Here is a 72,089-nt window from a genome sequence, read left to right on the forward strand (position 1 = left end):
GATAGGTGTGTGCAAGCCTACAATGAGGCTGAGAAGCGCAAGGCCCTTGGGCATCCTGGTATTGACCCCAGGATGGCTGCAAAGTAGAAGAAGAAGAAGAAGAAGAAGAAGAAGAAGAAGAAGAAGAAGAAGAAGCCCGCTATGGCCGAACCCAACGCACCAAGGCAGGAAGCACATCTCATTGTCTTCCCAACCAGCATGACTGGCTCGAAGCCAAAAGCCAGGTCTACCGCTTCAGAAATGAAGAAGACGAGGACTGCTGAGGCTGAAGCCAGAAAGAGGAAACATCCTGAAGCCTCTGCTGCTGCTCCCTCCAAGAAGAAGCGGAAGACCAAGAAGGAACGGGCTGCTCCCACAGAGCCCTTAATTGTTGAACCTATCTCCATGGTTCGCCCTGCCACTGAGCATCAAGAGCGCCAACTGACTGTCCATGAGCCTGCTTTCATAGAGGCTCATGAAGCTGAAGACATACCAGCGGCTGATCCCACCGCTACTGAAGACATTGGTCACCATGACCATGTTGAAGATGGTGTAGTTCTTCCTCAGATCGAGCACCAATAGGTATCATCGCCTGTGCTTACGCACAACGAACTCATCAGCATTGGTCATCCTCTGACGCCAATTGCTCAGGATGCATCATGGGCTGATCACCCACAACAACAAGTCACACCACCCCGGCAAGAAGAAGATGACTTTGAGGCCCAGCCAACTCCATCTCCAAAGGCGTCGCCTGCGTTACGCAGGCTTCGCAAAGGACCAAGGTCTCAAGTCTCTGGGTCTGAAGCTAAAACTGCTGAAGACATTCCGGCTGCATCAGCCGATGACACTCAAGAAGAAGAACGTGTCCCTACTCCCCCAACTACTGAAGAAGCTGTTCTCGAGGAGAACGTGTCTGTGCCCGACCCTCCAGCTCATCAAGTGGAGGTAGAAAATCTTGAGGCTACCACCACCAACACCAATGAAGCCACTGACGTTGTCATGGCTGAAGCAAATGTGGAGCCTACACCAACCCAAGAACCAGAAGTCAGCGAAGCCAATGATGCTACTGCTTCTGTTCCTGCGCCTGCTGCTGGTCCTCAGTTTGACTATCATATTGAGCATAGGCCTCAGGTACAGAAGCCCATGCCAAGGTTGCCCAGGTTTCCAGGTCCTGCATCAGCACCTGGATCCTTCAATGTAAACGGCTTCAAAGCAGACAACACCTTCTTCAATAGCTCCAAGAACCCCTACTCAAGGGAACGAATATCTTCTGATCGATTCTGGAGCTATCCACGGCGAAGCTATTACTCATGCATTCTGTACAATCAAGGTCGCATCTTCCCACATATGCGTCTTGACACCTAAGCAATAGCTGGTCTGCCCTGTTTGGAAGAAGCTCTGGATTGCTTCAAAGAGGTTGGATTGCTGCCCTTCATCACCGACCAAGAGCACTGGAACGAAGAGTTGCTGCTCCAATTTTATGCCACACTTCACATACGTGGTTACAACAGAGATCTGAAGACTTGGGTCCTTGAGTGGATGACAGGAAATGTTCATCACGAAGCCAAAGCCTTTGATATCATTGAGCTCACTGGTCTGCCCACTCCTAGAGATCTCTATGAACCTGGCTGTCAGCTTCACAGTGAAGCTATGGAGAGCATCTTTCACAAGCCTGAACCGAACATGAGTCAGATGCTCAGTATGATGAAGCCTTTGCCACAAGATGCTGCATATCCTAAGGAGTTCTTTGTTGAAGACCTGGAGTATCTGCCAAGGACTATCTATCACATTCTACGGTGAACTCTCTGGCCCATCAAAGGACATTCTCCACATGCAAAACTGGAAGGTGCAATGAAGACTTTGGTCTTCTATATTCTCCATGGCAAATTCTTCAATGCACAAGACTTCTTCATTCGCCAACTTGCTGCATCAGGATCTGATCTTTTTGGCTTGAAGTTCTACGCTCCATGGATAATGCGGCTGATTAAACTCCACTCAGCTATCTCATATCAGCCATCTGCTCGCAATCATCGGATCTTTCTGCCTGATGTGGATATGTCCGTTGAAGCCATTTATCCAGAGCCTGCCAAGGAACCTCTTAGTCTTCAGAATGCGGAGCACCAAACTTTCACTCAGAACATTGAAGGAGTTGAAGCAGTCACTCATGTTTATCCTCTGGCTGGTACTACACATGCACCTCATCTTGCTCTTACTGAAGCCACTGAAAGCACTATTGCCCAACGACCCAAGAAGCGATCTCGTGTTCTCAATGACCGAGAGCTTCTGGTTGCTCTTCATCAGAAACAGGATAGGCGTCATGACTGGCTGAAGAGCCAAATGCAAAGCCTCTTGGTGGATGTCAACCGCATTCGCAATCTTGCCACCAAGAATGCCTTTGTTGCCCATGAAACTTGTCGGCGTACATGGAAAGGGCTAACGCTTATGTGCTCTGAGGATGATCTTCAAGAGGATGGCTTCTCTGAACGTTTCAAGTTTGACTCCACACCTTCCCGAAGGGCTGTGCTGCGACGAACTCCATCTCTTGAAGACTCTGAGTTTTCTTCCTCCGCGGCAACTGTGAATGCCAGAGTGATCGAGGACGAAGATGATGCCACTTCACCGCCCCCTACTTCTGCACGCCTCGACACTGCCCCAACATCTTCTGCACCGCCGAACACCACCGACGACCCTGCTGCTTCACCTACTCTTTGTGGGAATGAGTAGATGCTCTATGTCTTCAAACCTTTTTGGTCCTCACTGACAAAAGGGGGAGAAGCTTATGAATTTGATAGTCTTCAAGAGGGTCCATATGGGCGGTTACTTATGTTTTTCCTAGTGTCTACAACTCTCGTTTTGATACATTTGGTTCTTTGAGTTGTAACACTTGAACTCGATGGTCGTCTGCTACTTATTTGCTATTTTGTGATGCGATGATAAATTCCTCATGTGCGACGGTAAATTCTGCACTTAGATCATTTTGCAAACGTCCATTTGTCATTATGCATGTCATTATCTTCACATACCTTTAATGCATGATGAATTGTCATCATAAGTTGAAGAGGATCTCCACAAGTACAACCTGCCATGTGCATTTGCATTCCAAAAGCAAATTACTTATATGCACATCTTCAAGGGGAGCCCTTGCAACTTATGAAGACAATTCCTTATCCTTTACAATTTCACATATTATATTCCCTGTTGAAAACTTCAACTAGTTTGTCATCAATCACCAAAAAGGGGGAGATTGTAAGTGCATCTAGTGCCACCCCTAGTTGGTTTTGGAGTATTGACGACAAACCTAGTTGAGGGACTAATGTGTTTGTGAGAATTGCAGGATAACACAGGTAGAAGTCCCTCATTGATTCGGTTTTCCTACCAGAGATGACCCCTAAAAATGTATGAAGAGATTGAAGTCAAAGGTGATAAGAGAAGACAGTCACCTTGAAGACTATGACAAGAGAATACATCGCATGAAGACTATGGAGCGTGAAGACTTAGATCTTTCGTAGTTCTTTTTCTTCTTTGTTGAGTCATAGGAACCACCGTACTGTTAAGTGGGGTCCAAGAAAACCAGTCAGAATGACTGAAGTGATGCTTAACCAAAATCCTATGTCTTCGAGTGAAGACAATGAGAGTGAATCTTGTTCAGAGTTAGACAAGTCAGCTTTGCTTGTAGCCCAAGTAAAGTTGTCGTGTGTGTTTGAATTCTGACCGTTGGAACACGTGTCAGTTCCTTAGTGGCCCAGGGTCATTTCGGACAAATCAGGTCGGGTTGCCTAGTGGCTATAAATAGCCCACCCCCTACAACCATAAACGGTTGGCTGCTCAGAGTTAAAGTACGCCTTTTGTCGTTTAAGAGCAATCCACCTCGAAGCCTTTGAGAGAGAATTCCTTGAGAGGATAAATCCCTAACCACCCAGAGCCAAAGAATGTTAGGCATCACTTAAGTCTTCTTGTCTGTGTGATCTGAAGACTTATTACACTTGAGGACTGTGAATCCTCCAGCCGGTTAGGCGTCGCGTTCTGAGCATCCAAGAGTCATTGTGGACCGCCAGTGAACGAAGTCTGTGAAGGTTTGGAAGTTTACCTTGAAGACTTACCAGAGTGATTGGGCAAGGTCTGTGTGACCTTAGCTCAAGGGGAATACAGAGAGGACTAAGTGTTCTGAGCTGTGTGCTCAGGACTAAGTGTCCGGGACTGAGTGTCCTCAGGTTTAAATACATATCCGCCCTAACCAGACGTACAACTGTCACAGCAGTTGGAACTGGTCTACCAAACCTTTGTCTTTGTCACGCACACTGGTTCTATCCTTCTCATCTCTTTATTTACGGTTGTCTCTTGTAAAGTCAGTGCCTATTTGCTTTATCTATTTGTCTTCACTGTGTACATGATCCTTACTGCCTAGCTACTATTAGTCAGTGTGGTTTCACTTCATTGAATGCTTGACTATTGTCTGTCTAGTGTAGTCTATCTTCCGCTGCATGGAAATAGGTTCAATTCTATCATTTGTCTTCGAAACTTCCATGTTTTGAAGACTTTCATAAAAATCGCCTATTCACCCCCCCCCTCTAGTCGATATAACACACTTTCAGTACCCCCATTAGGGCATCCCCAGGTGCTTCTCCGGCCCATTGGGTGTCTTCTGATCCATAAAAAGTCCACAAAATTTTCTCTATGCTTGGACTCCATTTGGTATTGATTTCATGTGATGTAAAAAACAAGCAAAAAACAGTAACTGACACTTGTCACTATGTCAATAGGTTAGTACCAAAAAATGATATAAAATGATTATAAAACATCCAAGAACGATAATATAACAACATGGAAAAATCAAAAATTATAGATACGTTGGAGACGTATCACTCTTCCATGTCACATACATCTTGGTGGAGCACTCAAAATGATTGGATATAGATAACATGCACTCATCACCAAGGCAAACATGATTGATCATACACAAGGATTAAGATAGCATCATTCAAGCACACATTAAAGCATAGTATGATCAAACACATGATCATAAGAGTATTTCACACACAAGCACAAATATTGTAGCAACCAAACGAACAAAAGCAAGTAGCAAGAGAGGCAAACAAAAGCAAAACACACACTCTCTCTCGAAGCCTATGATCTATACACTTTCTCCCCCTTTGGCAACAAGTTACCAAAAAGCTTGAAAATGCATAGTGCTATGCGGAAATCTAAGCACGATCTCTGGGAGCTCCGATGTGCGAAGATGGCGTGGAGAGGACAACATCTGCAAAAGCTTCCGATGACGTCTAAGGAGCTGGAGGAGTTTCCACTGGAGGAATGACTAGGGCAGTTGTAGCAGGTGCTAAGTGGTAGCCCTTGTATCACTGACAGCTGGCACAGTTGCAGACCTTTGTGACCTTGGCACACGCTAGAAAGTGTTGGTTGTTGGCCCGTCACTCCTGTCCTCAAGATCTTCCTGTATCTTCTCAACTGAATTCTGAATCTCGGTGACCTTGACATCTAGGCCATGCAGCTTTGTCTCAAAGATCCTAAAAGTGCTAGTTATCGACTAGAGGGCGGTGAATAGGCAATTTAGTCTTCAAAACACGAGGGCTTTGAAGACAAACAGTAGAAATGAACCTATTGATATGCAGCGGAACATAGACTACACTAGACAAGCCATAGTCAAGTAAGCGATGTAGTGAAAGCACGAAGACTATCAACAACAAGGTAGTATGGATCAGGATGGAAGACAGTGTGAAGCCAAATAGTAAATAGTCTTCACTCAGTGAAGTCAAACAGATCAGACAAGCAAGCAATGAATTCACAAAGACAAACTATAAAGTAAAGGGAAGTGGAGGATAGAACCAGTTGCTTGGTGAAGACAAGGATTTGGTAGACCAGTTCCTTTTGTTGTGACAATTGTACGTCTGGTTAGGGAGGCTAAGATTCAACTCAGAAGACCGTGTCTTCACCTTATTCCCCTTGAGCTAAGGACACCCAGTCCTCTCCCAATCACTCTGGTAAGTCTTCAACGTAGACTTCCAAACTTTCACAGACTTCGTTCACCGGCGATCCACAATGACTCTTGGATGCTCAGAATGCGATGCCTAACCGGATGGAGGATTCACAGTCCTCAAGTGTAGCAAGTCTTTAGGTCACGCAGAAAGACTTTAGTGATTCCTAACACTCTTTGGCTCTGGGTGTTTTGGGCTTTGTCCTCGCAAGGATCTCTCTCTCTCAAATGCTTCAGAGGTGGGTTGCTCTCAAACGACAAAAGCCGTGCACTAACTCTGATCAGCCACCAATTTATGGTGTAGGGGGTGGGCTATTTGTAGCCAGGAGGCAACCTGACTTGATTTGTCTGAAATGACCCTGGGTCACTAAGGAACCGGCACGTGCCCAACGGTCGGATTTCAAACACATGCGGCAGCTTGACTTGGGCTACAAGCAAAGCTGACTCATCCAGCTCTCGATAAGATTTGCTCTCATTGTCTTCACCCAAAGGCATAGGATTTTGGTTGAGCATCACATCAGTCACTCTGACTTTGTTCACTTGGACCCCACTTAACAGTATGGTGGTTCCTATGACTCAATAAAGAAGAAAAAGAAACTACAAAACAACTACATCTTCGTACTCCATAGTCTTCAAGTGAATGTCTTCACATGTCATAATCTTCATCGTGAATGTCTTCACGAACCACCATTGTCTTCAATGTCTTCACACATTTAGGGTCATCTCTGGTAGGTAAACCGAATTAATAAGGGACTACTACCTGTGTTATCCTGCAATTCTCACAAACACATTAGTCCCTCAACCAAGTTTGTCGTCAATTCTCCCAAACCAACTAGGGTGGCACTAGATGCACTTACAATCTCCCCCTTTTTGGTGATTGATGACAAACTGGTTGAAGTATTCAACGGGGATAAAAGTATGTGAAAGTTAAGGATTAAGGCACTGACTTCGTATGTTGCAAAAGGCTCCCCCTGAAGATGTGCATGTAAGTAGTTTGCCTTTGAATGCAAATGCACATGGCAGGTTTTAGTTTGTGGAGATCCTCTTCAATGTATGAAGACAATTCATCATGCATATATAAGAATAACAAAGATAATGACATGCATAATGAGAAATGGACGTCTGCAGAATGACTTCATGCAGAATTTATCATCGCATCACAAAGTAGCAGCAAAAAGTAGCAGACGACCATTAAGTTTAAGTGTTACAACTCAAAAGCCAAATAGTTTCAAAACGTGAGTTGTAAGAACTTAGCAAAAAATAATGCAACCACCCATATGGACCCGCTTGAAGACTATCAACCTCATATGCTTCTCCCCTTTTGTCAGTAATGACCAAAAAGGTTTGAAGACATAGAACATCTACTTGTTCCCAGTTGGAGTAGAAGAAGGAGCAGGGTCGGCGTTGGAGTTTGGTGGTCCAGACGGGCCTGGCGCAGAATCATGATGTAGCGCAGCCAAAATTGGTGAAGTGGCGTCATCCTCTTCATCGATGACTCTCGCAACGACAGATGCAGCCGAAGATGAATGTTCATAATCTTCAATAGATGGAGTGCAATGCCAGCTTGCATTTGGTGGAGGCCTGGAGTCAAACTCGAAGCTCTCTGTGAAGCCATCTGCGTGAATATCATCTTCAGAGCCGAGCATTGTGTGGCTTTTCCAGGACCACCGACGGGCTTCATGAGCAACAAATGAGTTCTTGGTGGCCAAGTTACGAACACGATTGACATCCACCAAGAGACTCTGCATATGATGCTTCAGCCAGTTATGATTCCTATCCTACTTTTGATGTAAAGCCACCAAAAGCTCACGATCGTTGAGGACACGAGGACGCTTCTGAGGCCTTTGAGCTACGATGCTGGCAGTGGCTTCAGAGTTAGCGTGGTGCGGCACACGCAAGTTGCCAGCCAGAGGATAAGTAGGGGTTGCGGCATTTGGCACATGAATCCCTTCAATAGGCTGCGTGAAGCTTTGGAATTCTGTATTCTGAAGGTGGAGTGGCTTCTTTGCTGGCTCGGGGTAGATGGCTTCAATAGACATATCAACATCAGGCAAAAAGACAACGTGGTTGCACGCTGACGGTTGATAGTCAATGGTTGAATGAAGCTTGATCAAGCACATCACCCATGGAGCATAGAATTTCAGGCCGAGAAGATCAATCCCAGAAGCAACAACTATCGGATGAAGAAATTCTGAGTGTTGAATCTGATACCATTGACAATATAGAAAACCAATGTCTTCATGACGCCTTCAAGTTTAGCTTTAGAAGAATTTCCATTGATAGGCCAGAGAGTACGCCTCGGAATATGATAGACTGTACGTGGCAAGTACTCAAGGTCCTGAACAAAGAATTCCTTGGGGTATTCGGCGTCATGGGGCAATGGCTTCATCATGCTCAGCATTTGGCTCATGTTGGGCTCTGGCTTCTGAAAAATTCTCTGCAACTCATTCTGATGAAGCTGACAACCAGGTTCATACAAGTCACCTGGAGTGGGAAGGGAAGTAAGCTCGATGATATCCTAAGCTTTGGCTTCATGATGAAGATCACCTGTCATCCACTCAAGGATCCAAGTCTTCGGATCCCTGTTGTAGCCACAAATGTGTAGTGTAGCATAGAACTGCAGCAGAAGCTCTTCATTCCAGTGCTCTTTGTCAGTCACAAAAGACAGAAGTCCAACATCCCAAAAGCAATCAAGGGCCTCCTCAAGACATGGCAGTCCAGCAATAGTTTCACAATCCAGATGCTTATCTAGAAAAATCCGGTCCTGGTTGTATAGAATGCATGAGTAATAGCTACGCTACTGATGACTCCAAAACCTATCAGAGGAGATCTTGGGATTCTTGTAGGGGTTCTTGGCGCTATCGAAGAAAGTGGTGTGCACCCTGAAGCTGAGCACACTGAACGATCCATGTGTTGTGGCTGCACTTGGAAGCCTTGACAATCTGGGCTTTGGCTTCTGAACTTGAGGCCTTTGCTCCATGTGACAATCATATTGTGGCCCAAGAGCAGTGGGTGGAACCATGATGGGCCATCTGACAATCACCAACTCACCATGATTGAACGCACGTTCCATGGTATGAGGCCTTGGAGGAGGAATGGCATCATCAGAAATGATTGGCTGCAGAATGGTGTCAGTGGTCACATTGGCTTCGGGCTCCACATTATCTTCAGCCATGATAGTGTCATTGGCTTCAGTGGCATTGTTGGTGGCAGCCTCATTGTTTTCAACCTCCATCTGTTCGACAACTGGAGGGTCGGGCATGATCACATTCTCTTGAACTGGATCACTGGCAAGGGGTGTGGCTTCTCTTTCATCTCTTTTTTCTTCTTCTTTTTCTTCTTCGGCTGATGCAGCCGGAATGTCTTTAGCAGCTTTGGCTTCAGACTCAGAGGCAAACGCGGAAGGGGTGGCTTTAGGAAACACTTGACGTGCTATTGAGCTAGTGTGTTGCACTTCCTCTTCTGAAATGCTTGACATGGAGACCTGTGGCCTGAGGCCTTTCCGAAGCCTGTGAAATGCTAGCGATGCCTTTGGACAGGGAGTGGTCTGCTCCATGTAGTTGTCATCATCAAGAACCGAAGAGGTGACTTGAGCAGGTGGAGTGCGTGGTGTCTCATCTTGCAGAGCGGTGTCTTGTTGTTGTCGCTCAGCCCATGAGTCATCTTGAGCAATTGGCGTCCAATAAGTTCACTGCTCATGGGAGCAGGCGATGATACTGACTAGGACTTGAGCTGAGGAAGGAATTCATCATCATGTACATTGTCTTCATGACCAATGTCTTCAGCTGCGTTGGGGTCTCTGTGGTCAACAGCTAGAACTTCTTCACTTTCTGGAGTCTCTGTGGAAGCAGGCTCATAAATCACTAGGCGGCATTCTTGGTTGGTCAAGGTTGGGTAAGCAACAGAGATGGGTTCAACATTGAGGGGCTCTAGGGAAAAATCACACTCTTGCTTTGAAGACTTTGAAGCCTTCGTCTTCAATTTCTTCTTGGAGGGATCACCATCAGAGGTGTCTTTGAGCTTCCTCTTCCTGGCTTCGGCTTGCCTAGTTTTCTTCTGCTCAGAAGCTGCTGAGGGGACCTTTGGCTTGGAGCCAGTCATGCTGGCAGGGAAGATTATGCTTGGTCGTTCCTGCCGTTGAGCTTCGGGTATGGCATTAGCAGACTTCTTCTTTTGCTTGGCAGCCATCCTGGGGTCGATGCCAGGACGCCCAAGAGCCTTTCTCTTTTCAGCTTCATTGTGTGCTTGCACACATTTCTACGCATAGTACTTCATGCGCTCGCGACAGCCTTTGGCTTCTTCATGCTTCTTGTTGAATTCTGCCTTGAGATCTTGCATCATATTCTTGAAGATTTGCACATCATACACACTAAGCTTGGCCACGTGCTTCTTGAAGTGTGCCTTCTCATAATCAATCTTGTTCTTGAGCTTGATGATTTTCTGAGCCTAGGCCAGTTCATTGGCAATGGCTCCATGAAACATGACGCTGATGTCCACTTGCAGCTACAGATCATCAATGTTGATGCTTTGGTCCTCAAACCATTCATCAATGAAGTTGTTCGAAATATCAACATCAAAGAGAGGTAGATCTTGAAAGATCTCTGCCTCTTGCTTGCTCTTGATCAGCATCTCTAGAGCTTCATCACCAAGATCTTCATCACTGGACAGATCAATGGTGTTCTCCTCATTGCGCAGAACGGCGGCGGGAGTCAGGTCATGCCTAGAAATCTTCTTGGGCTTCTTGGTCTTCTTAGTCTTCTTGGAGATGCGAGACAAGTCTTCAGACTGCACACTGGGTTCAGGAGGTGCAGCCTTCAACGGCTTCATAGTCCAAGCAGTTGGTGCAGTAGAGGGCTTTGAAGCTTTCGACTTCTTCTTCTTCTTCTTCTTCTTCTTCTGCTGCTGCTGCTTTGGTGGTGCAGGAGCATCTTCAGAGTCTGCATCATCAGCAAATTGCTCCACGGTGGCCCTCTAAGAAGCAATGTGTGAGAGGAGCCCATCGAAGCTATTGAAGGGGCTAATGACATTTGGATTGGCGTCATGTGTGCCATCCTGTCTTGGAGCAGACGGACTAGGGTTGAAGTAGAGTCCTAGCTCCTTCCTGTTCTTGGCAGCAGACTCCTTTGTGAACTGGAAGTTGCGCTTGAAGAAATGATCGTCGCGACACCATAGAAGAGATGATGGGTCGGTATTCTCTGGCCGAGGTCCTCAGACCATGCAAGGATAGAAGCCATGGGAAATAGCTTCAGGCTTCGACTTGGGTTATAGATTCTTGTAAAGAACATTGCCCCATGGGTGCTTGATGGCATTCTTCTCAGCATATTCAGCAGCGACGAAGTTGTACTTGAACCACTGTTCAGCCCAATATCTTCGGATCCATTGGATCCTAGTCTTGCGTTGATTATAGCTCTCCTCAAGATTGGACTTGTAAAGTTCATAGAGATCTGGAGACAGATCTAGAGCAGTATTTCCACAGCGCTGCTTGCCTCCCTTCCTTGCAGATTTCTTAGAAGCCATTATATCCAAACAGATAGGCTTCAAGACAGTGAAAGGCTTCCGTCTACTTGTCAAGCAGGAGTTGGCTTCAGGAGAGTCAATATGATGCTGTAAGAATTCTGCAAATGAATGCAAACTATGAGAACCAAGGGATTCTCCCACGGACATGTACCTATGACAGCATTAGAGATGCGAGGGAAGGGGAAGAGGTCATATGCATTCTTAGAAGATTTTGAAGATAAATTAGTTTGAAGACATTGACCCCATAGTGCGAAGACATTCACTTATTTGAAGTGAGTTGGTTCCAAATTTGTACGAATCCATGAATAAGTACAAGTGAGGAATCTAACTAGTTATGAAGCATAAGTGAACATACTTTGCAAGATATGAGATTCATAAAGAGATAGATCCAGATTTGGAAGTGTAGGAACCACTTTTGGTTGAAGTGGACGGATTTGACAGATCAAAAAGGCTACAAAAAGTGAGATTTATTTACCACAGACGAACTGCTAGACGAGGCAGAAGGGAGGCCGAGCAGTCCAATCTCCTGCACCCTAACTTGGCGGCGGAAGACACCTACGACGGCGGAGGAGAAGACGAGGTCCGCGGCCGACGTGAGGACGGTGTCGAAGAGGTCGTGGCAGCTAACCGCTTCGTCTCCGGCGTCGACGTGAGCTAGCGGTGGCGCTAGGGTTTGTGCGAGTTCACGAGGTGGAAGAGGAGATAATGACCGCGCGTGGGTGTGTATTTATAAGGTAAAGGGCTGCGCAGCATAATTACGCAGGTGCCCCTGGCAGTTCACATCTGATGGACATGCGGCATGCATGCAACTCATTGGGAGTTGTTCCATTTTCCCACGCACACCTGGTTTGTCGGGTGGTCGTTCCGACTTCTCTGGTATTCAAGCAAAAGAGATATATCATTAAAAGCATATTTAAATGTGTGTCTCTGTATCTTCAGCTGACAAGGATGCAATAAAGACATTTGACACGTTTCAATAGAATGCATATTACTAGATAGGCAGAATTTGAGGAAGAAGCACAGAAGGGGTTAGGGTCCGATCACATTCACTTAGTTCAGAAAATGGCAAGTTTGAAGACATAGCTATTAAGTGAATGTTGTAGAGGACAGAACACACACACACACTGATACGTCTCCAACGTATCTATAATTTTTGATTGCTCCATGCTATGTTATCTACTGTTTTGGGCAATATTGGGCTTTATTATCCACTTTTATATTATTTTTGGGACTAACCTATTAACCGGAGGCCCAGCCCAGAATTGTTGTTTTTTGCCTATTTCAGTGTTTCGAAGAAAAGGAATATCAAACAGAGTCGAAACGAAATCAACTGGAGAAGTTAATTTTGGAAGGAAAGCTACCGGATGGACTTGGACCCCACGTCAGGAGCCAAGGGAGGTGCTCACGAGGGTGGGGGCGCCCCCCCCTAGGGCGCGCCCCCCTGCCTCGTGGGGCCCCCGAAGCTCCACCGACGTACTTCCTGCACCCATATATATTCACGTACCCTAAAACTTCCAGAACACACAATAGATCGGGAGTTCCGCCACCAGAAGCCTCCGTAGCCACCGAAAACCAATCTAGACCCGTTCCGGCACCCTGTCGGAGGGGGCAATCCTTCTCCGATGGCCATCTTCATCATCCCGGTGCTCTCCATGATGAGGAGGGAGTAGTTCTCCCTCGGGGCTGAGGGTATGTACTAGTAGCTATGTGTTTCATCTCTCTCTCTTGTGTTCTTGATTTGGCACGATCTTGATGTATCGCGAGCTTTGCTATTATATTTGGATCCTATGATGTTTCTCCTCCCCCTCTACTCTCTTGTAATGGATTTAGTTTCCCCTTTGAAGTTATCTTATCGGATTGAGTCTTTATAGATTTGAGAACACTTGATGTATGTCTTGCCGTGCGTATCTGTGGTGACAATGGGATACCACGTGATTCACTTGATGTATGTTTTGGTGATCAACTTGCGGGTTCCGCCCATGAACCTATGCATGGGGGTTGGCACACGTTTTCGTCGTGATTCTCCGGTAGGAACTTTGGGGCACTCTTTGAGGTTCTATGTGTTGGTTGAATAGATGAATCCGAGATTGTGTGATGCATATCGTATAATCATACCGACGGATACTTGAGGTGACATTGGAGTATCTAGGTGACATTAGGGTTTTTGTTGATTTGTGTCTTAAGGTGTTATTCTAGTACGAACTCTAGGGCTGTTTGTGACACTTATAGGAATAGCCCAACGGATTGATTGGAAAGAATAACTTTGAGGTGGTTTCGTACCCTACCATAATCTTTTCGTTTGTTCTCCGCTATTAGTGACTTTGGAGTGACTCTTTGTTGCATGTTGAGGGATAGTTATGTGATCCAATTATGTTAGTATTGTTGAGGGAACTTGCACTAGTGAAAGTATGAACCCTAGGCCTTATTTCCTAGCATTGCAATACCGTTTACACTCACTTTTATCATTCATTACCTTGCTGTTTTTATATTTTCAGATTACAAAACTATTATCTACTATCCATATACCACTTGTATCACCATCTCTTCGCCGAACTAGTGCACCTATACAATCTACCATTGTATTGGGTGTGTTGGGGACACAAGAGACTCTTTGTTATTTGGTTGCAGGGTTGCTTGAGAGAGACCATCTTCATCCTACGCCTCCTACGGATTGATAAACCTTAGGTCTTCCACTTGAGGGAAATTTGCTACTGTCCTACAGACCTCTGCACTTGGAGGCCCAACAACGTCTACAAGAAGAAGGTTGTGTAGTAGACATCAAGCTCTTTTCTGGCGCCGTTGCCGGGGAGGTTAGCGCTTGAAGGTATATCTTTAGATCTTGCAATCGAGTCTTTTAGTTTCTTGTTTTATCACTAGTTAGTTTATAAAAGAAAATTACAAAAAATGGAATTAAGGTTACCTCATATGCTTCATCTTTTTAATATCTATCATGAAAATAAGGATTATGATAATTGTGCTCAATTGCTAGAGGAAGAATGTATTAAAATGTTTGGCACTAAATCTTTGAATGATGAGCATGATTTCAATGTTGTTAGTATGAATTCCTTGAATATCTATGATGCTAATGATATGCAAAGCCACAAGCTTGGGGAAGCTATGTTTGATGAAGATGATATTTTTTGTCCCCCAAGTTTTGATGAGCAAATTTATTATGATGAAAGCATGCCTCCTATCTAGGATGATTATTGTGATGACACCTATGCTTTAAAGAGTAATGATAACCATTAAACTTGTCATCTTGATCTTAATTTTCAATCACATGATAGTTATTTTGTTGAGGTTGCTCCCACTATTATTCATGAGAAGAATGTTGCTTATGTGGAGAGTAGTAAAATTTCTATACTTGTAGATCATGAAAAGAATGCTTTTGGTGCTGGTTATATTGTTGAATTCATTCATGATGCTACTGAAAATTATTATGAGGGAGGAATATATACTTGTAGGAATTGCAATAATTTCAAGTTTCCTCTCTATGTGCTTAAAGTTTTGAAGTTATGCTTGTTTTACCTTCCTATGCAAGTTGATTCTTGTTCCCACAAGTTGTTTGCTCACAAAATCCCTATGCATAGGAAGTGGGTTAGACTTAAATGTGCTAGTCATATTCTTAATTATGCTCTCTTTATGTTACAATTCTTATATTTTATGTGAGCATCATTGAAATCATCATGCCTAGCTAGGGGCGTTAAACGATAGCGCTTGTTGGGAGGCAACCCAATTTTATTTTTGTTCCTTAATTTTTGATCCTGTTTAGTAATAAATAATTCATCTAGCCTCTGTTTACATGTGGTTTTATGCTTTTAGTTAGTGTTTGTGCCAAGTAGAACCTTTGGGAAGACTTGGGGAGAGTCTTGTTGATCATGCTGTAAAAAACAGAAACTTTAGCGCTCACGAGATTAGCTTCAATTTTTTATTGGAGAGCGCTATTTAGTTAATTCTTTTTTCAGATGATTAATACATAAATTCCTCAGGTCCAGAAATTTATTTGAGAATTTTATGAGTTCCAGAAGTATACGTTTGATCCAGATTACTACAGACTGTTCTGTTTTTGACAGATTCTGTTTTTCATGTGTTGTTTACTTATTTTGATGAATCTATGGCTAGTAAAAGAGTTTATAAACCATAGAGAAGTTGGAATACAGTAAGTTTAGCACCAATATAAATAAATAATGAGTTCATTACAGTACCTTGAATTGGTGATTTATTTTCTTATACTAACGGAGCTTACCAGTTTTCTGTTAAGTTTTGTGTTGTGAAGTTTTCAAGTTTTGGGTAAGGATTCGATGGACTATGGAATAAAGAGTGGCAAGAGCCTAAGCTTTGGGATTCCCAAGGCACCCCAAGGTAATATTCAAGGATAGCCAAGAGCCTAAGCTTGGGGATGCCCCGGAAGGCATCCCCTCTTTCGTCTCCGTTCATCGGTAACTTTACTTGGAGCTATATTTTTATTCATCATATGATATGTGTTTTGCTTGGAGTGTCAATTTATTTTTTTAGGATTTTCTTGCTGTTATTTAGAACAATGTTTTGCATCTTTTATTTCAATAAAAGTGGCATTGATAGCCTTTACTATGCCTATGTTACAAGTATACATGTTGCTGTTTGAAAACAGAAAGTTTACCGCTGTTGCAATAATTCCCTAAAACATTCAGAATGTGATAAAATGTTGAAACCTTTTGCATATTAAGCTCTGATAAATTTACTACAGTGGGAATTTTCTTTCATAATTTTTGGAGCTAGGGAAGTATGGATGTTGCAGCATTCTTTACAGACTATCCTGTTTAGGCAGATTGCTGTTATGTTTGCATTGTTTGCATATGTTTGCTTCTTTAATGATTCTATTTGAGGATAGGACTATTAAATATGCAGAGGCATTTAGTATGCAATGTTGAATAATAATTTTAGTGATTTGCTACAGTGGAGTATGATAAGGTTTTGGCAATGGTTTATACTAACTTATCTCACGAGTCCTTGTTGAGTTTTGTGTGGATGAAGCTTTTGAGATTTAGGGAGACCGTGATATGAGAGGAATTAAGGAGACACAGAAGCTCAAGCTTGGGGATGCCCAAGGCATTCCAAGATAATATTTCAATAAGTCTCAAGCATCTAAGCTTGGGGATGCCCCGGTTGGCATCCCACCTTTCTTCTTCAACAATTATCAGTTAGTTTCGGTTGATCCTAAGTTTTTGCTTCTTCACATGATGTTTGCTATTCTTAGAATGTCATTTTGTTTTGTTTTGCTTTCTGCTTGAATAAAATACCAAGATCTTAAATTATTAAATGTTAGAGAGTCTTCACATGGTTGCATAATTATTCGACTACTCATTGATCTTCACTTATATCTTTCGGAGTAGTTTGTCATTTGCTCTAGTGCTTCATTTATATCTTTTAGAGCATGGTGGTAGTTTTATTTTGAAGAAATAGATGAAATCTCATACTTCACTTAGATTATTTTGAGAGTCTTAATAGCATGGTAATGTGCTTAATCCTAATATGCTAGGTATTCAAGACTAGTAAAAACTTTCTTATGAGTGTTCTAAATACTAAGAGAAGCTTGATGCTTGATGATTGTTTTGAGATATGGAGGTAATAATATCAAAGTCATGCTAGTTGAGTAGTTGTGAATTTGAGAGATACTTGTGTTGAAGTTTTCAAGTCCCGTAGCATGCACGTATGGTAAACGTTATGCAACAAATTTGAAACATGAGGTGTTATTTGATTGTCCTCCTTATGAGTGGCGGTCGGGAACGAGCGATGGTCTTTTCCTACCAATCTATCCCCCTAGGAGCATGCGCGTAGTACCGAGGTTTTTGATGACTTGTAGATTTTTGCAATAAGTATGTGAGTTCTTTATGACTAATGTTGAGTCCATGGATTATACGCACTCTCACCCTTCCATCCTTGCTAGCCTCTTAGGTACCGTGCATTGCCCTTTCTCACATTGAGAGTTGGCGCAAACTTCACCGGTGCATCCAAACCCCGTGATATGATACGCTCTTTCACACATAAACCTCCTTATACCTTCCTCAAAACATCCACCATACCTACCTATTATGGAATTTCCATAGCCATTCCGAGATATATTGCCATGCAACTTTCCATCATTCTGTTCATAATGACACATTCATCATTGTCATATTGCTTAGCATGATCATGTAGTTGACATAATATTTGTGGCAAAGCCACCGTTCATAATTATTTCATACATGTCACTCTTGGTTCATTGCATATCCTGGTACACCGCCGGAGGCATTCATATAGAGTCATCTTTGTTGTAGTATCGAGTTGTAATCATTGAGTTGTAAATAAATAGAAGTGTGATGATCATCATTATTAGAGCATTGTCCCAAGTGAGGAATAAAAAAAGAGAAAGGCCATAAAAAAGAGAAGGCCCAAAAAATGAGAGAAAAAGAGAGAAGGGACAATGTTACTATCCTTTTACCACACTTGTGCTTCAAAGTAGCACCATGATCTTCATGTAGAGAGTCTCTTGTTTTGCCACTCTCATATACTAGTGGGAATTTTTCATTATAGAACTTGGCTTGTATATTCCAACAATGGGCCTCCTCAAGTGCCCTAGGTCTTCGTGAGCAAGCAAGTTGGATGCACACCCACTTAATTTCTTTTGTTGAGCTTTCATACATTTATAGCTCTAGTGCATCAGTTGCATGGCAATCCCTACTCCTTGCATTAACATCAATCGGTGGGCATCTCCATAGCCCATTTATTAGCCTCGTTGATGTGAGACTTTCTCCTTTTTGTCTTCTCCACATAACCCCCCTCATTATATTCTATTCCACCCATAGTGCTATATCCATGGCTCGCGCTCATGTATTGCATGAAAGTTTATGAGTTTGAGATTACTAAAGTATGAAACAATTGCTTGGCTTGTAATCGGGGTTGTGCATGATGAGAGCATTCTTGTGTGACGAAAATGAAACATGACTAAACTATATGATTTTGTAGGGATGAACTTTCTTTGGCCATGTTATTTTGAGAAGACATAATTGCTTAGTTAGTATGCTTGAAGTATTATTATTTTTATGTCAATATGAACTTTTGTCTTGAATCTTTCGGATCTGAATATTCATACCACAATTAAGAAGAATTACATTGAAATTATGCCAAGTAGCACTCCGCATCAAAAATTCTGTTTTTATCATTTGCCTACTCGAGGACGAGCAGGAATTAAGCTTGGGGATGCATGATACGTCTCCAACGTATCTATAATTTTTTATTGCTCCATGCTATGTTATCTACTATTTTGGGCAATATTGGGCTTTATTATCCACTTTTATATTATTTTTTGGGACTAACCTATTAACCGGAGGCCCAGCCCAGAATTGCTGTTTTTTGCCTATTTCAGTGTTTTGAATAAAAGGAATATCAAACAGAGTCGAAACGGAACAAAATCAACTGGAGAAGTTATTTTTGGAAGGAAAGCTACCGGATGGACTTGGACGCCATGTCCGGAGCCAAGGGAGGTGCTAACGAGGGTGGGGGGCGCCCCCCCCCCTAGGGCGCGCCCCCCTACCTCGTGGGGCCCCCAAAGCTCCACCGATGTACTTCCTGCACCCATTTATATTCACGTACCCTAAAACTTCCAGAACGCACAATAGATCGGGAGTTCCGCCGCCAGAAGCCTCTGTAGCCACCGAAAACCAATCTAGACCCGTTTCGGCACCCTGCCGGAGGGGGCAATCCTTCTCTGATGGCCATCTTCATCATCCCGGTGCTCTCCATGACGAGGAGGGAGTAGTTCTCCCTCGGGGCTGAGGGTATGTACTAGTAGCTATGTGTTTGATCTCTCTCTCCCGTGTTCTTGATTTGGCACGATCTTGATGTATTGCGAGCTTTGGTATTATATTTGGATCCTATGATGTTTCTCCTCCCCCTCTACTCTCTTGTAATGGATTGAGTTTCCCCTTTGAAGTTATCTTATCGGATTGAGTCTTTATAGATTTGAGAACACTTGATGTATGTCTTGCCGTGCGTATCTGTGGTGACAATGGGATACCACGTGATTCACTTGATGTATGTTTTGGTGATCAACTTGCTGGTTCCGCCCATGAACCTATGCATAGGGGTTGGCACACATTTTTGTCGTGATTCTCCGGTAGGAACTTTGGGGTACTCTTTGAGGTTCTATGTGTTGGTTGAATAGATGAATCTGAGATTGTGTGATGCATATCGTATAATCATACCCACGGATACTTGAGGTGACATTGTAGTATCTAGGTGACATTAGGGTTTTTGTTGATTTGTGTCTTAAGGTGTTATTCTAGTACGAACTCTAGGGCTGTTTGTGACACTTATAGGAATAGCCCACCGAATTGATTGGAAAGAATAACTTTGAGGTGATTTCGTACCCTACCATAATCTTTTCGTTTGTTCTCCACTATTAGTGACTTTGGAGTGACTCTTTGTTGCATGTTGAGGGATAGTTATGTGATCCAATTATGTTAGTATTGTTGAGGGAATTTGCACTAGCGAAAGTATGAACCCTAGGCCTTATTTCCTAGCATTGCAATACCGTTTACACTCACTTTTAGCATTCGTTACCTTGCTGTTTTTATATTTTCAGATTACAAAAACTATTATCTACTATCCATATACCACTTGTATCACCATCTCTTCGCCGAACTAGTGCACCTATACAATCTACCATTTTATTGGGTGTGTTGGGGACACAAGAGACTCTTTGTTATTTGGTTGCAGGGTTGCTTGAGAGAGACCATCTTCATCCTACGCCTCCTATGGATTGATAAACCTTAGGTCATCCACTTGAGGGAAATTTGCTACTGTCCTACAAACCTCTGCACTTGGAGGCCCAACAACGTCTACAAGAAGAAGGTTGTGTAGTAGACATCACACACACACACACAGATATATATATATATATATAAGAAAAGAACAAATCAACATTGTGAAGATAAACCTTGAAGTCAAATCAATGTTGAAGACAAACCAAATGCAAAGATAATGCAATCATGACGCCAAATGAAAGTCTTCGGGAAAGTTTGGTGGTGGTGTTACCCACCGTATAGGAAGTATTAGACGAGGACAAAACGTACAATTATCATGGCGCTCTGAAGTCAAATTCCATGTTGATGTATTCACACTTAGAGGGTAAGTCTTCATTGATTGAAGATATATGTTATATGTTACTTCATGTGTTGCACATCTAAGTCATCAACATGCATAAGCGTTAGGATGTGTGTCCAATCACAGGACATTTGAGGATTCTAAGATATTTAGCTCACACCGCAGCTTGCAAAACCTTTTATCATCCAAGGGCTTTGTGAAGTTATCTGCCAATTGCTCTACAGTGTTGACGTGAATGATATCAATGTCTTCCTTCATGACATGATCTCTAAGAAAGTGATGGCGGATCTGAATGTGCTTTGTCTTCGAGTGTTGAACTGGTTTGTTGGCAATCTTGATGGCACTTTTGTTGTCGCAGTAGAGTGGCACATGCTTCAGGTGGATGCCATAGTCCTTGAGAGTTTGCTTCATCCATAGAAGCTGAGTGCAGCAAGATCCAGCAGCAATGTATTCAGATCAGTAGTGGAGAGAGATACACAGTTCTACTTCTTTGAAGATTAACAGACAAGAGATCATCCAAGAAAGTGACATGTGCCTGATGTGGAGTTGCGATCAACCTTGTCACCAGCATAATCAGCATCTAAGAATCCAACTAGATCAAACTCTGAGCCCTCTGGATACCATAATCATAGTGTTGGGGTGTAAGCCAAATATCGAAGAATTCGCTTCACAGCTAAGTGATGCAATTCCTTTGGTGCCGCTTGGAATCGGGCACACATGCAAACGCTAAGCATAATATCAGGCCTAGATGCACATAAGTAGAGTAAAGAACCAATCATGGAGCGGTATACCTTTTGATCGAACTCTTTACCATTGTCGTCGGGGCCCAATTGGCCTTTGGTTGGCATTGGCGTCGTGTACCCTTTGCAGTCTTGCATTCCAAACTTCTTCAAGCAATCTTTGAGGTATTTTTCTTGTGATATGAAGATGCCATGTCTCTGCTAACAGATTTGAAGACCAAGGAATAATTTCAGCTCACCCATCATGGACATATGATATTGTTCTTGCATCATATGCCCAAATTCATCACTTTATCTCTTATCAGTGCAGCCGAAGATAATGTCATCCACATAGATTTGGCATACAAGTAGTTCACCATCATATGTCTTCGTGAAGAGAGTGGATCTAGGGAACCAGGTTTGAAGCCTTTGCTCTTCAGGAAGTCTTTGTGTGTCATACCAAGCATGAGGGGCTTGTTTGAGGCCATACAGAGCCTTGTTGAGCTTGTAGACCATGTCAGGACACTTTGGGTCTTCAAAGCTAGGTGGTTGTGCAACATACACTTCTTCTTCAATTTTGCCTTTGAGGAAGGCACTCTTTACATCTATTTGGTATAGAAGAATGTTGTTGTGGTTGGTATAGGCTAGCAGTATGCGAACGGCTTCAAGCCTTGCCACAGGGGCAAAGGTTTTATCGAAGTCAATCCCTTCAACTTGTGTTTAACCTTGAGCAACGAGACGAGCCTTATTTCTGACAACTTGACATGCTCATCTTGTTTGTTGCGATAGATCCATTTGGTGCCGATAATATTGTACTTGTGAGGATCAGGACGGTTTACTAGCTCCCACATATTGTTTAGCTCAAATTGTTTAAGCTCTTCTTTTATAGCTTCATCAACTTTCTTGGGTTCAGAAATAGAGACAAATGCAAAGTGCCCACAGAAATTTTCTAGCTGTGTTGCTCTTGAACGAGTGAGTGGACCAGGTGCATTGATGCTATTAATTAAATTCTCAATCTGGACTTCATTTGCAATGCGAGGATGAAGTGGATGAAGATTTTGCCCTTGCTAATCATTGTCTTCTTCTTCAACATTGGCTTCAGGTTGCGTAGTGTCCTCATGCTGATTAGGTGCAGAAATGATGATTTCCTCTTCAGCATGTTCCTCTAAAAGGTATGATTTCTCTAGTACCCATAAGCTTGATAGATTCACTTGGTGTAGCTTCATCTAGCACATTTGGCAGGTGCTCTCTTTGCGAGTCATTAGTCTCATCGAACCGCACATCCACAGTTTCAACCACTTTGTAGTGAAAGAGGTTCAAAACTCTGTAGGAGTGTGAATCCTTTCCATAGCCAAGCATAAAACCTTAATGTGCTTTCGGTGCAAATTTTGAAGTGTGATGCGGATCCTTGATCCAGCACCTAGCACCAAATACTCTGAAATAGCTGACGTTTGGTTTGTTACCAGTCAGGAGCTCATATGATGTCTTCTTTAGGAACTTGTGTAGATAAACATGGTTGATGACGTGGCATGCAGTATCAATAGTTTCAGGCCAGAATTTCCTTGGAGTCTTGTACTCATCGAGCATCGTTCTTGCCATCTCAATGAGGGTTCTATTCTTGCGCTCCACTATGCCATTCTGCTGAGGTGTGTATGGAGCGGAGAACTCATGCATGATGCCCAATGTATCAAGATAAGTGTTGAGGCCGGTGTTCTTGAATTCAGTGCCGTTGTCACTTCTGATGTGCTTGATCTTGATGCCACAGTTGGTCATGGCACGATTGCAAATCGTCTGAAGACATCTTGTACTTCAGTCTTGTAGAGAATTATGTGCACCCATGTATATCTTGAGTAATCATCAACAATGGCGAAACCATAGAGGCATGCAGTGGTAGTAAGGGTAGAGTAGTGAGTACGGCCAAAATAAGTCCATGTGAAGCAGCTCGAAGGGACGCGTCGTCGCCATGATTGTCTTCGAGGGATGCTTGACCCTAGTCATCTTTCCAGCTTCGCAGGCACCGCATAGATGATCCTTCTTGAACTTGACGCCCTCGATGCCTATGACATGCTTCTTCTTTGCAAGACTGTGCAAGTTCCTCATGCCCACATGCCCTAGCCTCCGTTGCTAGAGCCAGCACTCTGAAGCTTGTGCTAGAAGACATACGGCCAGCTGTGGTCCTACGGAGAAATCTAGCATATATAGATCGTCTTTTCGATACCCTTCGAAGACTAGAGATTTGTCAGATTCCATAAGCACAAGGCAACGATATTTTCCAAATATCACAATTATGTTCAGATCACAAAGCATTGAGACAGACATTAAGTTGAAAACAAGGGATTAAACAAGCATCACTTTATCCATGTGTTGATCCTTTGAGATTGCAACTCTACCTAGGCCCAATACCTTGCTTATTCCAGTGTCAGCAAATGTGATGTGACTTTTGTCAGATGGAGTAGGTTTGAATCCATGAGAAGATTTCGATCACCAGTCATGTGGTTAGTGCATCCACTATCCATAATCCACTCAGAAGCCTTCGGTGTCGTACCCTACAGTGCAGTTAGGGGGATAGGCTTCACCAAGAGAAGTGTGAAGCATAAACATTTGACGAACAAGCATACTATCAAAGTTCAAGTCCTTGTTAGGGTAGATAGGATGATTGTCAAGAAATCGGACGAAATACATAGTCAAACCATTTTGGCATTTTATCTTGCGTCCCACAAGATGTTTTAGGTCCCCAGCATAAGCGTCAGAAGCTTTTGATTTCTGGTTGGAGACCATTCCCTGCAAAAGAGAGTTAATTCTTCTTAACCACCCACATCTTTAGGGGTGGCTTAGAAGCAATGAGTCTAAGTGCAACATCTGAGAATTTAGGCTTTGGAGCCCTAGCAAATAGCCTTGCAGGAGGTGAATAATACTCATAAGAATAAGCAGAATAGTTCTTGGTCTTATTAACATAGCGGTTTGATGAAATACGCTCATATTCATAAGTCTGAGCATGGGTTCCCTGCAAAACATTGGCGTTAGGGTGACCCTGGTGGGTCCTCTATCTGTATGAAGCCTTTGGACCATATGAAGCCTTTGGTCTGGGGGTTGTCTTCTTCCCAGGTGGTGTCATGATGACATTCACAGGAAGCTTCTGATACGTCTCCATCGTATCTACTTTTCCAAACACTTTTGCCCTTGTTTTGGACTCTAACTTGCATAATTTGAATGGAACTAACCCGTACTGACGCTGTTTTCAGTAGAATTGCCATGGTGTTATTTTTGTGCAGAAATAAAAGTTCTCGGAATGACCTAATAATCAACGCGGGATATTTTTGGAATATATAAAAAATACTGGCGAAAGAATCAAGGCCAGGGGGCCACACCCTATCCACGAGGGTGGGGGCGCACCCCCCTGCCTCGTGGGCCCCCTGGTGCTCCACCGACCTCAACTCCAACGCTATATATTCACGTTCGGGGAGAAATAAATCATAGAGAAGGATTCATCGCATTTTACGATACGGAGCCGCCGCCAAGCCCTAATCTCTTTCGGGAGGGCTGATCTGGAGTCCGTTCGGGGCTCCGGAGAGGGGAATCCGTCGCCAGCGTCATCATCAACCTTCCTCCATCACCAATTTCATGATGCTCACCGCCATGCGTGAGTAATTCCATTGTAGGCTTGCTGGACGGTGATGGGCTGGATAAGATTTATCATGTAATCGAGTTAGTTTTGTTAGGGTTTGACCGCTAGTATCCATTATGTTCTGAGATTGATGTTGCTATGACTTTGCTATGCTTAATGCTTGTCACTAGGGCCCGAGTGCCATGATTTCAGATCTGAACCTATTATGTTTTCATGAATATATGTGAGTTCTTGATCCTATCTTGCAAGTCAATAGTCACCTACTATGTGTTATGATCCGGTAACCCCGAAGTGACAATAATCGGGACCACTCCCGGTGATGACCGTAGTTTGAGGAGTACATGTATTCACTAAGTGTTAATGCTTTGGTCCGGTACTCTATTAAAAGGAGGCCTTAATATCCCTAGTTTTCAATAGGACCCTGCTGCCACAGGAGGGTAGGACAAAAGATGTCATGCAAGTTCTTTTCAGTAAGCACGTATGACTATATTTGGAATACATGCCTACATTACATTGATGAATTGGAGCTAGTTCTGTGTCACCCTATGTTATAACTGTTGCATGAGGAATCGCATCCGACATAATTATCCATTACTGATCCATTGCCTACGAGATTTTCACATATTGATCTTTGCTTAGTTACTTTTCCATTGCTATTGTTACAATCACTACAAAACCAATACTATTACCTTTGCCATTGTTACCGCTACTATCATATTACTTTGCTACTAAATACTTTGCTGCAGATATTAAGTCTTTCAGGTGTTGTTAAATTGACAACTCAAATGTTAATACTTGAGAATATTCTTTGGCTCCCCTTGTATCGAATCAATAAACTTGGGTTAAATACTCTACCCTCAAAAACTGTTGCGATCCCCTATACTTGTGGGTTATCAAGACTATTTTCTGGCGCCGTTGCCGGGGAGCATAGCTCTATTCTTTGAGTCACTTGGATTTATATCTGCTGATCACTATGAAGAACTTGAAAGATAAAAGAACCAAGATTTTTAACTCAACTACGAGGGGAGGTAAGGAACTGCCATCTAGCTCTGCACTTGATTCACCTTATGTTTTGAGTGAACTTGCGAAACCTACTCCTTCTATTCATTCTGATATGTCGCATGTTACTGATGATGCCACTTCTGCTTTGCATGATGCTTATGATGAAACTACTTCTATGCTTGATAATAATGTGCCACTAGGTGAATTTCTTGACGAACAACTTGTTAGGGTTGGAGAGAATGAAATTATTGAAACTGATAATATTGATGAAAGTGATGATGAAGATTCTCCCCCTAGATATGAATTGCCTATTGTGCCTGAGGGTTATGTTATGGATGAAGAAACTGCTAGAGACTTTTTATCTTGCAATGATAGATATGATCTTAAGAAATTATTAGCTAAGCTGAAAGAAAAATCTTTGAATGCTAGAATGAAATATGACCCTGCTTTTGGTACTTCACCTATCTGTATTTCCGATAAGGATTATGATTTCTCTGTCAACCCTGAGTTAATTACTTTGGTTGAATCTATCCTTTCTATGGCTATGAATCTGAAACTGTTGTGGCACATCTTACTAAATTAAATGATATAGCCACCCTGTTCACTAATGATGAGAAAACTCGCTATTACTTTATCCTTAAGTTGTTTCCGTTCTCATTAAAGGGTGATGCTAAAACATGTTTTAATTCTCTTGATCTTGGTTGTGTGCGTAGTCCCCAGGATATGATTGATTACTTCTCTGCTAAATATTTCCCAGCTCATAAGAAACAAGATGCCTTAAGGGAAATATATAATTTTGTGCAAATTGAAGAAAAGAGTCTCCCACAAGCTTGGGGGAGGCTTCTCCAATTACTTAATGCTTTGCCTGATCATCCTCTCAAGAAAAATGAAATACTTGATATCTTTTATAATGGACTAACTGATGCTTCCAGAGACCACCTAGATAGTTGTGTTGGTTGTGTTTTCAGGGAAAGAACTGTTGATTAAGCTGAATTGCTATTGAATAATATGTTGAGTAATGAAAATGATTGAACACTTCCTGAACCAACTCCTAAGCCAACTCCGAAGAAAAGGGGTATTCTATTTCTTAGTCCTGAAGATATGCAAGAGGCAAAGAAATCTATGAAAGAAAAAGGTATTAAAGCTGAAGATGTTAAGAATTTACCACCTATTGAAGAAATACATGGTCTTCATAACCCGACACAGGTAGTGAAGGTAAATTCTCTCTATAGATTTGATGAAGGTGATATCCCTCGTTATAAGTCTGCTAGCCAATGCTTAGATGAGTTTGACAAAAAAATTGACCTGGATGAGTTTGATAATTTTATTTTTAAACAAGAAAACTTCAATGCTTATGTTGGTAGACAATTGAAACGCAATGCTGATATGCTTGAACACTTCAGTGATTATATGTCTAGAGTTAAAGGTGAACTTGAACTTATTAGTAAACATGCTTCTATGGTCACCACTCAAGTAGAACAAGTACTTAAAGCTCAGAATGATTTACTCAATGAATTAAATAATAAGAAAAATGATAATGATGTTAGAGTTATGACTAGAGGGGGTAAAATGACTCAGGAACCTTTGTATCCTGAGGGCCACCCCAAGAGAATTGAGCAAGATTTTCATAGAACTAATGTTGATGCACCTAGTTCTTCTAAGAAGAAGAAAAAGAAAAATGATAGGACTTTGCATGCTTCTAGTGAACCTCTTGTTGACACACCTAAGAATCCCAATGATATTTCTATTTCTGATGCTGAAACACAATCTAGCAGTGAACATGAACCTAGTGATAATGTTAATGATGATGTTCATGTTGATGCTCAACCTAGTAATAACAATGATGTAGAGATTGAACCTGCTATTGATCTTGATAACCCACAATCAAAGAATCAACATTATGATAAGAGAGACTTTGTTACTAGGAAGCATGGTAAAGAAAGAGAACCATGGGTTTAGAAACCCATGCCTTTTCCTCCTAAACCATCCAAGAAAAAGGATGATGAGGATTTTGAGCGCTTTGCTGAAATGATTAGACCTATCTTTTTGCGTATGCGTTTGACTGATATGCTTAAAATGAATCCTTATCCAAAGTACATGAAATATATTGTTTCTAATAAAAGAAAGATACCGGAAGCTGAAATTTCCACCATGCTTGCTAATTATACTTTTAAGGGTGGAATACCAAAGAAACTTGAAGATCCAGGAGTCCCAACTATACCATGCTCCATTAAAAGAAACTATGTTAAAACTGCTTTATGTGATCTTGGAGCCGGTGTTAGTGTTATGCCTCTGTATTTATATCGTAGACTTGATTTGAATAAATTGACACCTACTAAAATATCTTTGCAAATGGCCGATAAATCAACTGCTATACCTGTTGGTATTTGTGAGGATGTGCCTGTTGTGGTTGCAAACGTTACTATTTTAACGGACTTTGTTATTCTTGATATTCTTGAGGACGATAGTATGTCTATTATTCTTGGTAGACCCTTTTTGAATACTGTAGGGGCTATTATTGATTGCAACAAAGGCAATGTCATTTTTCATGTTAATGGTAATGAGCATACAGTACACTTTCTGAGGAAACAACCTCAAGTCCATAGTATCAATTCTATTGGAAAAATTTCAATGATTATTATTGGAGGTTTTGAATTTCCTCTTCCTACTGTCAAGAAGAAATATCATATTCTTATTGTTGGGGATGTCATATCCCCGTTGAGGTAACCTAGTTTTATTGGAAATTTCTCCGGTTTCATGCGATTCGGAATGAGTTTGCTAACAAGACTTGATCAACATTTTTAGTGGATTCCTTTTGACAAGCATGAGATGGATGAAGTTAGAAAGAACAACTCTCTGTACCCTCCTTTTACTTTCTGTTATTTAGTTTAAATAAAGTAAAAATAGTATTTTCTGTCTGTTTTCTGAATTATCCTTGCAATAAAAAATACCCCGAAAATAGAAGTTCTCCAAATGTCCTGAAAATTTAATATGATTTTTTCTAGAATATTTAAGAATATTTGGCACTGAACACACCAGGGGGGGCCACCATGTGCCCACGAGGTGGAGGGCATGCCCTACCCCCCTAGGCGCGCCCCCTGCCTCATGGACCCCACGTGGGCCCCCTCCACTTATTATTCCACCCACACACTTCGTATTGCTCCAGAAAAAAATCATCCACCAGCTCAAACCCAAGTTCTAGCTCATCTTGCTGCCATTTTCGATCTCCTTGCTCAAAGCTCCATTCACAAAACTGCTTTGGGGGATTGTTCTTCGGTATGTGACTCCTCCAATGGTCCAATTAGTTTTTGTTCTAGTGCTTTATTTATTGCAATTTTTTGCTGCTTAGGTGACCCTGTTCTTGAGCTTGCATGTCAAATTTATTTGGTCCCAAGTAGTTCTAATGCATGATATGGCCTCTAGGCACTTGTAGGAGTAGTTGCTATCAATATTGTTGAGTTTGGTTCACTTTTATTTTGAGTCACTAAAAATTTAAGAAATTTTCCAATACCCACATGTTAAGAGATCCTACTGATGCAATGTTTGAGGGTTGAAACTAATGCATAAAAACTAGGTATGAAAAGAGTATGATCAATGTGTTACTTGCCTTGCTGACGTTCTGCAAATCCTAGAGACTCGTAGTAGCACGCTTCGCACTCTGGGAATTCTATCACAACAAACAATAGCATACATAAGCAATCAAGCAAAGATGCATAGGTAAAACTCAAATAAGAAGACCGAATCTGAAAAATCAACTGAAGAGATTCGATTTGCAAAAGGAATCAAATCTAACGGAGCGATGAAACTCAAACTACAAAAGAAACAAGATCCGTTTACTAATCTGAACTAAAGTCAAATTTTACAGTACCAAAATCTTGTTCAAGTTGGTTAAAAAGAAAGAGGGCTTCGAGATGAAGATCTAGGCGCTTGTTTCACCCGATTTGGATAACCGAGCGAAAAGATAAACTATAACGAAGATCAGGGCAGAAATCGCGATCGAAAATAATCGCGGAAAAGCCCTGGAAAATAAAACATGATGAACAGGCTAACGAACGAATGTTCACTGTCTGTGGTTAACTGACGAACAACGTTCATTAAAATGAACGTACGGACAAACGTCCGCTATATAGCTAAACCGAAGAAAAATCAATCTAAAAAATCTAGATCTAGGGTTTCAAAAAAACCGGACGGCGGCGGCGGCTACCTCGGCGACGGGGTCGGCGGAGGTGGTGACGGCGGATGGCGGTGGAGCGAGGCGACGGCGGATCGGGGCGGGGCGCGACGCTAGGGTTAGTGCACAGGGCAACGGCTTGGGCCTGGGGGTCGCGGGCTGGCGGCTTATAAAGCCCCGGCCGGAGGACTCCGGCTCGGGCACGACCCGGTTAGGTCGGTGCATTTTTTAAATATATCCTGACGCGGAAAAACAAATAAAAGAAATATTGAACAGAGTCCAGAAATCCAGAAATAAATTTTCACGGTCCTCTAATAATATTCCGGACAAAGTGAACATTTATTTGGGCTTCAAATGCAATTTTGAAAAACGCATAAATTTTTCCTAATTCAAATAAAATAGCAATAAAAGTCCAAAAGAAATATTTATTTGATTTTAATATTTTTCCTCCAATTTTCCCTTTATTTTGGATAAGTCATATTATCTCCTCTCATATATTTTAATATGAAATATTTTTCAGAGAGAAAAATAATTAAAACCAAAGTGATCCTTGTTTCGATATTTGATAAAATTCAAATATGAAAAACATGAAATCCCCAACTCTCTCCGTGGGTCCTTGAGTTGCTTAGAATTTCGAGGATTGCAAAGCAAAAATGCAGTAAAATATGATATGCATGAATGATCTATGTATAACATTCCAAATTGGAAATTTGGGATGTTACAAACCTACCCCCCTTAAGATGAATCTCGCCCTCGAGATTCGGGTTGGCTAGAAAATAGGTGTGGGTGGTCTTTGCGTAGATCGTCCTCTCATTCCCAGGTAGCTTCGTCCTCGGTATGGTGGCTCCACTAATCTTTGCAAAACTTGATAACCTTGCTGCGTGTAACTCGGCTGGTAAACTCAAGAATCTTGACTAGTTTCTCCTCATAGGTCAGATCACTGTTCAACTGAATTGCTTCTAGGGGCACTGTATCTCTTATAAGCATGTCTCCTTTTTCCACACTTGTGCTTCAAAGTAGCACCATGATCTTCATGATAGAGAGTCTCCTATGTTGTCACTTTCATAAGCTAGTGGGAATTTTACATTATAGAACTTGGCTTGTATATTCCAATGATGGGCTTCCTCAAATTGCCCTAGGTCTTCATGAGCAAACAAGTTGGATGCACACCCACTTAGTTTCTTTTGTTGAGCTTTCATACAATTATAGCTCTATTAATTGGCATCTCCATAGCCGTTGATACGCCTAGTTGATGTGAGACTATCTTCTCCTTTTTGTCTTCTCCACAACCACCATTCTATTCCACCATAGTGCTATATCCATGGCTCACGCTCATATATTGTGTGAAGATTGAAAAAGTTTGAGAACATCAAAAGTATGAAACAATTGCTTGGCTTGTCATCGGGGTTGTGCATGATTTAATATTTTGTGTGATGAAGATAGAGCATAGCCAGACTATATGATTTTGTAGGGGTAACTTTCTTTGGCCATGTTATTTTGAGAAGACATAATTGCTTAGTTAGTATGCTTGAAATATTATTATTTTTATGTCAATATTAAACTTTTGTCTTGAATCTTATGGATCTGAATATTCTTGCCACAATAAATAAAATTACATTCATAAATATGTTAGGTAGCATTCCACATCTAAAATTCTGTTTTTATCATTTACCTACTCGAGGACGAGCAGGAATTAAGCTTGGGGATGCTTGATACGTCTCCAACGCATCTATAATTTTTTATTGTTCCATGCTATTATATTATCAACCTTGGATGTTTTATATGCATTTATATGCTATTTTATATGATTTTTGGGACTAACCTATTAACCTAGAGCCTAGTGCCAGTTTCTGTTTTTTCCTTGTTTTTGAGTATCGGGGAAAAGGAAAACCAAACGGAGTCAAATTGACCTGAAATTTCACGGAACTTATTTTTGGACCAGAAGAAGGACACGGAGTAAAAGAGTTGGGCGAGAAGAGTTCCGGGCTGCCCACGAGGGTGGGGGGCGCGCCCACCCCCTGCGCGCGACTCCCTGCCTCGTGGACAGCCCGGAGACCCCCCTGCCTTGTTCCCAACTCCAACACCTCTTATATAACCCAAAACTTCTAGAAAGAAACCTAGATCTGGAGTTTCGCCGCCAGAAACCTCCATAGCCATCGAAAACCAATCTAGACCCGTTCCGACACCCTGTCAGAGGGGGGAATCCCTCTCCGGTGGCTATCTTCATCATCCCGGCGCTCTCCATGACGAGGAGGGAGTAGTTCTCTGATACGTCTCCAACGTATCTATAATTTTTGATTGTTCCATGCTATTATATTATCAACTTTGGATATTTATGGGCTTTATTATATACTTTTATATTATTTTTGGGACTAACCTATTAACCTAGAGCCCAGTGCCAGTTTCTGTTTTTTCCTTGTTTTAGAGTATCGCAGAAAAGGAAAATCAAACGAAGTCCAATTGACCTGAAACTTCACGGAACTTATTTTCGTAAGGAAAGCAACGTGGGAGACTTGCAGTCCACGTAAGGGAAGCAACGAGGAGGCCACGAGGTAGGGGGGCGCGCCCACCCCCTGGGCGCGCCCTCCACCATCGTGGGCCCCTCGTGGCTCCCCTGATGCACTTCTTCCACCTATATATCTCCATATACCCTAAAAACATCCGGGAGCACAATAGATCGGGAGTTCCACCGCCAGAAACCTCCGTAGCCACCGAAAGCCAATCTAGACCCGTTCTGGCACCCTGCCGGAGGGGCAATCCTTCTCCGGTGGCCATCTTCATCATCCCGGTGCTCTCCATGACGAGGAGGGAGTAGTTCTCCCTTGGGGCTGAGGGTATGTACCAGTAGCTATGTGTTTGATCTCTCTCTCGTGTTCTTGATTTGGCACAATCTTGATGTATCGCGAGCTTTGCTATTATATTTGGATCCTATGATGTTTCTTCCCCCCTCTACTCTCTTGTAATGAATTGAGTTTTCCCTTTGAAGTAATCTTATCGGATTGAGTCTTTAAAGATTTGAGAACACTTGATGTATGTCTTGCCATGCGTATCTATGGTGACATTGGGATATCACGTGATTCACTTGATGTATGTTTTGGTGATCAACTTGCGGGTTCCACCAATGAACCTATGCATAGGGGTTGGCACACGTTTTCGCCATGATTCTCCGGTAGAAACTTTGGGGCACTCTTTCAGGTTCTATGTGTTGGTTGAATAGATGAATCTGAGATTGTGTGATGCATATCGTATAATCATACCCACAGATACTTGAGGTGACATTGGAGTATCTAGGTGACATTAGGGTTTTGGTTGATTTGTATCTTAAGGTGTTATTCTAGTATGAACTCTAGGGCTGTTTGTGACACTTATAGGAATAGCCCACCGAATTGATTGGAAAGAATAACTTTGAGGTGGTTTCGTACCCTACCATAATCTCTTCGTTTGTTCTCCGCTATTAGTGACTTTGGAGTGACTCTTTGTTGCATGTTGAGGGATAGTTATATGATCCAATTATGTTATTATTGTCGAGGGAACTTGCACTAGCGAAAGTATGAACCCTAGGCCTTGTTTCAACGCATTGCAATACCGTTTACGCTCACTTTTATCATTAGTTACCTTGCTGTTTTTATATTTTTCAGATTACAAAAACTATTATCTATTATCCATATACCACTTGTATCACCATCTCTTCGCCGAACTAGTGCACCTATACAATTTACCATTGTATTGGGTGTGTTGGGGACACAAGAGACTCTTTGTTATTTGGTTGCAGGGTTTCTTGAGAGAGACCATCTTCATCCTACGCCTCCTACGGATTGATAAACCTTAGGTCATCCACTTGAGGGAAATTTGCTACCGTCCTACAAACCTCTGCACTTGGAGGCCCAACAACGTCTTCAAGAAGAAGGTTGTGTAGTAGACATCAAGCTCTTTTCTGGCGCCATTGCCGGGGAGGTGAGTGCTTGAAGGTATATCTTTAGATCTTGCAATCGAGTCTTTTAGTTTCTTGTTTTATCACTACTTTAGTTTATAAAAGAAAATTAAATATGGAATTAAGTTTGCCACATACGCTTTATCTTTTTAATATCTATTGTGAGAATAAGGATTCCGATAATTGTGCTCAAGTGCTAGAATAAGAATGCATTAGAATGTTTGGCACTAAGTATTTGAATGATGAGCATGATTGCAATGTTGTTAGTATAAATTCCTTGAATATCCATGATGCTAATGATATGCAAAGACACAAGCTTGGGGAAGCTATGTTTGATGAATATGATATTTTTTGTCCCCCAAGTTTTGATGAGCAAATTTATTATGATGAAAGCATGCCTCCTATTTATGATGATTATATTGATGAAAGTGGATTTGGAGAGGTCATGACTTTATTTAGTAATGATTCCACTATACCGGAAGAGGTTCCAATTGATTATGAGAACAAAGTTGTTATCTATGATGATTATTGTGATGACTTGTATGCTATAAATAATAATGATATCCATGAAACTTGTCATCATGATTTTAGTTTTCAATTGGATTATGCCTCACATGATAATTATTTTGTTGAGTTTGCTCCCACTATTATTCATGAGAAGAATTTTGTTTGTGTGGAGAGTAATAAAATTTCTATGCTTGTAGATCATGAAAAGAATGCTTTAGTTGCTGGTTATATTGTTGAATTCATTCATGACTCTACTGAAAATTATTATTATGGAGGAACATATGCTTGTAGGAATGCAATAATATCAAGTTTCCTCTCTATGTGCTTAAAATTTTGAAGTTATGCTTGTTTTACCTTCCTATGCAAGTTGATTCTTGTTCCCACAAGTTGTTTGCTCACAAAATCACTATGCATAGGAAGTGGGTTAGACTTAAATGTGTTATTCATATTCTTCATCATGCTTTCTTTATGTTACAATTCTTATCTTTTATGTGAGCATCGTTGAAATCTTCATGCCTAGCTAGGGGCGTTAAACGATAGCGCTTGTTGGGAGGCAACCCAATTTTATTTTTGTTACTTGCTTTTTGTTCCTTTTTAGTAATAAATAATTCATCTAGCCTCTTTTTATATATGGTTTTATGCTTTTAATTAGTGTTTGTGCCAAGTAGAACCGTTGGGAAGACTTGGGGAAAGTCTTTGCGATCATGCTGTAAAAAACAGAAACTTTAGCGCTCACGAGATTTTCTGCCATTTTTTATTGGACAGTGCTAATGAGTTAATTCTTTTTGCATATGATTAATAGATAAATTCCTCACGTCCAGCAATTTATTTTAGAATTTTCGGGGTTCCAGAATTTTGCGTTAGTTACAGATTACTAAAGACTGTTCTGTTTTTGACAGATTCTGTTTTCATTGTGTTGTTTACTTATTTTGATGAATCTATGGCTAGTAAAAGAGTTTATAAACCATATAGAAGTTGTAATACAGTAGGTTTAACACCAATATAAATAAATAATGAGTTCATTACAGTACCTTGAAGTGGTGTTTTGTTTTCTTTCGCTAACGGAGCTTACTAGTTTTCTGTTAAGTTTTGTGTTGTGAAGTTTTCAAGTTTTGGGTAAAGATTCGATGGACTATGGAATAAGGAGTGGCAAGAGGCTAAGCTTGGGGATTCCCAAGGCACCCTAAGGTAAAATCCAAGGACAACCAAAAGCCTAAGCTTGGGATGCCCCGGAAGGCATCCCCTCTTTCGTCTTCGTTCATCGGTAACTTTACTTGGAGCTATATTTTTATTCGCCACATGATATGTGTTTTGCTTGGAGTGTCATTTTATTTTCTTTTGTTTTTCTTGCTGTTTGAATAAAATACCAAGATCTGAAATTATTAAATGTTAGAGAGTCTTCACACAATTGCATAATTGTTCGACTACTCATTGATCTTCACTTATATCTTTCGGAGTAGTTTGTTGTTTGCTCTAGTACTTCACTTATATCTTTTAGAGCATGGTGGTAGTTTTATTTTGAAGAAATAGATGAACTCTCGTGCTTCACTTATATTATTTTGAGAGTCTTTAGAACAGCATGGTAGTTTTCTTTGGTTATGAATCTAGTCCTAATATGACACGCATCCAAGATGGGTATAATAAAAACTTTCATATAAGTGCATTGAATACTAAGAGAAGTTTGATGCTTGATGATTGTTTTGAGATATGGAGGTAATAATATCAAAGTCGTGCTAGTTGAGTAGTTGTGAATTTGAGAAGTGCTTGTGTTGAAGTTTGCAAGTCCCGTAGCAGGCATGTATGGTAAACGTTATGTAACAAATTTGAAACATGGGGTGTTCTTTGATTGTCTTCCTTATGAGTGGCGGTCAGGGACGAGCGATGGTCTTTTCCCACCAATCTATCCCCCTAGGAGCATGTTTTCGCTAACAAATTTGAATGCGCGTAGTGCCGAGGTTTTTGATGACTTCTATATTTTTGCAATAAGTATGTGAGTTCTTTATGACTAATGTTGAGTCCATGGATTATACGCACTCTCACCCTTCCATCATTGCTAGCCTCTTCGGTACCGTGCATTGCCCTTTCTCACATTGAGAGTTGGCCCAAACTTCGCCGGTGCATCCAAACCCCGTGATACGATACGCTCTGTCACATATAAACCTCCTTATATCTTCCTCAAAACAGCCACCATACGTACCTATTAGGGCATTTCCATAGCCATTCCGAGATATATTGCCATGCAACTTTCCACCATTCCGTTCATCATGACACATTCATCATTGTCATATTGCTTAGCATGATCATGTAGTTGACATAGTATTTGTGGCAAAGCCACCGTTCATAATTCTTTCATACATGTCACTCTTGATTCATTGCATATCCCGGTACACCGCCGGAGGCATTCATATAGAGTCATACTTTGTTCTAGTATCGAGTTGTAATCATTGAGTTGTAAATAAATAGAAGTGTGATGATCATCATTTTCTAGAGCATTGTCCCAAGTGAGGAATGAAAAAGAGAGAAAGTCCATAAAAAAGAGAAGGCCCCAAAAAAGGAGAAAGGCCATAAAAAAGAGAAGGCCCAAAAAATGAGAGAAAAAGAGAGAAGGGACAATGTTACTATCCTTTGCCACACTTGTGCTTCAAAGAACCACCATAATCCTCATGATAGAGAGTCTCTTGTTTTGTCACTTTCATATACTAGTGGGAATTTTTCGTTATAGAACTTGGCTTGTATAATCCAACAATGGGCCTCCTCAAGTGCCCTAGGTCTTCTTGAGCAAGCAAGTTGGATGCACACCCACTTAGTTTCTTTTGTTGAGCTTTCATACATTTATAGCTCTAGTGCATCCGTTGCATGGCAATCCCTACTCCTTGCATTAACATCAATCGATGGGCATCTCCATAGCCCATTGATTAGCCTAGTTGATGTGAGACTTTCTTCCTTTTTTGTCTTCTCCACATAACCCCCATCATCATATTCTATTCCATCCATAGTGCTATATCCATGGCTCGCGCTCATATATTGCGTGAAGGTTTATGAGTTTGAGATTACTAAAGTATGAAACAATTGCTTGGCTTGTCATCGGGGTTGTGCATGATGAGAGCATTCTTGTGTGACGAAAATAGAGCATGACTAAACTATATGATTTTGTAGGGATGAACTTTCTTTGGCCATGTTATTTTGAGAAGACATGATTGCTTAGTTAGTATGATTGAAGTATTATTATTTTTATGTCAATATGAACTTTTATCTTGAATCTTTTGGATCTGAATATTCATGTCACAATTAAGAGGAATTACATTAAAATTATGCCAAGTAGCACTCCGCATCAAAAATTCTGTTTTTATCATTTACCTACTCGAGGACGAGCAGGAATTAAGCTTGGGGATGCTGATACGTCTCCAACGTATCTATAATTTTTTATTGTTCCATGCTATCATATTATCAACTTTGGATGTTTATGGGCTTTATTATACACTTTTATATTATTTTTGGGACTAACCTATTAACCTAGAGCCCAGTGCCAGTTTCTGTTTTTTCCTTGTTTTAGAGTATCGCAGAAAAGGAAAATCAAATGGAGTCCAATTGACCTGAAACTTCACGAAACTTATTGTCGGAAGGAAAGCAACCCGGAGACTTGGAGTCCACGTAAGGGAAGCAATGAGGAGGCCACGAGGCAGGGGGCATGCCCTCCACCCTTGTGGGCCCCTCGTGGCTCCCCTGATGCACTTCTTCCGCCTATATATCTCCATATACCCTAAAAACATCCGGGAGCACAATAGATCGGGAGTTCCGCCGCCAAAAACCTCCGTAGCCACCGAAAGCCAATCTAGACCCGTTCTGGCACCCTGCCGGAGGGGGAATCCTTCTCCGGAGGCCATCTTTATCATCCCGGTGCTCTCCATGACGAGGAGGGAGTAGTTCTCCCTTGGGGCTGAGGGTATGTACCAGTAGCTATGTGTTTGATCTCTCTCTCGTGTTCTTGATTTGGCACAATCTTGATGTATCGCGAGCTTTGCTATTATATTTGGATCCTATGATGTTTCTTCCCCCCTCTACTCTCTTGTAATGAATTGAGTTTTCCCTTTGAAGTAATCTTATTGGATTGAGTCTTTAAAGATTTGAGAACACTTGATGTATGTCTTGCCGTGCATATCTGTGGTGACAATGGGATATCACGTGATTCACTTGATGTATGTTTTGGTGATCAACTTGTGGGTTCCGCCCATGAACCTATGCATAGGGGTTGGCACACATTTTCGTCGTGATTCTCCGGTAGAAACTTTGGGGCACTCTTTCAGGTTCTATGTGTTGGTTGAATAGATGAATCTAAGATTGTGTGATGCATATCGTATAATCATACCCACGGATACTTCAGGTGACATTGGAGTATCTAGGTGACATTAGGGTTTTGGTTGATTTGTGTCTTAAGGTGTTATTCTAGTACGAACTCTAGGGCTGTTTGTGACACTTATAGGAATAGCCCACCGGATTGATTGGAAAGAATAACTTTGAGGTGGTTTCGTACCTACCATAATCTCTTCGTTTGTTCTCCGCTATTTGTGACTTTGGAGTGACTCTTTGTTGCATGTTGAGGGATAGTTATATGATCCAATTATGTTATTATTGTTGAGGGAACTTGCACTAGCGAAAGTATGAACCCTAGGCCTTGTTTTAATGCATTGCAATACCGTTTACGCTCACTTTTATCATTAGTTACCTTGCTATTTTATATTTTCAGATTACAAAAACTATTATCTACTATCCATACCACTTGTATCACCATCTCTTCGCCGAACTAGTGCACCTATACAATTTACCATTGTATTGGGTGTGTTGGGGACACAAGAGACTCTTTGTTATTTGGTTGCAGGGTTGCTTGAGAGAGACCATCTTCATCCTACGCCTCCTACGAATTGATAAACCTTAGGTCATCCACTTGAGGGAAATTTGCTACTGTCCTACAAACCTCTGCACTTGGAGGCCCAACAACGTATTCAAGAAGAAGGTTGTGTAGTAGACATCATTCTCCCTCGGGGCTTAGGGTATGTACCAGTAGCTATGTGTTTGATCTCTCTCTCTCTCTCTCTCTCGTGTTCTTGAGTTGGCATGATCTTGATTTATCGCGAGCTTTGCTATTATAGTTGGATCTTATTATGTTTCTCCCCCTCTACTCTCTTGTGATGGATTGAGTTTTGCCTTTGAAGTTATCTTATCATATTGAGTCTTTAAGGATTTGAGAACACTTGATGTATGTATGGCATGTGCTTATCTGTGGTGACAATGGGATATCACGTGATCCACTTGATGTATGTTTTGGTGATCAACTTGCGAGTTCCGTGACCTCGTGAGCTTATGCTTAGGGGTTGGCACGCGTTTTCGTCTTGACTCTTCGGTAGAAACTTTGGGGCACTCTTTGAAGTTCTTTGTGTTGGTTGAATAGATGAATCTGAGATTGTGTGATGCATATCGTATAATCATACCCACGGATACTTGAGGTGACATTGGAGTATCCAGGTGACATTAGGGTTTTGGTTGGTTTGTGTCTTAAGGTGTTATTCTAGTACGAACTCTAGGATAGATTGAACGAAAAGAATAGCTTCATGTTATTTTATTGCGGACTCTTGAATAGATCGATCAGAAAGGATAACTTTGAGGTGGTTTCGTACCCTACCTTAATCTCTTTGTTTGTTCTCCGCTATTAGTGACTTTGGAGTGACTCTTTGTTGCATGTTGAGGGATAGTGATATGATCCAATTATGTTATTATTGTTGAGAGAACTTGCACTAGTGAAATTATGAACCCTAGGCCTTGTTTCAACGCATTGCAATACCATTTTCGCTCAGTTTTATCATTAGTTACCTTGCTGTTTTTATATTTTCAGATTACAAAAACCTATATCTACCGTCCATATTGCACTTTTATCACCATCTCTTCGCCGAACTAGTGCACCTATACAATTTACCATTGTATTGGGTGTGTTGGGGACACAAGAGACTCTTTGCTATTTGGTTGCAGGGTTGTTTGAGAGAGACCATCTAAATCCTACGCCTCCCACGGATTGATAAACCTTAGGTCATCCACTTGAGGGAAATTTTCTACTGTCCTACAAACCTCTGCACTTGGAGGCCCAACAACGTCTACAAGAAGAAGGTTGTGTTGTAGACATCAAGCTCTTTTCTGGCGCCGTTGCCGGGAAGGTTAGCGCTTGAAGGTATATATTTAGATCTTGTAATGGAACCTTTTTGTTTCTTGTTTTATCACTAGTTTAGCCTATAAAAGAAAATTACAAAAAATGGAATTGAGGGTACCTCATATGCTTCATCTTTTTAATGTCTTTCATGAAAATAAGGATTCTGATAATTGTGCCAAAGTGTTAGAAGAAGAATGCATTAGAATGTTTGGCAGTAAATATTTGAATGATGAGCATGATTGCAATGTTGTTAGTAAGAATTCCTTGAATATCCATGGTACTAATGATGATTGCACTAGTGATGATGAAAATGTCTCTTATAAGCATGTCTACTTTTGTGGAATACATAGAGCTTGCAAGCACACACCAAATAGGGAAGATAGATTTTGCAAGAGGCATAAGTATTTAGAAACTAAATGGTTGCAAGAAAGGCTGGATGATTGTGCTGAAAGATTCAATATTTATCGCCATCCTTGTGAACTTTGCAATGAACATGGTCATTTAAAGCTCCAATGCTATTTGTTTCATGATCAAATCGTGTCCAAAAATTGTGATAACTTGATTACCCTTGAGCATCATAAAGAGCTTAGTCTTCTTTTGGGGTATGAAGAAATGAAACGTATAACTGAGTGTATTCCAAAAATTTAATCTTGATAGATTTCTTGATTTTGATCTAGAAGAAATTTTTATGTATTGTGCGGTGAATTGCATTGAAAATCCTTATATTGTCAATTACATAAAGACAAGAAAACAAATACAAGATGAAGAGAATATTAATGAAAGGGAAGGGACTTCCCAATATTCTCCTATTATTTCTTATGATGAATCAGGGAATGATGAGGAGCCTTCTATTCAACCAATCTCATTAATAAGGAGCTCCAAAAAGAGGGATAAGCCCATACTTAATGTGAAGAAGAAAAAGAAAAGACAGAGAAGTAAAGGTAAAGAGGTATCCCTCCCAAATGATGTTGCTCCTATTACTCATTGTGATGATGATAATTGTTATACTATTGGTGCTATCCATACTATCGATGATGATTATGCTTATGATATGAAAAGGCCCAAGCTTGGGGATGCTATGTTTGATGAGAATGACATGTTTGAGAATGTCTTTGCTGCAATTAATGTTTGTCCCAAGCTTGGCGATGCTATGTTTTATGAAGATGATATGTTTAACCTCCCAAGTTTTGATATGTAAATTTATTATGATGATAGCATGCCTCCCATTTATGATGCTTATATTGATGAAAGTGGGTTTGGAAGAGTGTCAACTTTAGGAAGTAATGATCCCACTATTTTGGAGGGTGTTGAATCTTGTTGTGACAATTATGAAAGTGGATTTGGAGAGGTCATGGCTTTATTTAGTAATGATTCCACTATCTTGGAAGAGGTTTCAATTGATTATGATGAGAACAAAGTTGCTACTTATGATGATTATTGTGATGACATGTATGCTATAAAAAGTAGTGATGAACCCTAGGCCTTGTTTCAACACATTGCAATACCGTTTTCGCTCACTTTTATCATTAGTTACCGTGCTGTTTTTATATTTTCAGATTACAAAAACCTATATCTACCGTCCATATTGCACTTTTATCACCATCTCTTCGCCGAACTAGTGCACCTATACAATTTTCCATTGTATTGGGTGTGTTGGGGACACAAGAGACTCTTTGCTATTTGGTTGCAGGGTTGTTTGAGAGATACCATCTTCATCCTACGCCTCCCATGGATTGATAAACCTTAGGTCATCCACTTGAGGGAAATTTGCTATTGTCCTACAAACCTCTGCACTTGGAGGCCCAACAACGTCTACAAGAAGATGGTTGTTTAGTAGACATCAGCTACATACTCGGCAAGGTCCTTCTTCATTCCAGTCCACCAGAAACGCTCCTTCAAATCCAAATACATCTTGGTGTTTCCAGGGTGTATCGAGTATGGAGAGTCATGAGCTTCCTGTTGTATCAACTTTCTGATCTCGGCATTATTGGGCACATAAACACGGTCCTCAACCACAAGGTGTCGTGCTCATCTTCACGAAAACATTTGGCTTTTCCTTTGCTCATTTTCTCCTTTATTTCAGCAATTTCTTTGTCATCCTTATGTGCTTCTCGAATCTTTCCCACTAATGTTGACTGAACTTCCATCGTTGCAACAAAACCTCTAGGAACAATCTCCAAACGAAGTTCCCTGAGATCCTTTGCTAACTCCTTTGGAAATTCCCCGCTTACGAGGGTATTTATATAACTCTTCCGGCTCAAAGCGTCTACTACGACATTGGCCTTGCCTAGATGATAATGCAACTTCATATCATAATCCTTTATGAGATCCAACCATCTCCTCTGCCTGAGGTTCAGCTCCTTCTGTGTGAAAATGTACTTCAAACTCTTATGATCCGTGTACACATCACAATGGTTTCCAACAAGAAAGTGTCTCCAGGTCTTGAGTGCATGCACTACAGCTGCTAACTCTAAGTCATGTGTGGCGTAATTCAACTCATGCGGTCGAAGTTGTCGTGAGGCATATGAAACAACTCTTTCATCCTGCATTAGTACTCCTCCAAGTCCTAAGCGAGAGGCATCGCAATACACTTGGAAATCCTTCCGTATATCTGGCAGAATCAGCACTGGGGCTATAGTCAAACGTTTCTTCAACTCCTGAAAACTTGCTTCACATTCTTCAGTCCAATGGAACTTGGTGTCCTTCTTCAACAACGCTGTCATGGGCTTTGCAATCTTAGAAAATTTCTCAATGAACCTCCGGTAATATCCCGCGAGTCCAAGAAAATTGCGGATCTCTCCAACTAAGGTGGGTGCCAACCATTCAGTGACTGACTTAACCTTGGTGGGGTCTACTGCTATACCTTCTCCTGATATAACATGTCCAAGGAATCCAACTTCCTTCAACCAAAACTCACATTTGCTGAACTTGGAGTATAAGTGGTGTTCCCTGAGCTTCTTGAGAACTAAATGCAAATGTTCCTTGTGCTCCTCTTCATTCTTCGAGTACACCAAAATGTCATCAATGAACACCACAACGAACTTATCCAAGAATTCCATGAACACCTTAATCATCATACTCATGAAATAGGCAGGGGCGTTAGTCAGTCCAAATGACATAACCGCATACTCATACAGCCCGTACCTTGTGGTGAAAGCTGTTTTTGGTATATTCTTTTCTCGAATTTTCAACTGGTGGTATCCTGATCGAAGATCGATCTTGGAAAAGACTTTAGCTCCTTGCAGCTGGTCAAACAAATCATTGATCATCGGTAGTGGGTACTTGTTCTTGATCGTTACTTCATTCAATGCCAGATAATCAACAACCATTCTCAGAGACTTATCCTTCTTGACGGTGTCCTGGACTAGGGGGTACTCACCACGTCATTTCCTGGTCAGTTAGATTGGACCGAGGACCCCCATGGCCGTATACTCATGGGCCAATTCGGGCAGCTGCCGCATACAAGGAAGATTCCACAAGACTTGGTCGTCAAGACAAGGACTCCACCCCCACCGGCGTATTCGTCTAGGACTCTTGTTATCCTAGGCCTCTGGTGTATTATATAAACCAGGGCTAGGCTAGTCGATATACAAGAGTCCGGCCAAAGGATATAGTCCGGCTGTCCAGAGACCCCCGGACTATATCCTTTGGCCGGACTTTTGGACTATGAAGATATAAGATTGAAGACTTTGTCCCGTGTCCGGATGGGACTCTACTTGGCGTGGAAGGCAAGCTAGGCAATATGGATATGCATATATCCTCCTTTGTAACCGACCTTGTGTAACCCTAGCCCCCTCCGGTGTCTATATAAACCGAAGGGTTTTAGTCCATAGGACAACATACAATAATACCATAGGCTAGCTTCTAGGGTTTAGCCTCTTTGATCTCGTGGTAGATCAACTCGTGTAATACTCATATCATCAAGAACAATCAAGCAGGACGTAGGGTATTACCTCCATCAAGAGGGCCCGAACCTGGGCAAACATCGTGTCCCCTGCCTCCTGTTACCATCCGCCTTAGACGCACAGTTCGGGACCCACTACCCGAGATCCGCCGGTTTTGACACCGACATTGGTGCTTTCATTGAGAGTTCCGTTGTGTGATCGGCAAAAGGATCGATGGCTTGTCTGCAGATTGACTGCGACATCGACATCTTCGTCATCGGCTCGACTGGTCACCTTGGCTTGACCGAAGACTGTTCCCTGCCTCCGATCGTCATGTTCGGACGAGGGCCTTCATCAACACCAACTCCGATCTCTATCAAGATCATGGAGGAATCGTCCATGGAGCTCGGGGGCTCAACGTCAACATTGCCCTCGGGCGACCATGCTGTTTTTCTGGACAGCGAACGCGTATCCACCGTCACCGCCTCCTCGAGTGTCGTTTTAACGATCTCTTTGGTAGAATTGTGCGGAGTCGAGTCTGCAATAACCCTGGAAAATTTCGTCAAGTTCCGATAGAGGAATCTCTGACAATCTATGATATACCAGAGCCCTGTCAAATCCAGACGGGAATCTGGACGAGTTTAGGGCGTGGTCTCCAGAGCCCAGCTCGGAAGTCCTTTGGAAGATCCAACCGTTCATCTGCTGTGGAATTCCCATATCTACTGCCCCTCAAACTTTCATCTCGATCCGACCGTCCAAACTCCAGGAACCTTTCGATTAGTGCATCACTTTTCAAATCTATTTTCTGCGCGAATACGGATACGACCCGAATTCATGTTTCTTTATGAACGTGATATTTGACAACCTTTTTAAAAGGATTTTTATTCTCAACCAAGAGAACTGGGGCTCCCCATGGTGACGAACTTTGTCGAATGTAACCTTTCTCCAACAACTTCTGCTTCTTGATCTCCTCCAGATCATTTATGGGCATCCGGTATGGTCTCTTTGATATTGGTTCGGTGCCTAGCAACAGCTCTATCAAAAACTCAATGTCTCGATCTGGCGGCATGCCTGGTAATTCTTCTGGAAATACGTCTCGGTAATCCTTCACTACAGGCATTTCCTCCTGAACAACTGTTGTGAGGGAATTTACTTGGGTCCTCCTTGGTACATTCCTGGATACATACTTAATCCTTTTTTTTCCCGGGGTAGTGAGCAGAATTGACTTGCTAGCGCAATCAATGTTTCCTCCATTGTGGGTATGGCCTCCATGGTTACGGGTATATCCTCCCGAGTTTGGGGTGAAACAGGGCTTCTGCTGAGCTCCAGAATTGTACTTCCCTTGTCCATACTTTCTCTTGCGGCTCTCAATCTGCTGCTGCTTCCCTTCAATCATAAGAGCCTTATCTACCAACTCCCGATAGTTTTTAAATGTTGCCACCATCAACTGCATGCTCATCTCATCATTCAGCCCTTCCATAAACTTCTCCTGCTTCGTGGCATCCGTGGCCACATCATTAGGGGCATAGCGAGATGGCTTACTAAACTCATCTACGTACTGAGCCACAGTATGATTTCCCTGGCGCAAGTTGCGAAACTCATGCTTCTTCATGCTCATAGCTCCAGTTGAGACATGGGCTGTGCGGAATGCTTGCTGAAACTGCTCCCAAGTGACATTGGCTATAGGAAAAGTGGTTGTGTAATTTTCCCACCATGCGGCTGTGGGTCCATCCAATTGGTGTGCGGCAAAACGCACATTCTCAGCATCTGTGCAACCAGCAGTGGTTAACTCCCTTCCAATCCTGCGTAGCCAGTCATCCACAATTATGGGCTCCGTGCTACTGGAAAACACCGGCGGCTGTAACCTTAGAAAACGGACTAAGTTGTCAACAGGAGGTGGTGGCGGTGGGTTGTTGTTATTGTTGTTGTTGTTGCCCTGATTCTGAACTAGTAACTGCATCAGTGTATTTTGCTGCTCGATCAACTGAGTGAGCTCCAGTGGAAAGGCAGATCCGGGGTCACGTCTCGGAGGCATCTGATGGGTTTAGAGGGGAGAGATTAGAATAGAATGAGGTCTAAGGAGAAAGCAGTACCCATATGCACATGAGACAAACACAATCATATCACACCAAATCAATATCAAGCAAAGGCATAGAATCGATCTAACTATCGTTATAGTGCTTAGACTACTAATATATACATGGGGGAATACTACTAATCATATGGTGGTCTACTAGAAATTTTGATCGGTAGAAGACTCCATGATATCCGCTCCAGCTTCGTCTTCATAGTCATCATCACTACCATCGAGGTCGGAGTCGGTGTCGTCGATGATGTAGTAGTCTTCAGAACGAATCTCCTTAGGTTCATCGTCTTCTCCTCCTGGCACGGGGTCTCCCATAAAAACTGTAAGTGCATCTAGTGCCCCTTAGTGATTTTGGTGTATTGAAGACTTATAGGTTAAGGGACTAATGTGTTTTTGAGTGTACACAGGTCTATAAGTCTATGAGGAGTTTGATATTTACAGAGAAAGTCGACCCCTAAAAATGAGATTCTTCGATGAAGACTTTGGATTTCTGAAGAATTTCTGAAGACTTTGAAAGTGAAGAAATTGGTGCAATCCTGAAGACTTGGTATTCATTCGAGGAACATGAAGCATGAAGACTTTTGTTTTCGTAGTTTCTTTTTCTCTTTCTTGAGTCATAGGAAACACCGTACTGTTAAAGGGGGTCGAGGCAATACTAAGGAAAAATTTCCATGTGATGCTCAACTCAAAATCCTACACCTACCAATCCCTTCGAGTGAAGCCATTGGAAATCTCATACAGTTCAGTCATATTCTTCAGTGACAGAGACGAAGTTTTTCTGGTCTCTGAGGAATTTGTTCTGACTGAGGAGTTAGGAATTCTCCAGTGCGGATTGCCTACACAATAAGGAAGATGATATCCCTGAGGATTTTGCTACTCAAAATTTCGATCGTTGCTGTGCTATGCGCCAGCTGTCTCAAAATATCTACCCACCTAACGGTCATATCATTGAAGGGCATTTATGTCTTATCATGTCGGGCTGCTCTCTAGGCTATAAATAGCCGCCCCCTACAACCACTAGCTGGTTGGCTGCTCCGAGAGAAACTGACACTTGTCATTTTAGAGCATCCCATCCTCCGAGGACTTTGAGCGAAAATCATCAAGTGAGGAAAACCCAAACCCAAACACCTACAAACCCCAAGTGATTGAGCATCACTGAAGAGATTGATCCTGCGTGGATCCGACACTTGTTACCTTTGAAGACTGTGCTTCTTCCAGACGGTTAGGCGTCAAGGTCTAGAGCATCCAAAAGGAATTGTGGATCGCCGAGTGACCAAGTTTGTGAAGGTTCGGAAGTCACCTGAAGACTTACCACAAGTGATTGGGCGAGCTCTATGTGACCTTAGCTCAAGGAGAATACGGTGAGGACTGTGTGTCCGGGACTGTGTGTCCTCAGGTTTAAATACCTAGCCGCTCCAACCAGATGTACAACTGAGACAGCAGTTGGAACTGGTCTACCAAATCATTGTCTTCACCAAGCTCACTGGTTCTATTTCCTCAACTCTTTCATTTCCTCATAACTATGTTAAGTGCTTGTTCGTATCTGTGTTTGAAGACTTTCTCAATTTCCTCAGTTCAATTTCTTCAGTCTGTTTGTCTTCATCCTGTGTTTACGCTTTCTGTACTCTGTGCTTGTCTTCATTTCATCATGATGACTATGCTTGTGTTATCTTATGTTTACTTTTGAGTACTTATTCCGCTGCTAGTAGTTCTTCGCTAAGGAATTTCCTCACCTACAAATTCCTCAGTGAAGAATTTATAAAGATCGCCTATTCACCCCCCTCTAGTCGATATAACGCACTTTCAATTGGTATCAGAGCAAGGTACTCCCTTGTTTTGTGTGATTTTGGTTTAACCGCCTGGAGTTAGTTATTTCAACCGCAGGTATGATCAAGGTCTCTGCTGGGTGTCCTACCTTCGATGGGACAGACTACCCCTACAGGAAAAATAAGATGCGAATGCATCTTGAGGCAATTGATAACGATCTCTGGTATGTTGTGTAAAATGGTGTTCCCTCAGTCACACCTTCTCTGAATGTTGCTGGTGTGAAGAGATTTAAGCAACTCGACTCTCAAGCGAAGAATATCATATGTGGCCATCTAAGCAAAGGACAGTATGGAAGAGTGAGTGCTTTGGAAACTGCTAAGCTTATGTGGGATAGGTTTTCCAAAGTCAATGAAGGAGTCTCAACACAGCGTGATTCTCGAGTTGATGTTCTTCGCAATCTCTTCAACTGCTTCAAAAGACTCGACAATGAAAATGTTCAGCAGACCTTCGATCGCCTCACTGACATCTCAAATGATCTTCAAGCACTTGGTGCCACTGACATCACCGACCATGAGGTGGTGAAGAAATTGCTGAGATCGCTTGATTCCTCATTTCATACTCTGGCATTGATGATACAAGAACGTGTTGATTACAAGTCACTTGATCCCGCTAATATCCTCGAGAGGCTAAATACTCATGAGTTCCAGCTTGCTGAGAAGAGAGATCTCTATGGTTCGAGCTATGATAGATCACGTGCCCTGAAGGCCAAGGCAGTGTCTGAGTCTGAAGATGAAGATTCTGGTATCAGCCTTGGTGATCCTGAAGAATTGAGCCATGAGCTAGCACTGCTCATGAAGAAATTCCAGAGGTTCTCAAGACGTGATCTCTTCGGAAAATCCTCAAGGAGTATTGATTCCTCATCCAGTGACTACAAGAAGAGGCTTTGTCACAAATGCAAGAAACCTGGACACTATATTCAAGATTGTCCTCAGTGGGAAAAGGAATCAAAGAAGAAGAAATACAAGGATTACAGTTCTGATGATGCGAAGAAAAACAAGAAATCCTCAAAATCTTCATCATCAAAATCCTCGAAGTCTTCGTCTTACAAGAAGAGCAGCTCCAAGAAGGCTCGGGCGTTCATTGGCAAAGAAATGGACTCTGAGGTTGAATCTGAGGAACATGCAGAAGAGGAGGCATCTGAGGAGTCTGAGTCTGGTGTGGCGAGCCTGGCTCTCGCTACTGCTTTCGTCAACAAGTCCATCTTCAACTCTGAAGAAAATGGCTTCACCAACACGGCTGATGGAAACAATGATGACTATGCTCCCACCTATTTCTTTATGGCAAAAGGTGCCAAGGTACTCAAATACCCCTCCTCTGAATCAAGTGAAAATGAATCTGATGAAAACCTCAAACCCAGCTACTCCAAACTTGCTAAGATTGCTGTAAAACAACAAAAGGCTTTTGAAAAGGCTCAAAACATGCTAGACAAAAGTGATGATATGTTGAGTGAAGAAATGGATCGCACTAAAACCTTGACTGAAAATCTTCAGAGGCTTCAGTCTAAGTTTGACACCCTTCAAGGTCATCATAACACTCTCTTATCTGATCATGAGAAGCTTTCATATGAATTTCTTCAAAGAAAGCAAGATCTTGAAAATCTAAGAGTGAGTTATGAAGATCTTCAGAAGGAGCGTGATTCATTACTTGCTAAACAAATCAGCGCTTCTCAGGAAGAATTTGTTCCTCCATGCGTGAAGTGCATTCAACGTGAATCTGCTAATTCTTCACCTGAATGTTCAAATGATGCTAATGTTTCAAATTCTTCACCTGCCTCTGCTATCACTAATTCCTCATCTGAGGACATTGCTAGTATCGCTGAAGATGCAGGGCTGAAGGAATTGTACATGACAGGCATGGACAAAAGCCTCAAAGGGCATCAGACTCTTTGTGATGTGCTTAAAAAGCAGATCCTCAACAAGAACCCTAGGAAAGAGGGTGTTGCCTTTGAGAGGAAACTCAATGCTGATGGTACATATTGGAAGCCTGAGCAGTACCCCAAAACCTCATGGGTTGCTGCAAAGGGACCTCCAGTTGATCCATCTAACTTATCTGGCTTTGCATGTGAATCTCCTCGTTCTGATGATGAGTCATTTGACTTCAACTATAAACTGTTCAAAAATCAAAATGGTGAAATATTTGCTAGATATGTTGGCACTAACTGCAGGAACGGTCCTCCTATGAAGAAAATCTGGGTTCCCAAAATGTGCCTTGAAAGTCTTCAGGTGAATGTCCTCAGGACACCACCTGTGAAGAATAGGAACCCCAAATCAAATTCTTCATATGGACCAAATTCCTCAAAAGGATCAAAGTCCTCATATGAATATCATCGTGCTAACAACTCTGTTTCGCAGGGAAGAGCTAAGGGCTATGAATATGAGCATTATTCTTCTAATCATTATGTTCATAAGTCCTCGAAGAATTTCTCTGCTTATTCATATGCTTATCCTAACCCCTCTTATGTGAAACGAAATGGACTGGCTAATCTCTTCTGCAGGGTCAGGTCTCCAGACGTACATAATCGTCTGAAGAATTTGCTGGAGACCTGAATGTGCCTGAAAGGACGCGGGCTAATCATGAAGAAATGAACTTTCATTTCTCACATCCTCATACTACTTTATCTGGTCTGTTGCTTGATGAAATTGATCTGATGAATTGATGTCATATTATTCACTGATGAAGTATATGAGTTCGTAAGTTGCACTAATTCATCTGCATGATGATCAACCCAAAGCCACTGAGTGGGTCCTCGATAGTGGATGTACAAATCACATGACTGGTGACAAGAATCTATTGATGGATGCTCCCTTATCACCATCGCATCTGAAGCATATCATCTTCGCTAACAAAGGCAAAAGTCAGGTATTGGGTCTAGGTAAGGTTGCGATCACAAAGGATCGACACATGGACAAAGTCATGCTTGTCGAGTCCTTAGGATACAACCTCATGTCTGTCTCAATGCTTTGTGATATTGATATGGTTGTTGTCTTTGGCAAGTACCATTGTGTTGTGGTTATGGAAGCTGGCAATTCCAAAGTCTTCGAAGGCTTTAGGAGAGGAGACATGTATATTGTTGATTTCTCTACAGGACCGCAACGAGTCGTGTGTCTACTTGCAAAAGATTCAGAAGGCTAGCTCTGGCATCGACGACTTGGTCATGCAGGCATGAGGAATTTGCACACGCTTGCGAAGAAGTGATACGTCTCCAACGTATCTATAGTTTTTGATTGCTCCATGCTATATTATCTATTGTTTTGGACTATATTGGGCTTTATTTTCCACTTTTATATTATTTTTGGGACTAACCTATTAACAGGAGGCCCAGCCCAGAATTGCTGTTTTTTTGCCTGTTTCAGTGTTTTGGAGAAACAGAATATCAAATGGAGTCCAAACGGAATAAAATCTTCGGGAACGTGATTTTCTCACCGAACGTGATCCAGGAGACTTGGACCCTACTGCAAGGGATCAAAGAGGAGGTCATGAGGTTGGGGGCCGCCCCTAGGGCGCGCCCCCTGCCTCGTGGGCCCCTCGATGCTCCACCGACATACTCCTTCCTCCTACATATACCTACGTACCCCCAAATGATTAGAACAGGAGCCAAAAACCTAATTCCACCGCCGCAACTTTCTGTATCCACGAGATCCCATCTTGGGGCCTGTTCCGGAGCTCCGCCGGAAGAGGACCGTCATCACGGAGGGCTTCTACATCATCCTAGCCCCTCCGATGAAGTGTGAGTAGTTTACCTCAGACCTTCGGGTCCATAGTTAGTAGCTAGATGGCTTCTTCTCTCTCTTTGAATCTCAATACAAAGTTATCCCCCTCTCTTGTGGAGATCTATTCGATGTAATCTTCTTTTTGCGGTGTGTTTGTTGATACCGATGAATTGTGGGTTTATGATCAAGTCTATCTATGAATAATATTTGAATCTTCTCTGAATTCTTTTATGTATGATTGGTTATCTTTGCAAGTCTCTTCGAATTATCCGTTTGGTTTGGCCAACTAGATTGGTAGTTCTTGCCATGGGAGAAGTGCTTAGCTTTGGGTTCGATCTTGCGGTGTCCTTACCCAGTGACAGAAGGGGCAGCAAGGCACGTATTGTATCGTTGCCATCGAGGATAACAAGATGGGGTTTATTTCATATTGCATGAATTTATCTCTCTACATCATGTCATCTTGCTTAAGGCGTTACTCTGTTTTTAACTTAATACTCTAGATGCATGCTGGATAGCAGTCAATGAGTGGAGTAATAGTAGTAGATGCAGAATCGTTTTGGTCTACTTGTCACGGACGTGATGCATATATACATGATTATGCCTAGATATTCTCATAATTATGCTCAATTCTATCAATTGCTCAACAGTAATTTGTTCACCCACCATAGAATACTTATGCTCTTGAGAGAAGCCACTAGTGAAACCTATGGCCCCCGGGTCTATTCTCATCATATCAATCTCCATCACTTTAATATTGCTTTGCTTTTTTACTTTGCCTTTACTTTTTACTTTGCATCTTTATATCAAAAATACCAAAAATATTATATCTATCAGATCTCACTCTCGTAAGTGACCGTGAAGGGCTTGACAACCCCTAATCGCGTTGGTTGCGAGTAGCTATCGTTTTGTGCAGGTACGAGGGACTTGAGCATGGCCTCCTACTGGATTGATACCTTGGTTCTCAAAAACTGAGGGAAATACTTACGCTACTCTGTTGCATCATCCCTTCCTCTTCGGGGAAAACCAACGCAAGCTCAAGACGTAGCAAGAAGGATTTCTGGCGCCGTTGCCGGGGAGTCTACGCAAAAAGTCAACATACCAAGTACCCATCGCAATCCCTATCTCTCGCATTACATTATTTGCCATTTGCCTCTCCTTTTCCTCTCCGCCACTTCACTGTTGCCGTTTTATTCGCCCTCTCTCTCTCTATCCTCCCTCTCCTTTCCGCTTGCCTCTTGTTTGCTCGCGTGCTAGTTTGTTTGCTTGTCGTCATGGCTAGTCCTCTTTCTGCTCCTATGTCTCGCGAGTTTGAAGTCCTTCACTTGAAACAAAAGCAAGGAGAAAACTTAAAGGATTCTTGGTTTAGAATGATGGAATCTTATCGTAAATGCACCTTAGAAGTAAATTTCAGAATTTTGCTTCGCAACTTTTATGTTGGGCTTAATATGTCTCATAGACAACTTCTGGATTGTGTTGCCAAAGGCAATTTTATTGAAATTGATCCCAGTACCGCGCATGAAATTATAGAAGGTATAGTAGGAACTTTACCTCAACAAAAGGGGCCCCATCATACCAAGATAAAACGCAAGTTTTTGAGAAAATTTGTGAAGTAACTAAGATTTTACAGAAATCTCTTGAACCTCTTAAGAGCGTTAGCGTAAATCTTCACCGCATGAATATGTTGATTACTCTTTGCAATAGGCGGTTGGATTCTTTAGATCTCAAGATCTCTGAATATGAAGGGAAACGTAAGGAACCTCCTAGATTCGAGCATAACATCGCTAAAAGAATTAAGAATCAAGATGACAATACCTAGATCTATCCTCGCTTGTTATGCCTAGCTAGGGGCGTTAAACGATAGCGCTTGTTGGGAGGCAAACCAATTTTATTTTTATTCCTTGATTTTTTCTCCTGTTTAGTAATAAATAAATTATTTAGCCTCTGTTTTGGTTGTGTTTTTTGTGTTTAATTAGTGTTTGTGCCAAGTAGAACCATTGGGAAGACTTGGGGAAAGTCTTGTGAACTTGCTATAAAAAACAGAAACTTTAGCGCTCACGAGAACTGCTGTATTTTTTATTTTAAGAGTGCTATTTAGTTAATTATTTTTGCATATGATTAACAGATAAATTACTCACGTCCAGCAGTTTATTTTAGAATTTTTGGGGTTCCAGATCTTGCGCTAGATACAGATTACTACAGACTGTTCTGTTTTTGACAGATTCTGTTTTTCGTGTGTTGTTTGCTTATTTTGATGAATCTATGGCTAGTAAAATAGTTTATAATCCATAGAGAAGTTGGAATACAGTAGGTTTAACACCAATATAAATAAATAATGAGTTCATTACAGTACCTTGAAGTGGTCTTTTGTTTTCTTTCGCTAACGGAGCTCACGAGTTTTCTTCTTTGAGTTTTGTGTTGTGAAGTTTTCAAGTTTTGGGTGAATTCTTGTGATGGATTATGGAACAAGCAGTGGCAAGAGCCTAAGCTTGGGTATGCCCATGGAACCCCCAAGATAATCCAAGGAAACCAAAAAGTCAAAGCTTGGGGATGCCCCGGAAGGCATCCCCTCTTTTCGTCCACTTCCATCGGTAATTTACTTGGAGCTATATTTTTATTCACCAACATGATATGTGTTTTGCTTGGAGCGTCTTGTATTATTTGTGTCTTTGTTTGTTAGTATGCCACAATCATCCTTGTTGTACACACCTTTTGAGAGAGCCATACATGAATTAAAATTTGATAGAATACTCTATATGCCTCACTTATATCTTTTGAGCTAAGTAGTTTTGCTCTATGAGCTTCACTTATATCTTTTGAGCTAAGTAGTTTTGCTCTATATGCTTCACTTATATCTTTTGAGCATTATAATTTTACTCTATGTGCTTCACTTAGATCTTTTAGAGCACGGTGGTGGATTTGTTTTAAAGAAACTATTGATCTCTCATGCTTCACTTAAATTAATTTGAGAGTCTCTTAATAGCATGGTAATTTGCCTAATAATAATATGCTTGGTATTCAAGATTTGTGAAACTTTCTTTTGAGTGTGTTGAATACTAAGAAAAGATTGAAGCATGATAATTGTTTTGAGATATGGAGGTGATAATATTAAAGTCATGCTAGTTGAGTAGTTGTGAATTTAAAGAATACTTGTGTTAAAGTTTGTGATTCTCGTAGCATGCACGTATGGTGAACCGTTATGTGATGAAGTCGGAGCATGATTTATTTATTGATTGTCTTCCTTATGAGTGGCGGTCGGGGACGAGCGATGGTGTTTTCCTACCAATCTATCCCCCTAGGAGCATGCGCGTAATACTTTGCTTTGATAACTTCTAGATTTTTGCAATAAGTATATGAGTTCTTTATGACTAATGTTGAGTCCATGGATTATATGCACTCTCACCCTTCCACCCTTGCTAGCCTCTCTAATACCGCGCACCTTTCGCCGGTATCATACACCTACCATATACCTTCCTCAAAACAGCCACCATACCTACCTATTATGGCATTTCCATAGCCTTTCCGAGATATATTGCCATGCAACTTTCCACCATCTAGTTCATCATGACACATCCATCATTGTCATATTGCTTAGCATGATCATGTAGTTGACATAGTATTTGTGGCAAAACCACCGTTCATAATTCTTTCATACTTGTCACTCTTGATTCATTGCATATCCTGATACACCGCCAGAGGCATCCATATAGAGTCATACTTTGTTTTAGTATCGAGTTGTAATCATTGAGTTGTAAATAAATAGAAGTGTGATGATCATCATTCAATAGAGCATTGTCCCAATAAAATAAGAGAGGCCAAAGAAAAAAAAGGCCCAAAAAAAGAAAATAAATAAAAAGGGGCAATGCTACTATCTCTTTTTCCACACTTGTGCTTCAAAGTAGCACCATGATATAGCGAGTCTCTTATATTGTGCTTCAAAGTAGCACCATGTTATTCATATAGAGAGTCTCATATGTTGTCACTTTCATATACTAGTGGGAATTTTACATTATATAACTTGGCTTGTATATTCCAATGATGGGCTTCCTCAAATTGCCCTAGGTCTTCATGAGCAAGCAAGTTGGATGCACACCCACTTAGTTTTTTTTGTTGAGCTTTCATACATTTATAGCTCTAGTGCATCTGTTGCATGGCAATCCCTACCACTCACATTGATATCTATTGATGGGCATCTCCATAGCCCGTTGATACGCCTAGTTGATGTGAGACTATCTTCTCCTTTTTGTCTTCTCCACAACCACCATTCTATTCCACCTATAGTGCTATGTCCATGGCTCACGCTCATGTATTGCGTGAAGATTGAAAAAGTTTTGAAAAAGTTAGAGTATGAAACAATTGCTTGGCTTGTCATCGGGGTTGTGCATGATTTAAATACTTTGTGTGGTGAAGATGGAGCATAGCCAGACTATATGATTTTGTAGGGATAACTTTCTTTGGCCATGTTATTTTGAGAAGACATAATTGCTTTGTTAGTATGCTTGAAGTATTATTATTTTCATGTCAATATAAAATTTTGTCTTGAATCTTTCTAATCTGAATATTCATACCACAATTAAGAAGATTTACAGTGAAATTATGCCAAGTAGCACTCCGCATCAAAAATTCTCCTTTTCTCATTTACCTACTCGAGGACGAGCATGAATTAAGCTTGGGGATGCCTCATACGTCTCCAACGTATCTATAATTTTTGATTGCTCCATGCTATATTATCTATTGTTTTGGACTATATTGGGCTTTATTTTCCACTTTTATATTATTTTTGGGACTAACCTATTAACCGGAGGCCCAGCCCAGAATTGCTGTTTTTTTTGCCTATTTCAGTGTTTCGGAGAAACATAATATCAAACGGAGTCCAAACGGAATAAAATCTTCGGGAACGTGATTTTCTCACCGAACGTGATCTAGGAGACTTGGACCCTACTGCAAGGGATCAAAGAGGAGGTCACGAGGGTGGGGGCGCCCCCCTGCCTCGTGGGCCCCTCGGTGCTCCACCGATGTACTCCTTCCTCCTATATATACCTATGTACCCCCAAACGATCAGAACAAGAGCCAAAAACCTAATTCCACCGCCGCAACTTTCTGTATCCACGAGATCCCATCTTGGGGCCTGTTCCGGAGCTCCGCCGGAAGAGGGCCGTCATCACATAGGGCTTCTACATCATCCTAGCCCCTCCGATGAAGTGTGAGTAGTTTACCTCAGACCTTCGGGTCCATAGTTAGTAGCTAGATGGCTTCTTCTCTCTCTTTGAATCTCAATACAAAGTTCTCCCCCTCTCTTGTGGAGATCTATTCGATGTAATCTTCTTTTTGCGGTGTGTTTGTTGATACCGATGAATTGTGGGTTTATGATCAAGTCTATCTATGAATAATATTTGAATCTTCTCTGAATTCTTTTATGTATGATTGGTTATCTTTGCAAGTCTCTTCGAATTATCCGTTTGGTTTGGCCAACTAGATTGGTAGTTCTTGCCATGGGAGAAGTGCTTAGCTTTGGGTTCGATCTTGCGGTGTCCTTACCCAGTGACAGAAGGGGCAGCAAGGCACATATTGTATCTTTGCCATCGAGGATAGCAAGATGGGGTTTATTTCATATTGCATGAATTTATATCTCTACATCATGTCATCTTGCTTAAGGCATTACTCTGTTTTTAACTTAATACTCTAGATGCATGCTGGATAGCGGTCGATGAGTGGAGTAATAGTAGTAGATGCAGAATCGTTTCGGTCTACTTGTCACGGACGTGATGCCTATATACATGATCATGCCTAGATATTCTCATAATTATGCTCAATTCTATCAATTGCTCAACAGTAATTTGTTCACCCACCGTAGAATACTTATGCTCTTGAGAGAAGCCACTAGTGAAACCTATGGCCCCCGGGTCTATTCTCATCATATCAATCTCCATCACTTTAATATTGCTTTGCTTTTTTACTTTGCCTTTACTTTTTACTTTGCATATTTATATAAAAAATACCAAAAATATTATATCTATCAGATCTCACTCTCGTAAGTGACCGTGAAGGGCTTGACAACCCCTAATCGCGTTAGTTGCGAGTAGCTATTGTTTTGTGCAGGTACGAGGGACTTGAGCGTGGCCTCCTACTGGATTGATACCTTGGTTCTCAAAAACTGAGGGAAATACTTACGCTACTCTGTTGCATCATCCCTTCCTCTTCGGGGAAAACCAACGCAAGCTCAAGACGTAGCAAGAAGAAGCATGTCATTGGCATCGAGAATGTCAAATTCCTCAAGGATCACTTATGCGGAGCGTGTGAAGCTGGGAAGATGATAAAGGCTAAGCATCCAGCGAAGACTATCATGACCACCACTCATCCATTTGAATTGCTTCACATGGATCTCTTCAGTCCTAACCATTATTCTGTAGTCTCAAATGATGCATCTCAATATGGCTTTGTTATTGTTCATGATTACTCTTTATACACATGGGTACACATTGTTACTTACAAACATGAAGTGCAGGAAGTCTTCAAACAATTTTCCTCGAGGGCTTCAACCAACTTTGGTGTGAAGATCAAGCACATCAGAAGTGACAATGGAACTGAGTTCAAGAATTCTGGTCTTGATGACTATCTTGATGAACTTGGTATTACTCATGAGTTATCTGCTCCTTATACTCCTCAGCAGAATGGCGTCATGGAGCGCAAGAACATGACTCTTGCTGAGATGGCTCGCACTATGCTTGATGAATACAAAATGCCTCGTCATTTCTGGATTGAGGCAATTGATATTGCGTGCCACATCATCAACAGAGTATATCTTCACAAATTCTTCAAGAAGACTGCCTATGAACTCCTCACTGATAAGAAACCCAATGTAAGTTATTTCAAAGTCTTCGGTGCTAAATGTTGGATTAGAGATCCTCATCAAAACTCAAAATTTGCACCGAAAGCACATGAAGGTTTTATGCTTGGTTACGGAAAGGACTCGCACACCTATAGAGTTTTCAACAATGTTGTTCACAAGGTTGTTGAAACTGTAGATGTGCGGTTCGATGAAACTAATGGCTCGCAAAGAGAGCACCCACCTTCTGTGATAGATGAACCAGCACCTAAGGAAACTATCAAGTTCAAGGCTACTGAGGATGTCATTCCTACTGAAGAATCTGCTGAAGAATTCATTCCAGAACATGAAGAACGTCGAGCTAATGCACCTGAAGAAAATACTGAAGAAAATGCTGATCAAATTCCTCAACGACAACCAGCTCATCCTCGCGTTGCAAAAGAAGTGCAAGTTGAAAATATCATCAATGACATTAAAGCGCCATGTCCTCTCACACGCTCAAAAGTTTCACATTTATCTAACTTTTGTGGGCACTATGCTTTTGTCTCTATCACAGAGCCCACTAAGGTAGATGAAGCATTTCTGGAGCCTGAGTGGATTCAGGCCATGCAAGAAGAATTACATCAGTTCAAGCTTAACAACGTCTGGGAACTGGTCAAACGTCCAGATCCTCGCAAGCACAATATCATTGGCACAAAATGGATCTATCGCAACAAGCAAGACAAAAATGGCCTTGTGGTAAGGAATAAGGCATGGCTTGTAGCTCACAGCTACACATAGGTTGAAGGAATTGATTTCGATGAAACTTTTGCACCTGTTGCTAGACTTGAGGCTATTCGCATATTACTTGCTTATGCTAACCATCATGATATCACTCTATATCAAATGAATGTGAAAAGTGCATTCCTCAATGGTAAGCTTGAGGAAGAAGTATATGTTGCTCAACCCCCAGGTTTTGAAGATCCAAAGCATCCTGACAAAGTCTTCAGACTCAATAAGGCCCTCTATGGCCTCAAGCAGGCCCCACGGGCGTGGTATGATACTTTGAAGGAATTCCTTATGAAGAAAGGCTTCAAACCCGGTTCACTCGATCCTACTCTTTTCACTAAATCTTATGATGGTGAATTGTTTGTGTGCCAAATATATGTTGATGATATTATCTTTGGTTGTACTGACCAATGTTATAATGATGAATTTGCCTATATGATGAGTGAAGAATATCAAATGTCTATGATGGAAGAATTGAAATTATTCTTAGGCCTTCAAATTCGTCAACAACGCAATGGCATATTCATATCTCAGGAGAAATACCTCAAGGATGTACTGAGGAAATTCGGCATGCAAGATTGCAAAGGCCTCAAAATTCCTATGCCCACAAATGGCCATCTGTGCACTGATGAAAATGGTATCGACTTCGATCATAAGGTATACTGCTCCATGATTGGTTCTTTATTGTACTTATGTGCATCTAGGCCAGATATCATGCTTAGTGTTTGCATGTGTGCCCGATTTCAAGCTACACCGAAGGAATCACACCATAAGGCTGTGAAGCATATTCTTCGATATCTAGCTCACACACCAACACTTGGATTATGGTACCCCAAGGGCTCGACTTTTGATCTCATTGGATATTCTGACTCTGACTATGCTGGTGATCGTGTGGACCGCAAGTCAACATCTGGTACATGCCATTTCCTTGGACGATCTTTGGTCATTGCCGCTGGTTCTTGCTGTGCTCAATTGCTATGGATGAAGCAAACTCTCAAGGACTATGGCGTCAACATGAAGAATGTGCCTCTCTTCTGTGATAATGAGAGTGCCATCAAGATTGCTCACAACCCAGTTCAGCACTCGAAGACAAAGCACATTCAGATTCGTCATCATTTTCTTCGAGGTCATGTGTTGAAGGGCGACATTTCTATTGAGCATGTGAATACTGAAGAACATCTAGCCAATATCTTCACAAAGCCCTTGGATGAGAAGAGATTTAGCAAGTTGCGGTGTGAGCTAAATATCTTAGAATCTTCTAATGTTCTTTGAAAAGTACACTCATCCTAACACTTATGCAAAATTGATGACTTAGATGTGCAACACATGAAGAAACGTTTTTCTTCAATCAATGAAGAATAACACTCTAAGTGTGAAGAAATTAACGAACAATTTGATTCTCAGAACCCTATGACAATTGTACGTGGTGCCTGAAATCATCATTCTTATACGGTGGGTCATGCCACCACCAAAAGTTGAAAATCCTCAATTTGAGTTTTTTTGTGTTGAAATATATATGAGTTTATGTCCTCTACAACATTCACTTATGGCTATTTCTTCAAGTTGGTTTTTCTGCTAAGTGAATGTGATCGGACCCTTCCCCCTCTATGCTATACTCAACCCAATCTGTTCACAAATTCTTCATGTGCGTTCTATTTGAAACTCGTTCAAAATCTTCACTATGTCCTTGTCAGCTGAAGAAATTGCGAACGGAACTTTAAAACCTATCTTATTTAAATTTTTGGCTTTGCCGCTCAAACCGTTCCGCATCCCACGATATACTTATCTATTCACCCACGATCGCACACGATCTCCACTTCTCAGCACGTGGGTGACACATGTCAAGCGAATGAGAAGGGTCAGGGGCATGTTCGTCCAAATTCTTCAGGCGAACAGTTTTTCACCGTGGCTATAAATACCCCCCTTCCTCTTCCTCACTTCCTTTACTCCGCTCGACCCCTCTCCAGCTCGAGCTTCTCAAACCCTAGCGTCGCCGCTACATCATCGTCGCCGGTGAGGAAAGCTTCACTGCCTCGACCTCATCGCCGTCGTACTCGCGCCGGCCGCGGAAATCTTCACTCCGCCACTGCCGTAGCTGTCTTCCTCCGCCAAGTTAGGGCGTGGAAGATCTGCACTGATGAACTTCACATCTCCACATACCAGTTCGTCGTGTTCTTCGTCCAGGGTAATTAAAAGTTACTTTTACTGCCCTCTTTGATTCAAATGATTTCGAAAAAATCCTCAAAGGTGTTTTTCTTCATATCTTCACACACTAAAACACCTCACATGTCATCTGTTCTTGATTCATTTCTCTAAGCTATGTTTTTCTTCAAGATTCCTCAAATGTGTGGATTTTCGATCTATACATCTCTGGAACCTAAGACAAAGAACACTTGGTGAAATTCTTCAAGACTCATCTGGTCAAATTCCTCAAACTTGTTCTTTATAAAAAACCTTCTGAGAACGCATATGACCTCTCCAAATTCCTCGCAACTATACTCTGTTCACAGGTACTCATGTCAGCTGCTGAATCACTAGGTTCTCATCAACTTAACTCATTTGTAGCGTTCCTCGAAGAAAAGTTGCATACCTCTTTAGAGAATTCAATTGTTCAAATTCCTCAACTGAAGAAAATGGCTGATGGTAAGAAGGCACAGAAAGGAGGAAAGAGGCCTGAGGTCAATACTGCCTTTGAAATACCTGAGGACATCTATGCTGGGTACTGCACACCCCCTGAGGAAGATAAAAATCAGCGCAAGGTGCGCATTCAAAAGATTGAGAGGAGATGGGCAAGAGAGTGGAGGGAGTACAGATATGTCACTCCCAAATATATGAAGAAATTTGCACTAAATCCTCCATGCCCAAGACCTCCGTTGGCACATGGTCAAATAGCTGATCCCACCAGCCTCAAGCGTGGTGAGGATTATCCTGATGAATGGGCCAAGCACCAGGCCAAGTTGTCCAAACAAGCAAAAGATGCAGTGAGGAAATTCAACGAAGACTCTGCTACCGCTGCTGCTGTTGAGGCCTCTGTAAAGCTGAAGAAGGCCATGCCAAAGAAGCCTGCTCACAAGCCCAGTGCTTCACCAGCAATGCCCTCACGGCCAAGTTCCTCAGCTATGCCCTCACGGCCAGATTCCTCAAAGCCCTCACGGCCAATTCCTCACGCTGCTCCTGCTTCTACAAAATCCTCAGCTCCTCCGCCAAAGTCTTCGGCTGCTCCGACCAAATCCTCAGCACCTGTGCATCTCGCCACGTGCCAAAGGACCACATGCATATCTATTGCCTCAGGAGCCTCTTCAAGTTCCTCAGCTGCTCCCACTCTTCTGAAGAAGAAGACCTCTGCTGGACAAGGTCCTCGACCAAGTCCTCACAAGAAACAAGTTGCTTTCCAAGTGCCCTCTGATGATGATGAGGCTGATGATGAAGAACTTGCTGAAATCATCAGGGACGGGCAACTCAGGGCCGCTAGAGCCAAAGGCAGTAATGTGCCATTAATGTTGGATCCGAAGTTGATCCTAGACTTCATTGACTTGTGGCACAAGGACCCCAACACACCTCTGCCTGAGCTGAACCTCACTCCTGGTCAAAGTCATGTACTGACTCACTTCATTGATGAAGAGGAATGGAAATTTGAATAGGGAGGGAGGGTGAAGAAAGCGCAGTACAAGAAAGAGCGCTTTCTGAAGCAAACATTCTGAAGCTTTCACCTGAAGAACTTGTTGCTCTTCAATCTGAAATTAAGAAACTAAGTGATGAATTTGATCGCTATTATGCTGACTGGCTAGGAGCCAAAGTCGGATTTCTAAAGATAACTGAACAGTTCACTTCCAATGTTGCAGCCCCAACGCAACAGGAAATTCCTCAGGCTGAAGCATCTGCTCAGCCGACTGAAGAAAATGCCAGCACCACTGATGACAATCAGGTTGCTGAAGAAAATGTGAGTTCCAGGGCTGATGACTGCATTCCAGCCGCTGATGAAATTGCCAGGGCATCCACTAGTGGTGCGCCTGAAGAAAATGAAGAAGTCATGGCAACTGCATCAGTTGCGCCTGAAGAAATACAACTCAATTCCTCTACTCCTGCGCCTACACCAACTCCGATCCTTCCATCTGCATCAGATGTGAAGAAGACCAAGGCTACAGAGCGTGCAGCGGTGAAGAAAAGGAAGGCATCAACTGCATCAGATTCTTCAGCTCAAAAGAAGATGAAGCCATTGACTAGCTCGTTTGCAAACCCCATTGATGATGTTCCTATATCAACCATGCCATCAAAGGACCTTGTTCCTTTTGATGAATAATATGTGATTCCAAGTGAATCTGATGAAGAGAATCCCTCTGCTGCTTTGTCAAAGCAGATGGATGAAGAAATTGAAGTGGATACAATCCCTTCAACACCAGTTGTCTCCTCGCCTATGCCTCGGTTTACTGCTGAAGAGGCTGGCGTTGAAGAAATGGGAGATGAAGATGTGGACATTGGCTGTACCACACTCGTGCTAAGTGATGAATTTTGGGAAAGTCAGCACCCCAACTCTCCACTCTTCACACCATTGCAACAAATTCCTCAGTCCCCAGTAACTAGTGTACAAATGGGATCTGATGAACCACATGCCACACCATCTGTCCATGAAGAAATTCCAGCCACTAGTGTTGAAGATCATGTAAATGAAGAATTGAAGTCCCAGGCTGCCACTGAAGCAGCACCTAAAATTCCTCAGCATGTGGAACCTAAGATCAAGATCCCGGAGGCTGTGATGCAATTGACTGACACTCCTCACCCCAAGCCAAAGTACCCATTCTCAAAGAAGCAGAAATTCAAGGCTAATGATTTCTTCAGCGAGCACGTGTTCTTCACTAACTACAATCCTTATGACTCTGCTCGTCTAAGGAGGAAGCGTTTCTGGACTGCAAGCCAGGCCAACTTATATTCTTCACTGCTTTTCAACAAAGACAAAATCTTCTACCATGAGCATATTCCTCACATGGACATGGAATCATTACCTTGCTTCTCTCCTATGCTCAGTGTTCTTCATGATGCAGGCCTCCTCAACTTTTGCTCTGACATTGTTGATTGGAATGAAGAGCTTATTCTTCAGTTCTATGCTACATTGCATATCATAGGTGATCCTGAAGATATCAACACCTGGGTCTTGGACTGGATGACCGAAAATACTCACTATAAGGCACCAGCCTCTGAATTGCTTCACGCCCTACCCATCAGTCCACCCAGTGAAGGAGCTCGCTGCCTGTATCATGAACCAGAACTCATAGCTCATTACATGCAAGTGTTAATGAAGCCTTTGAAGCCCGGTCAAGCCCCAAGGACCAAATTCCTCGTGAAGGATTTACTCTATGTGCCCAGAACCGTATATCGCATTCTGACGAGGACAATGAGTCCCATCAAAGGCCACGACTCATCTGATGAGGAAATAGTTGGCATCATGAAGAATCTGCTATTCAACATCATTCATAGCATTCCTATCAACTATCACGATTTCTTCATGAGGACTCTGGCAAATGCTGCACTTTCTCCGTTTGAGCTGAAACCTTATGCACCTTGGATTATGAGATCCCTCAGGACAAGGTCTTCACTCAACTACAAGGCTGATTTTCAGAATCACCTTAGCTATCCGCCCCCGATTGAAGTCCTCAAGCAGGCTTTTACTTCAACTGATGAAAAGGGCAAGGCTCCTGCAGTCATTGATGAAGGCATTCGTCCATTGGATGGTCAGTTTCGCAAAGCTGCATCTTATTCCACCAATGATGACTCTGCCACACATGACTCTGCTGCCAATGCACCCAAGTCTACTCCTCAAGCAACTGTTCCTCGTGTGATGACTGACCGTGAGCTTCTGCTTAGTCTTCACCAGAAGGTGGATCAAAACCATAAATGGGTTAAGCGTCAGTTTGGTTCATTTCTTCACAACATGACTGCTACACACAATTTAGTGAAGAAAAACCATTACTACCTCCATGAAGTCTTCGGTCGCACCTGGGCCATTCTATCACATCTATATGGTGAAGAAGATCTCAAGAAAATGGGTCTCAAGGAAGATTTTGACTGGTCTGCACCTCCACCAAAGAAATTCAAGAAGGTCAAGGTTCCTTCTTTGGTGTCCAGCTCATATTCTTCATCACGCGATACCGACAAGTACGAAGACTTGGACGACACTGCGGCAGGCCCTTCCACGACAAATGACCCCAACAACGCTGGCACTCCTTCATCAACTTGATATTCTTCAGGGGCGTTAGTCCTCATTTTCGATCCTTTTGGTCATTCGATGGCAAAGGGGGAGAATTTTGAGTTAGTCTTCAAGCGGGTCTGTCTATATGGGCGTTTTTTGCTAAGTTACAACTCTCGTTCTTTTGAAACTTTATTGGATCGAGTTGTAAACTTAAACCCGATGGTGCTCTGATACGTTTGATGTGTTTTTCTGCATGCTTATTCCTCATATATGTTAATGCACACATGTTGAATTACATCAGTCACCATATTTCATCATGCATTTCAAATTCCTCGTTATGATATGTCAAATGCGTGTATGAATTACAAGATATAGGGGGAGATCTCCATTATTCTACTCTTCAAGTGTGAAATGCTTCAAAAGCAAATTCCTCATCATGCACATCTTCAGGGGGAGTTCTTCTATATCTTGCAATCAAATTCCTCAATATCAGTATTTACACCTCATATGTTTATCCCCGTTGAAACTTAACCTATATTGTCATCAATCACCAAAAAGGGGGGATACTAACTATTGTTACAGTGTTCGGACTACTAATATATACATGGGGGAATACTACTAATCATATGGTGGTCTACTAGAAATTTTGATCGGTGGAAGACTCCATGATATCCGCTCCAGCTTCGTCTTCATAGTCATCATCAGTACCATCGGGGTCGGAGTCGGTGTCGTCGATGATGATGTAGTCTTCAGAACGAATCTCCTTGGGTTCATCGTCTTCTCCTCCTGGCGCGGGGTCTCCCATAAAAACTGTAAGTGCATCTAGTGCCCCTTAGTGATTTTGGTGTATTGAAGACTTATAGGTTAAGGGACTAATGTGTTTTTGAGTGTACACAGGTCTATAAGTCTATGAGGAGTTTGATATTTATAGAGAAAGTCGACCCCTAAAAATGAGGTTCTTCGACTGAAGACTTTAGATTTCTGAAGACTTTCAAAGTGAAGAAATTGGTGCAATCCTGAAGACTTGGTATTCATTCGAGGAACATGGAGTATGAAGACTTTTGATTTCGTAGTTTCTTTTTCTCTTTCTTGAGTCATAGGAAACACCATATTGTTAAAGGGGTTCGAGGAAATACTAAGGAAAAAATTCCATGTGATGCTGAACTCAAAATCCTACACCTACCAATCCCTTCGAGTGAAGCCATTGGAAATCTCATACAGTTCAGTCATATTCTTCAGTGACAGAGACGAAGTTCTTCTGGTCTGTGAGGAATTTGTTCTGACTGAGAGTTAGGAATTCGCCAGTGCGGATTGCCTACACGGTGAGGAACATGATAGCCCTGAGGATTTTGCTACTCAAAATTCTGATCGTTGATGTGCTATGCGCCAGCTGTCCCAAAATATCTACCCACCTAACGGTCATATCATTGAAGGGCATTTATGTCTTATCATGTTGGGCTGCTCCCTAGGCTATAAATAGCCGCCCCCTACAACCACTAGCTGGTTGGCTGCTCCGAGATAAACTGACACTTGTCATTTGAGAGCATCCCATCCTCCGAGGACTTTGAGCGAAAATCATCAAGTGAGCAAAACCCAAACCCAAACACCTACAAACCCCAAGTGATTGAGCATCACTGAAGAGATTGATCCTGCGTGGATCCGACGCTTGTTACCTTTGAAGAATGTGCGTCTTCCAGACGGTTAGGCATCAAGGTCTAGAGCATCCAAGAGGAATTGTGGATCGCCGAGTGACCAAGTTTGTGAAGGTTCATAATTCACCTGAAGACTTACCATGAGTGATTGGGCGAGGTCTGTGTGACCTTAGCTCAAGGAGAATACGGCGAGGACTGTGTGTCCGGGACTGTGTGTCCTCAGGTTTAAATACCTAGCCGCTCCAACCAGATGTACAACTAAGACAGCAGTTGGAACTGGTCTACCAAATCATTGTCTTCACCAAGCTCACTGGTTCTATTTCCTCAACTCTTTCATTTCCTCATAACTGTGTTAAGTGCTTGTTCGTATCTGTGTTTGAAGACTTTGACTGAAGACTTTCTCAATTTCCTCAGTTCAATTTCTTCAGTCTGTTTGTCTTCATCCTGTGTTTACGCTTTCTATACTCTGTGCTTGTCTTCATTTCATCATGATGACTATGCTTGTGTTCGGTTATGTTTACTTTTGAGTACTTATTCCGCTATTAGTAGTTCTTCGCTAAGGAATTTCCTCACCTGCAAATTCCTCAGTGAAGAATTCATAAAAATCGCCTATTCACCCCCCCTCTAGTCGATATAACGCACTTTCAAAAACTCCTAGCTTCCTTGTCAGGTCGTCATTCATCTCCACTAGTACCGTCATTTCCTCCTCATATCCATCGTGTGTAGACTTGAGTTCCTATTCTAGCTCTGTGATCCTGGTCATCGTCTTCTTCAAATCTATCATGCTTGCGCACATCTGGTTCTCCTGGCGACAAATGTGATGATTTAACTCCTGGATGAAGGCTGCAATGGACCTGGCCTTCCTGGTGCTGATCATCTCAAATTGCGCATCTCGGCGCCCACATATCTGGTAGATAGTGTCTTTAAGCTCCTTGTGATAAACTTCGCCAATGCCTCCCATGGCGATGTGGGCTGCCATGCTCTTTCCTAGACTCCAGGTTGGTGCATCAAAGGAAAATTCTATGGGCTCAGTGACTGGCGTGAATGTCCTTCCTGGAACTTGAACTCGAATCATCCAACGTTCCTCTTTTGGTAGTGTGGCGATGTAGGTCCTAGTGAAGCTTGGTATTCCAATGTTCAGGTACCTATTGACTTCCTTCAAGTGTCGCCCAAAAGGTGTGTCTTCATCCGACTGTGTAAACTTATTCCTTGAGTCTGCCATCCTAAAGAGTAGAAAATGGAGAGAATTCAGAAATGAGTAGAGAGGAGTGACCTATGGCTCATCTTAGTGGCCGTGTCCTACATTCAGCGTGTGCTTTGATACCATCTTGTAGCGACCCGACCTCAGATGGTCAAGTCTCTGTGTTCAGTGTCATCCCTGGATCGGTAATGCTGACACACAGTACTTGAAGGATTTATAACAGAGTAGCAATCACACACTTATTACATTGAATGTCTCAAAAGAGAACTTATTACAATAATATGGCTTAAGGTCATCTAAATAAGATAACAGCGGAAGGCTTGGAAGATAAAGTGAGTCCATCAACTCCAACGGCATAGCTGAGTGCATGACAAACGACCTATGGCACCTTACTCGTCGTCTGAAAAGTCTGCAACATGATATGTTGCAGCCCGAAACGGGTCAGCACATGGAATATGCTGGCAATGTAACACAGTAGAGCAATGAATAGATAATGGCTATCACTATATGCATATTTGGCTGGTGGAGGCTCTATGGTTACAATGTTTTTGCAAAAAGCCAATTTTTCCTACTACAAAGGAATATATTTTATTTAACTATCATAATAGTTGAAACATTGAGAATGGTACCCCCATCTCAATCCCAATTAAAAATAATTATCAACCCCACAGATTAATTTAGAGTGATGAGATCCATATGATAATCCAAGAACCAGATACGCAAGATGTCCATAACCGGGGACACAACTAATCATGATTAGTTTGTACACTCTGCAGAGGTTTGTGCACTTTTCCCCACAAGACTCGATCTCCTCCTTTGGATTTCTCGCACTACATGGTGTTTGAGAAACGGATGACCGAGAGATAGTCTTTCAGAAGCATTAACTCTAACCCCGGGTAGACAGTACCAACCTACATCCCCTACATCTGCTAGCCTACCACTGGAAGAGGTCATGCAACCTACTCAACTATGCTAGAGCCCATAATAGCTTGTGGCTGCACACGGAAGTTTCTAGCATGAAAAATCTTATGATCCCTTTGAGCTTGGGTGGCGGACCATAGGAGGATCACACGGTATAACCCCGGGATCTCCTAGGACAACACTGGTATATCCCCAGGTGCCCAAACCAACAATCCACCCAGATGTGTACTAAAGTTGCCACCTTAAGTGGAACCATAAATTAAACACTCACATATGTCATGAATACACTCAAACCCAATCCACGTCTACGAGCATAGCATGGCAATATAAGCATAACGTAGAAGTAACTCCGAAGGGTTTGATAATAAAACAAGTAATAGGTTCTACCTCATCATCTACTTCCCAATACCCACATGTTAAGAGATCATACACATGCAATGTTTGAGGGTTAAATCTAATGCATAAAAACTGGGTACGAAAAGAGTATGATCAATGTGTTACTCGCCTTGATGACGTTCTGCAAATCCTAGAGACTCGTAGTAGCACGCTTCGCACTCTGGGAATTCTATCACAACAAACAATAGCATACATAAGCAATCAAGCAAATATGCACAGGTAAAACTCAAATAAGAAGATCGAATATGAAAACTCAACTGAAGAGATTCGATTTGCAAAAAGAATCAAATCAAACGGAGCAACGAAACTCAAACTACGAAAGAAACAAGATCCGTTTACTAATCTGGACTACAGTCAAATTTTACAATACCAAAATCTTGTTCAAGTTGGTTAAACATAAAGAGGGCTTCAAGACGAAGATCTAGGCGCTTGTTTCACCCAATTTGGATAATAGAGCGAAAAGATAAACTAAAACGAAGATCAGGGCAGAAATCACGATCGGAAATAATCGCGGAAAAGCCCTGGAAAATAAAATGTGACGAACAGGCTAACGAACGAACGTTCGCTGTCTGCGGTTAACTGATGAAGAGCATTCGTTAAAACGAACATACGGACAAACGTCCGCTATATAACTAAACCGAAGAAAAACCGATCTAAAAAAATCTAGATCTAGGATTTCGAAAAAACCTGGCGGTTTTCCCGAGAAAAAACGGACGGCGGCGGCGGCAGGGCGGCGACGGGGGACGGCGGCAGCGCGAGGCGGCGACATGGCGGCGAATCAGGGTGGGGCACGGCGCTAGGGTTAGGGTGCGGGGCAGCGGCTTGGGCCTCGGAGTCGCGGGCTGGTGGCTTATAATGCCCCGACCGGAGGACTCCGGCTCAGGCACGGCCGGTTAGGTCGGTGCATTTTTTTAAAATATATCCTTACACGAAAATACAAATAGAAGAAATACTAAACGGAGTCCAAAAATCCTGAAATAAATTTTCACGGTCCTCTAATAATATTCCGGAAAAAGTGAACATTTATTTGGGCCTCTAATGCAATTTTGAAAAATGCATAAATTTTTCCTAATTCAAAAAAAATAGCAACAAAAGTCCAAAAGAAATATTTATTTGATTTTAATATTTTTCCTCCAATATTCCCTTTATTTTGGAGAAGTCATATTATCTCCTCTCATATATTTTAATATGAAATATTTTTCGGAGAGAAAAATAATTAAAACCAAAGTGATCCTTGTTTCGATATTTGATAAAATTCAAATATGAAAAACATGAAATCCCCAACTCTCTCCGTGGGTCCTTGAGTTGCTTAGAATTTCGAGGATCGCAAAGCAAAAATGCAGTAAAATATGATATGCATGAATGATCTATGTATAACATTCCAAATTGAAAATTTGGGATGTTACAAAATCATAGCAAAACCATATAAAATTGTTGTAAACATGGCATGAATACTTCATAAATTATAGATACGTTGGATACGTATCAGCATCCCCAAGCTTCATTCCTGCTCGTCCTCGATGGTAAAAGAAATAATTTGTGAAGTGTGAATGCTAGCATAGTGCATAAGTTTGATCAATGATAATTTCAATCACTTCTCCTGGCATCATAACAGCAACTCTTTCCCATAAAACTCATGATGATAAATTAGCAACCAATTCACATGTTATGGTCCAAACAATGCATTCTCTTGAAACTTAAGAATCTATGTTCTTAGTCACCAAACAATTGCAATTCAACTTATTTTCAACAAAGTCTAAGTAAGAGCTCCACATACTCAATTATCATATAGTCGTCTATGATTTCTAATACTCAAAGTACATTTTTAGAACAAATAGCATCCATCGAACACAGAGAAAGATAGGGGCTTAATGTTTC

The sequence above is a fragment of the Triticum urartu genome, chromosome 4 (genome assembly GCF_003073215.2).
Source record: "Triticum urartu cultivar G1812 chromosome 4, Tu2.1, whole genome shotgun sequence".
Taxonomy (NCBI): Eukaryota; Viridiplantae; Streptophyta; class Magnoliopsida; order Poales; family Poaceae; genus Triticum; species Triticum urartu.